The sequence below is a fragment of the Teleopsis dalmanni genome, chromosome 1 (assembly GCF_002237135.1).
Source record: "Teleopsis dalmanni isolate 2A chromosome 1, ASM223713v2, whole genome shotgun sequence".
Lineage (NCBI taxonomy): Eukaryota > Metazoa > Arthropoda > Insecta > Diptera > Diopsidae > Teleopsis > Teleopsis dalmanni.
In genome coordinates this window covers 147,191,062-147,263,104 of record NC_051846.1, presented here as the reverse complement: position 1 = coordinate 147,263,104, position 72,043 = coordinate 147,191,062, and the positions used below count along the sequence as shown (strand labels likewise).

At 29.3% G+C, this 72,043-nt stretch overlaps 1 protein-coding gene across 1 annotated transcript; it reads right to left on the bottom strand.

Moving 5' to 3' along the window:
• Nucleotides 1-14,277: 14,277 nt before the first annotated feature.
• Nucleotides 14,278-54,334, bottom strand: LOC119666405. The gene is made up of 4 exons (XM_038075684.1): nucleotides 53,120-54,334; nucleotides 27,985-28,176; nucleotides 14,430-14,503; nucleotides 14,278-14,316 (listed from the first exon to the last, which is right to left on the bottom strand). The coding sequence occupies exons 1-4, from the start codon at nucleotides 53,640-53,642 to the stop codon at nucleotides 14,278-14,280; spliced, it is 828 nt and encodes a 275-aa protein (XP_037931612.1). The 5' UTR covers nucleotides 53,643-54,334.
• Nucleotides 54,335-72,043: the final 17,709 nt, after the last annotated feature.

The window sequence follows — 72,043 nt, the reverse complement described above, 5'->3', positions numbered from 1 at the left end:
AAACTTATCACAAAGAGGAGGAACGTTACATTCAGCAGATGTTGGTCGAAAATCCAATTATTGTCGAACGTTGTGGACTAACCACCAACACCACCTCAGGTTCAGAAGAACCACTTAGTCGTGAGGAACAGTTGCGACCTCAGCGTGCTGAATCTTACCGGCGATCGCGCATTAATAATAAAATTAATAAGGCAAAGATTAAATATCGCCATAAATATATTTCGGAGAAATATTCAAAAAACGTGCAAACGTTGGAACACCTCCGGAACGTCATAAGCCAAGCGGAATCACTTTTAATGCGTAATGGACTAAATAAAACGGCACTAAGGCCATTAAGAGCTGGATATGGTTTGGATTGAACAATGCATAATCTAATTAGTTATAAATTATTTTTACGAAAAGAAAAGTGTGATTTAACATAATATATATTATATCTAATATATTATATTTATATATTTTAAAATACAATTGATAAATACAAAAAGCATTTATTATTAATGCGCCGGCGATCGCGCATTAATAATAAAATTAATAAGGCAAAGATTAAATATCGCCATAAATATATTTCGGAGAAATATTCAAAAAACGTGCAAATATTGGAACACCTCCGGAACGTCATTAGCCAAGCGGAATCACATTTAATTCGTAATGAACTAAGTGAAACGGCATTGAGGCAATTACGAGTACTAGTACTAGTACTAGTACATAACTGATATGAGTATCGCGGAAGGTGACTTATAAGGTGAAGGTGACTGCATAAGCTACTAGAAGGGCATCAAACGGCGTCTCTATTTGCAAAATATCATCATAAGTGATGTTGCATAGTTCAGGTCTCAAAATTGATCCTCTTGATGCTCCAGCCGTTATTTGTACCGTTTTTAATCAATTTTTTGTTGAATAGATTAATTGTAGGTTTGTTAACTAACTTTTAAACAATCTTCTTCTATAAATGCGTACTTGGAAGCGATTTTCTATCGCATGTACCATATGTCGAACTATTAAAAGCATTATTCATGTCTAAGCTTCTTTCATTTCTAGGTCTAGCTCTCATGTAACGTCTTCCCATGCGTTAGCATGCTCTCCTTTTTTCTATACTGATCGCTTATTATTATTAATATTCTGCGATCTATTACTATTTGCGCTAGGAGGGTGTCAGCTACTTCTGTGCATATTTGCTTGAAGTATTTTTATTTAGAGCACTTTTTTTTGTTTAACGGTGATTTGTTGCTGTAAATCCTTCATTTGGCAATATACAGTATTTCGGCAATTTTGTGCATTCTTTTTACTTGCGCTCATTCTGACCAAATTGAAGGCACAATCCTTGTCCTTTTCTATCAGTACGTTCGCTTGTATATGGCCGATACATGGCCGACATCAACGTTTCACGTCGATTTGTAACTTTGCTTATTTTTACGCGGGATTTTTCTAATATGCTATTTACCTCAATCATTGCCATTTTGATAAAAGTATTCTCTGCGGCGTTGTTCTCTGCTGTTCGCTATGGTTTTGGTGACGTATAGTTTCTTCTATGCTGTTGGGTCTTGGGTTGTTAATCGGATAGATGCGATAGCTTCTTCTTCTTCATCCAAGTCACGGATCTCAATCGTGGTTTGTGACCTTAGGTCTTTTATTGTCACTATTTCTTTCAGCGTTTCTTTTATGAATTCAAAAAACTCCTTTCTTTTCGCCTTCTGCGACTTCAACAAACACTCCACCATCAGGCGCTCTGCGCTCTGCACTTGGCCATTAAGCTTTTTCCTTCCGCATGTTTCTTTGATGGTATTTCTACATTGTCGGCCTTTTCATTATCTTTTTGGCGTCTTTGTTTTAGTTTCTATTTCCTACTTATCTGTTGGTTTTCGCAGTGTGTCTTCCTAGTGGTTTGGGTCACTGTTGTTTTTGCCATTGACAGCTTTTCTTGTGTTAATTGAGCATTAAGAGCATTAAGAGTTATATTACAAGTCAACTTTTTAACCCTGATATTCTCTCACCAAGTGTATCTTCTATCAAAAGTCAGACCACATTATTGATTTTTATTTTCCTTGAATTTTGATTTGTAGGTCTTCCTATGAACATAGCTTCTGTCTTTTCAGGATTTACTACAATTCTTCACTTTCAAAAGTAACTCATTATCTTATCAACATTCAATTGTAAGTCGCTTAAAATAGAGTTAGCATTTTTGTCAGCATGCATAATTCAAGTGTTGTCAGCAAAATCCCAACCATAAGACACCTAAAAGATCTGACAGATAACTGAAACAGTTTGTGCTATAATACTAGAGTTTTTACAATAATTTTGCTTTAATATCTATGAGTACCATATAAGGGATAAAACCTAAAATTTTGAACAAAAACGTTATAGGCTTTGTTTTAAATATTGATATTTTTGAAACAAAAAAGTAAAATGCATACTATAAAAAAAAAAGAAAACGTCTCTAATAAGAAAAAAAGAAGGATAGTTACTTCAGTAAATAATAGTTTCAATGCGCGATTAATTACAAATATAAAACAACAAAAACAGTATGAAACAAAGGTTTACGTCACAAACATTTTGAACCTATGTTCACACAGTTCCCGCCTGTATTGCAGACTTTCCTTGAAAAAGCTAATAGTTGTCTTCAGTCTCTAAACCAATCAGTAAATACACTGAATATTTATAACATATTTTGCTACAAGTGTTAATGTACATTTTACCCACCGATACTCTGTCAACTGCAACCCATAAAGTAAGTAAGGTCCTTCCTTTACAATCATGCATAAGTTCACTAACTTTTTTTTTTGAGCTTTTACTGTAATATAGGTAACAGTACATTCAAACTGTCTCTTTTAAGCGGTTTTGTTCATTAAAATCACTAATGAGGATGATTTACCATAAAAAAATGTTTCATAGAAATGAACTCATTATCAATAAATTAGTTCATTTAAGGCGGTTGACTGCAACCCTTAAAAATAAATTTCCCACTAGGGATATTATGAAAATTTGAAATATAAGTCATATATTTCATATGTAAAATATAAATAAACAACAGCTGAACTGTAAACAAAAGCATTGAGGAAGTTAGTTTTTAATAAAATATTTGTTTTTATTAATTAAATATGTGATTGATATATAAAATATGTATAAATGATTGAATATATCAATTATATATTTAATTATTTTGTGTGATATATTATTAAGTGAAGCTTATAAAAGTTCTTTTAGCAATATAAATGAGCTCATTATAATGTGAACATTTCCTTATTAATATAAATGAGCAAGTGCCTAAATGAGACGGTGTGAATATAGTATATGGCTTTTATGTTAAGTGTCTTATTGCTGTGAAAGAACAGTCTAATTTTATACTTCTAGTATTGCTGTTAATTTTTATTAAGTCGAAATTATTATATGGATATTTAGATATATATGTGTTTTTATTAAAATTTTTATAATTTGATTCTCCTTCTTTGCGTTTTTTAAACAATCTTTACTGTTTATATTATGAAGATTGTAATTAAATTTTCTTGAGTACAAAATGTGTATAATTGGCCTTTTCTGTTAAATTCGGGGAGTATAACCCCTGAATTAGTCTTTTGACAAGTGCTCATAATAAAGCCCCTCTGTAGTTTTGTTTCGACATTCTGATACCATATAATTAAAGGTAATAAAAAAAATTTCATTTGGTGAAATTTTTTAATGGCGTTTGTAATTTCAGAAGTATTTAAAGTCTACTTAATTAAAAATTTCCTAACTAATGCTATTTCACTTTTTTTCTTTTAGTAGAATTTGTAATTATGACTTTTCGCTGGCAAATGTGAAAGTTGGAAAAATTTAATTACGCGTAAGTGAAAAGTATAAGTGGCATTAAACGCCAAACTTTTAACAAATTGACAGGAGGACAGGAGGCTTAAGGCATTAAAGTAAATGCAACTTGCTACTTTGAAACAACTTTAATCATTTAAATTTTTATACATTTTTTTTAAAATTAATTGGCTGGATACTACTCGTATTATAAAGAGGGTATACTAAAACAAAAATAAAAAATTTATTCTAAAACATCATCTTAAAGTTTAGTACATTTTTAAGATACTTTTGGATTTATAACTCCGAAGTTCTAAGCCGGATTGAGCTATTTTAAAGCATTTGATATGAGGACAGCAGAAGCATAAAATTTTAATGATAACTGAAATATGCGTGAATGTGCTCAAAATTAATAGCTTTTTTATGTACATATACGTTTATATATTGTATATATGTATATATTATTATTATTTTATATTTATTCCACTTAATAAAGTCAAAGCGTATCTACTCGGTACTTAGTCTATTTGAGCTGTCGAGTATGCAGAACATGCGGATATATAAAATATTGTTCATGTAAGCAAAACTGTAAGACGGAAGTGTGCAAGCATCTAAAGGATGTCCGTGTTCTATAATCATTACACTGGCACATTATTCAAAAAGGCGCGCAAAATGGCGCTACCGCAGTCATCACAGCCATTGTTTCTTATAATTTATACAGCTGTTGTTGTTGTTGTTGTTGTTGCTGTTGTTACCGTTGTTGCTATTGTTGGTATTTTTATTGTTGAATATAACAATCGAGGCGTTAAATTTATAATAAATCATTTTGATGATAGAACACGCTTGACTTTATTTACTACCGCTTTGGCGCTGGCAGGCGCTGGTAGGCGCAGCAGTATAGTATAATAGCTGCAGCTACTTTCAAGGCGTGGTGCCTAATGCTTTTCGTGCAATGAAAAATGAAAACAATTTCAAATTTGCATACATCAACCATATTAATATCAAATGTACATTCTGCATAAAAAACAATAATACAACAATATATGAATAGATATATATATATCTGTTAATATATATGCTACGAAAAAATAGGAGAAGACACGAAATGTGAGATTACAATACTGCCAAGTTGTTGGTAAATGTTGGGAAATGTTGGAAAATGTAGGAAAATGTCGGTGTGAAACGCATTCGAGCATTTATGATGGCGGTTTTCAAGACAAATGGCCTTGTGGAATTCTTATTTTATTTTTAGATGTTTTGTAATTTGTAACTGACATGTAAGCAGGCTTTCTTTTATTTGGCGTGCAAGATTTTTATGATATATTGAGAAACATATGCATGTGTGGCTAAAACACCTTTTGAGAAATTGCATATGGAAAGCATTTTCTTTTTTCGTTATTAATTAGTTTTTCAAAATAAATTTCATAGGTATGATATGTTAAAAACAATTCGGAACAGAAAAAGCAAAATATAGACAATACCTTCTATACTGAATACTACTTTTAGAGACTTTACTTGAAAAGAAATTGTTAAGGTGCAGCGAAGAGAAAGCAATTCATTGAAAATGTAGGACAAAAAAGCAATTCTTTTATATCAGATAAAATTTAAGTAATAATATGACATTTTTCGGTGTTTCATACTAATGCAGTGCTATATTTATAAACTAAAAGCACTCGATTAATAATTTGATGAATATAATAGTTAAAAGTTAGCTAATGCTATTTGAAGTTACACATGTAGTTTGAAATTGTTAAGTCAAAGATAATGATATTAATATACGTAATAATTTTTTTCTCGTGGTTACTGGTAAGTCTCATGTTAAGGATTTTCCGAGTTAGTGCAGCTGAGCAATTTTACTCTTTGATAGCTGGGAGGTTTCCACAGAGTCCTTACCTTCTCTGTGACTAATTTATGTATTTCTCATAAGCTTCGCTGATTATTCGATGACTGGTCTAAGATCTGCATACCGTCCCGTACGACTAGTGACTGCTTTGAGTTTAAATAATGCTATGTAGAGCAGCCCTTCTCTCCCATCTCTTTGTCTAATTTATGTATTTCTCATAAGCTTCGCTGATTATTCGATAACTGATCTAAGATCTGCATACCGCGCCGTACGGCTAGTGACTGCTTTGAGTTTAAAAAATGCTATGACGAGCAGCCCTTCTCTCCCATCTCTTTGTCTAATTTATGTATTTCTCATATGCTTCTCTGATTATTCGATAACTGATCTAAGATCTGCATACCGCGCCGTGAGGCTAGTGACTGGTTTGAGATTAAATAGGGTATAATTTCAGGGCTCTATCTTTTATGTATTTTGACCGGGTCAATTCTGAGATCTCTTAGCATGACATTCGTGCGGATGTGTAGTGGCACTTTAAAGAGTCTTCGGAGAGCCTGACTTTGAGCAACTTATAGCTTCTGGATAGTAGAGTTGGCCGGTCTGATTATCTGGTTGTAGATCAACTTTCTGTTCTTAGCGCTAAGATGTTTAAAATGTGGTCGTAAGCACTGCAGTGCTTTTGCACAACTACCACTTTTGTCTTGCATGTTCTTGTGCCAAGTGAACCGCTTATCAAACGTGATTTCCAGGTGCACCGGTAAGTTGAAGGTAATAATGTTACTTTGAAATCTGTATCTCAACATTAATATAATATGGCCACTACGTTTCTTTTAATTAATAATAATTTATAATGAATGTTATGTTGAGATTTAATAATTAGTCCTTGTACTTTGCATTAACATTTGTTTTGGTGTTAGAAGTGTTGTTTTTATTATATTCATATTAAATAAATATAGATATATTTAAAATAATAATTTAAAATGAAATATATTATAATATAAATATATAACATAAAGTAATTTAATAATATATAATATATAAATATATATTGAGTTCAAAGGTGATGAGTTTATTCAGAGTATTGGTAACACCAATTTGGTTCAAGTGTAGAAATTTCTAATTAATACACAGCGCCTACTTTAAAGTCTAGAGTGTTTTCATCAATCAATTTCTTAATTTTGGAAGTAGAAAATAGAAATAGAAACAAACGTGGTACCAGCTCCCAACGAAGCGGAGCACTGCGACCATAGTTGATTTTTTGTGCTGCAACAGCCGTTGGGGACCTCCTAATGTCTGAAGAGAGTGGTTCCCGACCCAGTGACTTTCTCCTGGCCCAGATCAAGGCTGGGCAGTCACAGAGTACTGAAAGTGTGACTCGAAGTCTCGTCTGCTTCTAAACAATTCTGTTGAATCTATAATTGCGCTTGAGACATCACCTTGGTATGACACATTCTAAGTTGCGCTTTATATGTATAATTAATTTTACACAATTTTTCTATTTGCTGCTTAAATTTTTAATTAAATTATTTTATTCGATAAGGTGCTAAGGAGTTCGGTTAATAACGAACCTTTTGTAGTTGTTCTAGTCATTAAAATCCCACTAATGAACCAATGTAAGCGATAGATAACAAGTGTTAGTAGGTGTACTAAAAGTATCTCTACCCGATAACAGTTGTCTTTATGTTGACTTAAAATGTTAGTAAATTCGTCCTTAAAGTCTCAACAATGCATCTTCAAATAAAATGTTTCGTTTTTACTAAAATTTTTAAAAGGTTCCGAAAGAAATGTTTTGCTATACTCAGTAAACGAGTTATCGATAGCCCCAGGGGCTTGTATTCTAGTTAAGCATTATTGGTCACATACGAGCATAATAAACTGTTCATCATCATAGTTTTATTTCAGATATAAAAACTTTACAAGAATTTAACTTATTTACTGACATAACATAAGCTTAAAAATATACAAAATAATTTATATTTATTTAACAATTCTCAACACGAAGCTCACGGCAATAAAAGTCAATTGCTTTGCAATAACACAGCCAAGTCATGCACGCTGTCACTGACAAGGCTCGGAATTGATATTTTATAAAGAACGTCGTATAAAAAATTGCACTGGTAGTGAGGGGGATGAATGGAGTGGATGAGTGGATGAGAAAGGGTTGCCATTCCTTTTGCACAGTTAGCAAATAGTTTCACGCTAAAACAAACAAATTGAAATGAAACTTTTTACGAGCCGAAAGGTATCCACTTGCACGTATGTATAGTATATACTGAAGTGCCGGTTCTTCCGAAATGGCAGAAATTACTTGTCTGCCCTTTTTATTTGCCCATGGAGGTAATGTCGGCGCCAAACGGATATTGACACCCAGTTAAATAGGACTGTAGCTTAAGCAAGCCAAGTGAAGTAATTTTTTTAAATGACAATCATGAGTGCCGCGCTGTTGTCAATATCCGCTTGGGTAGGCGGCGGGCTCATAAAAATGCGTTTTTTTCCATTTTGAAATGATGGCGTATTTCCGTTTTGTTTGTTAGTTAGTTTATCTGTTCGTTTGTTTGTTTGTTTGTTTACGTACCGTTGTCGGTAGTTAATACCGTCGTTGCTGTTTTCGTTGTTTACAGTCAACTTTAAATTGTAATTTTATGGATTACTGAGTGCGACAGTTGTTGCTGACTGTGTAGGCACCTTTTTGCGTTTCTTCATTTCGACTTTCTTTCGATGGTTATGTGAAATTTAGTGCAAAAATTTTTCCACTATGGCAAGTAGCAAGCAGCAAGCAGCAAATAGCGTGCTGCCATTTCCGGGCTTAACATGGCCGAGGGCTAAGATTGATGAGCCCAATGAGCTTACAGCCAAGAAGCTGGCGTATGATATGTTCAGTGCAGTTATGTAGGCAGACTGGCTGCTTCAGTAGTGTAAGTAATTTTGCCTTCTGCAAAGTCATAAGCTAATGAGGTTAACATTGTGTTCGCTTTTATCTTTTGGATCATTTATTCGTGGTAAGTGGTAATTTTTAAAAATCTCTTTAATGTCAGTGGCTCATTAAAATTGTATCAGCGCATAAGAGCAACGTTGTCCGCCCCCACAGCACCGCAAATACTAAAATGTTTATGAGTTGTCGGTAAACACATAAAAGAAAATAATAAAGAGCCGAATACCGTATACCGTATACCGTATACCGTATACCGTTTGTCGAGGGGGAAAATGTATGGCCTTGTTATGAGAACATTTTGTTTTCAAGTTTTTAATTTTCCTGCCAAATTTTTTTGATGGTTTCATTAGCAGAATAATTTGATAAGTTCAGCTTTTATGTTGTAGTCAAACTCTGAATGTGTATTATTCATATTTATGTAAGTACAAATTAAAAAATACTTTAAAACAATTAAGTAGCAAATAATTTTGAATTTTTTTTTTGTTAATTATAAAAAATATTTTTGGTGTAAAGATAGAAGAACAAAAAGTTTCCATTTAATATTTAACAAAATTAATTTATGCAGGTGTTGTGCTTTCGACATTTGCTTTAGCTTTTTCACAGTTCCACGGCAACCGGAAATGGAAAAAGTGAAAACCACAAAGCACTGGCGACCAAATACGTGGCAACATAAAATTTTCCGCTAAATAAAAAACCAATTATTTCTGTCCAAACATGGTCGCTGCCGTTGTCCACTTAATCTTTTCATTTTGCTGTCATTTGGGCAACGTTCGTAATTTTTTCCCATTTATTTGTGTTTTAAATTTGCGGTGCTTTTCGTGTTAGTCTGGAATATGACACTTAATTTGCCGCCGGGTGCGAAACACGCAAAAAGTTTTGGATTGAATTTTAATTAGCTCCAAAATATACAACTTTTCCGCATATTTTTTAGAAAACTTTTGTGCAGACAACAAAATCTATAAAGTATTTTATCTTAATTTTGCAGACTGTGCGGTGCGAACCAAGCTTGATTCTAAGGTCTGATTTAAATATTTTGTGTAGATTTCATTAAAATAATGGAAATAGAGGCATATTTTAATGTTGATAAGGGTTTTATAAATGACTACTTAATTTAATTTATGGTTTAAAAATATGTCTGTTCCCCAGATATATTTCAAATGCAAATGACTTGTCTTTCTTTAAGTGTTTGTTTAAACAGAATTTTTTATCTATGAAATAAAAATTATTTTTAGTAACAACTAATGTATTCACATTAATAGAATTCATCTGAAAGGTTGTTATTTAAAATAGTAGTAGAGTTAGGTAGAGCAGTATGCTCCCTCGATAATTTGCATACATGTACTGATAGGAATAGGTTGGTATATGTTGGCGATATAAAAAATCAACTCAGGTAAATTTGTCTATTGTGTTGACATATAAGTAAAAGTCAGAGAGTTAAAAACGTAATGGAGCCTTTGGTAAAGCTTATATCGTTTTTTATTGGGAGATCTTGAAGTTGCCTAAGATCCTCAAAAAACGATCATGCGCTAGACAATAACAAAACAGATGTGAGGCAGTTTAACCATTCTCTCTAAAAATGCGAAAGAACTAATTATAAAAGAAGATTCAATCTTTTCCTAAAGTTCCGTAATTTGCAATGATCCATGAGTAAACCTATCACAAGACTTATATCTTTACGGAGCATCTCAATAAGATAACAGGATTTTTTCTGCACAGCGGCCTTCTAATCTTTAAGTCTTCTCATCATTTATTAAAAAGTTCAGTATAGAAAGAGTTTAACAAAAGTTTGAATGATGTTGACAATACGCTCAGATTTTTAAGATATTTCTAAAGCATCCAGTTCGACTAGGTCGTCTGCTGGGAATCAAGAACAGAGAAATATGATAGAAATAATATTGCAAAGTTGGAAATAAAATTAATGATGTGCAAAATAGATTTAAATGTGAATAAAATGACTTCCTTTATTTGGAAAATACAAATATTTCTCGATTATCTTGTAAGTTCAATATTTAAATCAATTATAATTGCATATATTGTTAATTTGAACAACATTTGAATGTTATTTTTATAATCCTTTCTGGTTTAGATATACCAAGACCTCTAGGCACTTATCTTCCTTTTCTCAAAAATCTCATCTAATTACTGAAATGAAGTTTCTCACCCTGCAACTCCGTAACAGTGGTGAAAACCTTTGTTATTTATTCATATGAGGTGGTTTTAGTGGCTAAAAGTCTTACTCTGTGGGCGTCAATGATAATTTTATCATTGCAATCTTTTCAACATAGCTGCAATCCGGACTCCCCACTAATTTTCAATGTAATTACTACTAAGTACCCGTAAAACAAAGTAAGTTATTATCCTAATAATCCTAAGAAAAAAATTTTTTTCTTAATTTATGTACGGAGTTCGTAATATTTCATGTCTGTATAAGATTTTTTAAACCTTTTTATTTTTGTAGAAAGTCGTAATACAAAGTATCCCATGTTAATACACGTATATTCATGCTTATTAGCACATTATTTGTATGTTAATTCATTAAATTATAATCAAAATCAAAAGTCACCATTAATTTGTATTGTGTTTGTGTATACAGCAAAACCTATTGAACTAAGGTCTATTCCTGGTATATACTCCGTCTCAATTCTGACTAATTTAACACATTTTACAGCATCTGTACAACAAAAAAAGTTTTTTTTTTGTTTCGGAAAATGATTTCATTCTGAAACCGAAGTCTAGAATTTAAGATCATTAAAACATGTAATGAATTGATTACAATTCTCATTCGGTTTTATATATTCGGTGCTATATAAGTTATTAATTTTGTACATAATGCTATAATTATTTTAATGTGTGATATAGGATGAATTTTGTATAAAATTGTTTTTTTTTAAGATGGTCTTTTACGATTGTGTAGTGTGTGTATCCACGGTTGCCACTTGAAAATTTTTTTCTGTACCAAAATTGGTTTAAAAAGGTACCATTTCTGTAAAAAAAGGTCCAAAAAAATTTTGGACCTTTTTGTTTTCTCGTTCTGTGTTTTTTATAGTGTTATAAATGAACAAAATATAAAATAGTGCAAAGTTTCATTTATAAAAAAAATTAATTGGAAATATCCACAATAAAATTGGGTCGTCAAAAATGTACCAGTTTTTGAAAATGAGTACCAAACGAAAAAAAAAAAAAAAGTACCAATTTTGGTACTAAAGTACCATAAGTGGCAACCGTGTGTGTATCTATTAAAATTTGTAAGACAACTTTTATAACATCTCACAGTAGATTTGATCATCAAAATTTTAAACTCTTCTTATCTGGAGATAGTACGAGTATCTTTGCGTCAGTTATTAATGTTTGCTTAAAGCGTTGCTGAAATTAGAAAAAATATAACAGTTACTTAAACTAAAACTCTCTAAATGGGTGCTGATATTATATAATGTATTCCTTCAGGAAATAGGAAGGAAAACTTCATTTATAAGCTTACTCTCAATACAACATTTTTAGGCTAAGTGCTGATTTAGCCAACTAATTACTTTTAAGACAAAATTTCGGAAGACCCTTTATATTTCAATCTAAAACTGTTTGATAGGCTGGGTTCCAAATTAATGAAGAATAGTACGTTAGCTGTGCAGCGAACGAAGTCGTTCACTATTTTTACTAGATACACATTTGAGCAAATTACGCTAGCGACTTAAAGTACGTTGTCATTTACTTATGATTTAATTAGTATCGTGTAATTTCATATAAACAGCCAGAAAGGAGGCCTCAATAACCTCAATGACAACGAGACCTCAATGACATCGAGACCCCAATGTGATCAAAAAGAGATGAAAATTGACTCTAGAAGGAATGGCATACTGAGACCATTGTAGATTTTTTGTTTTATTTAGATTTGGAGGTTAAGATGTCATCTGTGTAGGATTTCTATACTATAGACAGTCGAAAAACAATTACGTTATCTGAGTTTGATTAGCCAGAACGTCAGTAGAAATGGTTTTTAAAAACACAGAAGTCTAATGCGAAAACATTGTTTGAGGAAATTTAAGGCGCAATATCTAGAAATCAGTTTGGTTGGTTGGTTGGTTGGAGTGGCAGCCTTGTTTACCCACTTGAGCACAAATAATGGCCCGTTGTGATACCACAAGGAAAAGCGATGTTCGTATATAGACAAGGTGATCAGAATACGAGGCAACGACTCCCCTATTAGGTGAAGGAGAACCAACCCGACAGTTCTATGAATCTAGCTAGGTCCCTCACATTGTAGGATGACAGATCAGTCAGATCGGTCAGAAAAGGGGCCCCCAAGATCTTTGATCTCTTTCTGGCTAAAGATGGGCACTGACACATGAGATGGAACACAGTTTCCTCCTCGTCCTCAGAGCCACAACCGCGACAAACGTCATTATAAGATTATAGAAATCAGTTTTGTGCTAGCCATTATTGTCTGTATACTTTTGGCTTTCGTTTGTTATAAAATTGTTACATATGGTAGATATAGGGAAGCGTTATTAAGTAAATTCAGTTTTGTTGATTTTTTGATTGTCAAAATTTAACGAAAAAAATTACAATTCAAGTTATGCTAAGGCAACTGCAAAAAATGAAAAGCTCTAGAATAAAAAATCATCTGAGTTTTCACAAAGTGTGCACTAATAGAGAAAATTGTTAATTTCAATAATGATGGAAAATTCACGCAACTGTGGTGTTGAATATGTCTATAATATAGAAATCATTAAAATTTTGTGTTGTTAAGAAAATGAGGTTGATAACAATCATTTCAAATTATCATTTTATTTAATAATATAATCGAAAAATAAATATTATTGCATTATTTTTTAATACATAAGTTCCCTTGGGTTTTAAGTGCTCGTAATTTTCTATTATTTTGCGTACCCGTTTAGTATACAATGCTTGCAGTGTCTTCGAATTTAAAGGAGTTCACAAATTTGGAATTCACTACAAGACTGACTTTCTTAAAAATTTTTATTTAGAATTAGTTCAATGAGAGATTCCGCTTTTTAAGGATTTCGAAAGCTTTATCAATACATTTAAGTGTTCTTCATTAAGTAGTCCTAGTTTGAGGGACTTCGAGGTATCAAATTTGAAGAAATAAGTTTATTCTACCGGTACAGTATCAATTTACTCAGTTAATTACTAATAACTATATTACTAATGCTAAATGTTTTTCATTTTTAATATTCAGAATCTGTAAGTTTACTCGGAAATATTAAGTTTTTGTAGAATTGCATCTTATTTTCGTTAACATATTTTGATAATAATATAGTATTTATTTATACATCTACATATGTTGATATATTTTATCTTTACTGATAAAGTTGCCAACATTAAATATGTAGTTAAAATAATATTAAAGTAGTCTGGTTATTGAAGTAAATTGAATAAAAGGTATTGTTATATACTCTAGTACCTGCAATATAAGTCCTGTTTAATATGAAAGCTTTCAGAATCAGGATCAACACCTTATTAAGAAAGTACAATATAAGTTCCCATCTAAATTCTAGCAATCTAAAATGTGTTATCAAAATGCGAAGCAGATTATATGACCTTTTTTAACTCTATTTATAAGCAATTTTTTAACAAATTATTTTTTTTTTGGTTTCAATACTATTTCTACTATCGGGCTATGGTTCTCTGTTCCTATCGATAAGTTAAGAGATTTTATTTCAACCATTTAGAGTTGTCGGCTCTATAATTTTTACTATTACAAAGTTTTAACTTAAGCTTCTCGTATATATTTTGCTAATTTTTGCTTTAACTTTGATGTACAAAATACATTACAAGTATTTTTAATATTTTTATTAACAATTCAATGTGTTTATAAATAATATGTTTAAAAATAATAAATATATTGCATATATTTATACTCACCTCAAAGCTAACGATACCGCTGTGATGCTGGTCAAGTGTATTAAATACGTAGTGTGCATATAAGGTTGGATTTGCTGTATTTAAAATTTTGTCAAAATTTCCGGTTAAGCATATATATTGCCAATATTTTAAGGAAGAAAGAAAAAGAAAATATTTTTATTAATTTACTATTCATTTTATAATAATAAAAAAAAAAATTGCGCTTTTCTAAATAGTTACTGCTTTTGTTAGTAACGTTCTAATAGTAAATATATATGTTTATATAATTATTAACTTTTATATTAAGTAAACATACATGTAAAGGTAAAGGTATTTGTAAATACTTGTATAACAATTTTATTTTCATAACAAAAACATATATAATTTAAACTTACACTTGAAATGTGATTTATTTGCTGTATGAGTGTTTCTTTGTTAATTTTTTTTATGAATAAAATTAGTTATGAATTTACAAAACGAAACAAAAATTATTTAACAATTATAAAATGACAATGCTGAATGAGATTATTAAAAATATATAGCATTTAAATTTAAATAAATAAATTTAAACCGAAATTAAATCGCAAACTTAGTATTTATAAAAAATTTAAAAACAAACTGAGAGCGAAGAACCTAGTAGTCAAGCTCCTTATTATTGGTTAATTCTAAAATTAATTTAATTTAATATTTTTCCATAAAACTATTTATAATTTTAATTATATTACTTTATTTTATACTTGTGTAACCACGCATTCAGGATATGCGCCTAAAATCCGGCAACATTTTTTTCATTCACCTTGTGACTTATAAAACCAAAACTCAAATTAATTATTAAAATTGCATTGTATACCTTGCGACTATCCTTTCAGTAACATTTAAACTCTCCACAGATTTAGCCTTACGTTTTCAATTAAGTTTATTTTTTTTATATAAAAACACATTCCAGTGTAATTGAAAGTAAATACATTTTGAAAATTCAATCAATTTTGAAAAACTTTTAAGAAAATATTGGCTATTTTAGCTTGAAACTAAATATTTGGTATAAAATTTTTTTATTCTCTCTAAAATTAAAAATTTTTAAAAATTAATTAGATATTGCTGTTAAAGTTTATAATATTTAAAAAATAAAAATGATTTAAATTATAACTTATATGGCGAAAATCAAAGATTTTAAAAATTTTAGGTCAGAATCATCAGACGAAAGGATTTACAAGAAGTAAAGCAAGTTAAATAAAATTACTTAAAATAACAAAACTAGTAAAATACAGCAACTTTGATACTTAGCAGAGGATTCTACAGTATTATCTCATTTTAAGATCAAATTCTTAGTGCAATAATACAGCACACTACAACACTAAAATACAGGATTTTAAATACTTAACAGCGAATTCTGCAATTTTATTTCATTTTAAGTGCAAATTTTTAGTGCAGTAACACAGCACTCCTTCATTTTATTCTAATAGTTTTATATAACTGCTTTACCTTTCACTAATATTATTTTTTTCTATTTGGGAATAATTAATTGACTCTTTGAGTATGTATTTATCTATGCATTTAAGCTAAATTGAGCACTGATTGCATGCATGAATAGAATAAAGAGGTTTACTTTTGAGTACGTAAGCTTACTTCACATATTACATGATTTTAATAAGGAGAATGACTCATACGCAGTGTAACATTATTAATGCATTTTCTTAATTACTCAAGTTAATTATGTTAAAATTTGTTATAATTTTTTTAATTATTCTGAGCATCTCGTTCAATTTAATTATTATTTTAAGTTTACTTTAAGGCGCTATAAATTTCCTTATTCACTTTTTAATTTTTGTAATTAATTTAAATGGTTTAAAGGACATATATTTTCACCATTTTTTTATTGTAATTTCATTGTATTTGCACAAATGCAGCAGAAACGTGTAAAATAACAAGTGAAAATGATGTACTCGTAAGTGCAGCCCAGTATGCACTTAAGCTGACACCTAAAAGAGAATCCTACATTTGCATTTAGTGACCTTCCATATTGTTGCAGCCACAATAACGGAAGGAACTGAGTGAGAAGCTGTAAAGGCTTTACAGCACGTAAAATATAAAATTTAAATTTAGCTTTTGTGTGCGAATTGTTGTCTGCTGGTGCCTTTGTAGCCGTGAGGCCTTCTTGTATTGCAAGCACCATGGATGACAAAAGAAATGCAAAAATGCTTTGTATTTGTGCTTGTAATTCACTGCATCACATGTGAAAATCAGTTTGTATCTCATAAGGAAAACACTACTGGCACTTTATCAAATGAAAATGAGAAAAAGTTTAACACAACAGAAAGAACAGACCAACACTGGAATAAATTACGACCAACCAATGAAAATAGTTAGTAAACTTTAAGAATATTGAAAGTGATAGTATAATTTATTGCTTTCTCCTTGTGTTGTTATAAATACTTTGATTCAATTTAGATGCTAATATCGATTAAATAGAATGTTGACCATATATTTATATATATATATACTTAAAAAAACTCTTTGACAACGCCAATAAAGTGCATGGAGACTGAATTGTTTTCTTGAAGACCCGAAAATGCAGATGACATCATACTCTTATCTTACAGACAAAATAAGACAAAATGCTCTAAAAAAGAGCAACTCTTAAACGATATCAATTCATATCAAAAGATATTTTCTTAAACGATGTCTAATGTTGAGCCTTTTCCGAGTAAGAGCATCTGGGTACTTTTGCTTTTTGACAGCTGGAAGGTTTCTGCAGAGTCCTACCCATCTCACTGACTATTTTGTGTATTCCTCATAGAAAGATATACTTGCAAATAGGTGAAGAAAATAATTATTATTAATTTATTACACAAACTCATACAGAAAATAATGTCTCGGGAATTATTTTTTTTAAATTTGAAATATGTTTTTCAATTTTATAGGATTATACAAAAATCGAAGCACATTTTACAATTGCTAATTCCGTTTATGAATCAGTGTTTTTTTGTAGAAACCATGGAAGATGGAATATTACAGATATATGCCTATTTTGAAAGCAATATTTCCAAATATGGGAAGCGGAATTTGAAAAAAAAGAGGGAACTATATAACCGCTCGTACAACATAATCTAATCTGTATAATATCTTGCGATCCAATAATCAAAGTTGTTAAAAAAAAAAATAAAGCTTTTAATATATGAGCTAAATTACTACATCTAAATGGATGTAAGACTATGTTGGTCACAACTGAAATGAAATCAAAACTGCAGTTGTTTATCCATCTTCGAGAAATTAATTTTTTTTTAGATTTATTTATTATAAATAATAGATAGTTTTTCCTTGGCTGTACTATGATGATGAATTGCACTACATTTAAATTTGGAATAAATAAGAAACTTCTTGGTTTCAATTCGAGATGTGCATGCAACTACCAACAAATTTTCAAGTTTTAATTTCATTTCCAAAGTTCAGGCGTTGGTTAAGAGCGCCTTTGTTTGTGTTTTCCTTTGATGCAATTGCAGGAACGACAAGGTCAATTAAGTATTGAAGCTAAGAGCTGACTTGGGTCCTTAATGCGCCATAACACTGCGGTTTGTGGCAAAATTTGTGCTGCAGAGCTTCCGAAACTTTTTGCTTTCATTATTTCTATTTTTAACTTCTTCTGAGAATTGAATTCAAATGCAGTTCCATGAATTTGTGAAATTTATGTAAAATTAATTAAGAATTTGTCGACCTTTTGACTGCCTTAACTTGTATTTCTTTTTATACCAATTATATAGTAAAAGCATACTCTTTCAGCTATTATATTAAAATAACAAATTTATTTAGAAAATAGGGGAAATCCTACCATCAAAGGCATCCAATATAATAGCGAACTTCAAAAAATAGAAAAAAATAGATAAAGAATCAAAAAAAAACCAGTTCTAATTATTTTCTTTTAATTAAATAAAAAAAAGACTTAACTACTCATTATAATTAGTTTCCATATATGTAGCCAATATATATGTATGTAAAACCCATTAAAATTATATTAGAATAAGTTTTATCAATGCATGAATGTTAGAGTTCCTTTTAAATATTTATACGGTATATACAATTTGTTCTAATACTTGTTGTATTGGTGGTTATAATTATGAGTCATTTTTATTCGTTTTGATTTTATTTACTTTAGAAATATAAATAATAAATTTAAAATAATTTCTGACAATATTTCGCAATCTTTGATGTTTGAGTGAGGTTTCACAAAAAAACAAGATGTTACTAATGTTTGAAAAAATCTATGATATATAAAGATATGTAGGTATTACGTGTATACAAAATGCACGAGTTTTACCGCACATCATCATTACTTATGAGAAAAACTACCCAACGAGTGTAATTAATTAACAAATTAAATTAATTAATTCAGATCATATCAAAACATAAATAAATATAGTCAATAAAACACCAGAAAAAATGTGTTGGTTTGGTAGGCTGTAAGTGGTTCCTTTTATTAGTATTAAATAGGAGTGAGTATATAAGATTCAAGTTGAAGGGGATCACATATTATTTAAATAACATATTATTCATACTCTTGGGCCCATAAGTCAACACGATACAATAGTGAATTGAAGAGCGCTGTAATACTTGTAATCCAAAAACTGTTTTTTTAGAGATGTTTCGAACAGTACTGTATCACAGCAACAAAAACATTTATTCATTTTAAATTAATAGAGTTTTTAGCTGACCATGCAGCTGTTTCTAGTATAGCCAAATTAATTAAGTTCTAATTTATTAAGTCTAATGCATCATTAGAGGTATTTGTATTATTTATTATATTCTTTTTTGTATTTGTAAATAATTTTTTGAGATAGTAAGTACCTTGAGTTGAAATCGCATCTTATCTAATTTGAAGCTCAGAGTCAATATTCATTACGCTACTGACCCAAAGCCGTACTTGACTTCAGCAAAAAGGCGGGAATTCTTTTTTCTGAAGTTTTGTTAATTTGCTGTGAAAGTTCATTAATAAATGTACTTGTTATGTTATATTAGAATATTATCATAATCTAGCTGTAGGATTAATAAATTATAGTTATTTTTTTAATAGGATAATGGGTGTTTGCAGTACTCAAAATAGCTATATAGCTCAAACCATACAGCCAAAAATTTATTTAATTAAAAATAAATAAAAATTTCTTTTGGTGCAATTTGACAGCGTTCGAAACTTCTTTATTAAGTAAAATAGTTTCTATTAGGTAAAATAGTTACTGCCGTCATAATAAAATAAAATTGTTTTTCTTAAAATTGATGTTGGACAAAAGCACCTTTTCCAAATAATTAAATAATTCGCCTTAAAAGTTTATAAAAATAAGAAGAAACGCATTTGATTTCAAGTTAGGATTTCAATTGTGGTTCAAGACTGTCTACCTTTACAGATCACATTAAAGAAGAGTGTGGACAGGGGCGTGTGTTTAGTATACGTAGAAAGGTGTTTATCTTTTGGCTTGCATAATGAAATACACAGTCGGTTGCAGTTTTAAATTGTCCCAAAGTTCCATATATCTTCCTTACCAACTTTCAAGATCACATTAAAACATCTTAAAAAATACATTTATAAAATATCTTATATATTTTATATTTTATGTATTATATATTCATTTTATATATTATACATATCATAACATTAAATATTTGGCAATACTCGAAACAGCTGTATGGTCAGCAAAAAATTCAATTAATTAAAATAATATAAAAAATAAATTTTTTGTTGTGGTATTTCACTACTGTTCGAAAAAATCTCTTTATAAAATATTTAAAAAATTTTTTATGTATCAAATAATATATTTTAAAAAACTTTTAATGACATATAGTCTATGCAATATATAGTGAAGAGTCCTTCATGATTCTTTATATATTCGTTTAAAATAATTCTAAAATTGGGTTCAATATTGGTTGAAATATTTTTTTAATAAATAATCAAGCTTGTATGAAAAATAAAATATAAATTTCAATTAACTTTAAATATAAGTAAATTAAAAATTTATTTAAAAAACTAATATATTATTAAAGACAACATAAAAGTGTCAATAATATTATGTAAAGGTACTTTAGGTACTATTGTGCTCGACAACAATTGAATAGAATATATTTCATATTCACAAGAAAATATATAAATCATTATATAAGATGTAATTTTTTTGTAAAAAGCCGCTTATCAACATAAAATATTATTTCAATATTTATGCTTCATCTGATATGAAGGCAAACAAATTTATTATTTGAATTTTCGTGAAGTGTGTTTTGGCAGTGCGCTAAAAAAGTCTACGTACCTCACATTATGGCAATGTATTCGCATACTGAGATTTGTGTGGCGATATTCCAAAAGCAAAATAATAGATAAAAAGAAATCAGCTTACAAATGTTATTACATCACATCCACATTCACAACTTCAAATATAAATAACTAAATTTATTAAAATAACTTACGACACAACATGTGTAGATGGCATGACATTTCAGTTTTATTCATATCAATTTCTCTTTTTATGAAGGTCTCAGCTATCCGTATGGCGGATAGCCGTATGTAACGAAAATAGTCTACTCTGACCCAAATAGAGCTATAACATTTTTTATTTGTAGCATATTCTACTTCGCCATAAATAGCAATAGCAAATAACTATAGAGAAAACTTTTCTCATATATAATCACTTATTTTAAGTACAATTTATTGCATTGCAAAAATGCGATTATTTAGTCACACGCCAGTCATAAGCCGAACGTAACGAGATACAAATTGGCTATCCATATTGATATATTGTTGATATATAATTTGTGTGGGCAAATTAAAATAAAGCCTGAATAAATATTGAAGTATTTAATGTGTTTGGTAATGATAAAAATACATTTATTAATTTATTTACTTTTTGTTATAAATACTTAAGATAAGTATATTATGTAAAGCTCGTTCTGGACTTGCATATTCAATAAATCAGATATTATTTTAGATAATAGCCATTTAAATATATTGTTAAATATTTCTTCTATTTTCTGCATAAATATTATATGAAATAATAATAAAAAGAAATAAAACAAATAAAATATATTAAAATATATAATAATAAAAAATTTTTATATATTTAATGTATATAATAATATTAATATATACTATTAATATATATTAATATATAAATATAATATAATATAAATAATATTAATATATAAATAAAATATATTTAATCTATTAAAATAAAAATAGTATTAAAAACCATTTTGTCCTATACGAAAAAATTTATTTCGATCAAAAATTGCCGGATATCATCCATACTGATGAGAAAAACTTTCCAACGAATGTTATTTATTAATAAATAAAATAATTGAGCATAGATTATATCTAAACAAAGATAAAAATAGTCAATGGAATGACCAAAAAAGTGGTAAGTGGTTTCTTCCACTAGTATGAGGCCAGTACTACTTTATGGGAGTGTCGCGTGTAGCAAAATTGCCGACTCTACTATACAAAAGCTACAAGTTGCTCAAAGTCAGGCTCTCCGAAGACTCTTCAAATTGCCATGGTACATCCGCACGAATGACACGCTAAGAGACCGTAGACACTTTTAAAAAATACATAAGGGACAGAGCCCTGAAGCTATATGCGAAAACCGACAGTCTGTCTTACTTAGCACTATCTAATCTCAGAACAATCGTTAACCGCACTGGGCGGTACTCAGATCTTAGATCAGTCATTGAATAATCACGAAGATTTTGAGGAATACTCAAATTAGTTAGTGAGATGGATGGGACTCTGCAGAAACTTCCCAGCTACCAAAGAGTAAAAGTGCCCAGATGCGCTAACTTAAAAAAGGCACAACTAGTATTAAATATGACTAAATAAAATTCAAATTGAAGGGTAAGAATTATATCTTATTCATAGTTATAAGGGTAGTCAACAAGTTGGATAAGATTGGGAAGGGGAGAGCGATACAAAATTGCTAATTTAAATATTGTTTATCTTAAAACTGACGAGGTTTTTCAAATGAAATAATTAAATAACTCTCTCTAATTGTCTATATTAAATAAAAATCATTCGATTTAATTGTAATAATAATAAATAACAGTTTTTTATAATAAAAAATACGTATTAAAAATTATTTAATAGTCCTATAATAAGACATCTTTTTCGATAAAAATTTCTGCAAGACTATAATTTAATAATATATAATTTATATATGTAAATATAATATGTATAATATGTATAATATGTGTATAATATGTATAATATGTATAATATGTATAATATTATATAAAATGTAATATAATATATACAATATATTTATTTATATTTTGAACTCCAAATTATATTTTAATTTTTATTAAAATTAATTTTCGAGTAGATACATAGTTCGGATACTGACAAATATCCATAATTAGTGGACTTTCAAAACATCAGCATATTAAACCGATTAATATTATTTACGGATTATGTTAGAAATTGTGATCTGTCAAATTTGAACTGTGGACTTGCGTTTGACACACAAAGTTGACATATATTTTTAGTTAGCATTATACGAAATCAGAGTTTAGTGTATTCCAAAATAGGTGTATAGCTGTATACGTAATTAGCGCTATCCAAATAAATAAATATAAATTATTAATAACCTAGCAATTCATTTAATTGAAAATAAAAATATATTTTATATATTTTACAATAAAGCATATATTTCACATTTGGAGGGCCCGAGTTCGATTCCTGGTACTTGCAGTTTCAAAAAATAATTATTTACGAATAATTAAATACAAGAATTGTTTCCAAGACCACTGATAATGGGTATTTGGCAATACTCGAAACAGCTGTATGGTCAGCCAAAAATTCAATTAAAATAATATAAAAAAAAAATTTTTTTTTTGTTGTTGTAGTTCACTACAGTTCGAAAAACCTCTTTATTTCACAATATATAAAAATATTTTACTAAACATGTGTTTCGCTTGAGAAAAGCCTGAAAACTATGATGTTTATGACTACATATATTATTGAACCAAAATGATTCTATCATGACTCTATATGACTTGGTCATGACTCTATATTATTGAACCTTAATATATTTTTCATAAAATATGTTGATCAGGATTATATTATTGAACCATAAATATGTTTTTCATAAAATATGTTGGTCAGGATTATATTATTAAATCATAGTCATAAACAAATTTTGTTGTTTGCACAAAGCGAAATATTTCAGAAAGGAAAATTAAAAATTGTTAACAAATTTTTGTTATGGAAAAAATGTATCTTTTCATAATAATAAATTAATATGAAAAGTTCAAAGCATTGAAATACATAAATATCAACGAAACATATAATCGTAACTCATAATGAAATACTATTCACAGTAGTGATGGTCTGTTATTAATTTTATATATAAATTTGTGTGAACCTTCACTGTTGACGACAAAATCTAAGTGTACACAGTTGGAAAAAGAACTGTCGTCGCATATTGAGACGAAATCAAAAACTAAGTGGCAGATTCGATCCCATGCACATACCATACTTGCCTCCTTCACAATATGGGTTCTCTCATGGTTCTACATAGTATGTATTGCCCTTTATATGTTTACGTACTCAAATAGATTCAATCAAGCACACCAACTGGCCTGTGCACATTTACAAACCCACCCATAAATAAATACGATTTGATAGTTAACAAATGGAAATGAATAGATGTGGAAACACAAATCTATTTTTTATTTGTTTCGATACTGTGTTCTGTGATTTCTCCTGTGGTTTTGTTTATATTCCATCATTCAGTGCTATTATTGCTACCTACATTTTAGCTTGCTGTCTCGTCCATTTTGGGTGGGTGGGTGTACCCACCCATATGGTATATGTGGCTACAAAAGTCTGTCACTGGGTATGACTGTCTGTCTGCAATCAATAATTTGTATACGAATGGAGGTCTTTTATTTTCATTAGTATTTCCTAGCTTGTCATTTTCTTCCACTCTGTATTCATTTATTTGTCTATATTTTTAGATATATTCTTGACAGATACGAGTTCTGTGAAGAGAGTTCTTTTAAATTTACTCAAAATATTTATTTATGTTTTTAAAGCTCCTTTCACTTTAGCAGCCGGTAGCAATTTCGTTTGGAGTTTCCTTTTATTAATATTTTGTGAAAATTTATGCTTTAAGCTAGAATTTGTAATATTTGAATTGATATATTGTGCTATGGCAAATCTATCTTTTGTCCCTTTGATAGTGTGTATTTTGTATGACTTAAAAGGTTTTGGTTATTTATTTCGGTTGCCAGCACATTGCTTTGCAATACCTAAATTGCTATCTTTGATTGTGAAAACTTTTGATTTATACATAAATAGATAAAGTAGAGATATTTAAGGAATAATCAAATATCGAAACTGAATTACCATGTGGAAATAAGTGAAATGCTTGGTATTGAAAATACTCGTAAATATGAAGGTAATATGTTGATGGTGCTGATAATGGAAACTGTAATGCAAGCAAAGAGAAGTTAGTGGTTTTGTAAATAAATTTCTGACTTTTAGGAATTAGAAAAATAAAAGCAAAGACATTGAACTAATATACATTTTTCGAAATATTAGTAACTACATTGATTTATTTGTTTGAAAATAATGGCTACAAGTGAAGTTGTTCGCTTTGGTTTGGTCGATCCATAGGCATAAACACCTACTGAATTTTGAATCTGCATTGTGGTTTTATGCATATTATAATATTACATATATTATAACATATAATAACATATTTTTAGATAACTGATTTGAATCACAGCATATGTAAAAAGATTAAGATTGATCGAAGGTATCATTTTATTAGTCAGCTATATCAAAAACTGAACCGATTCATAACATTTACAGTTTAAAGGTAACAGTTTAAAAAATAAAAGTATTTTTCTATGTAAAACATTTTTCTACATTTTATAAATAGAACTATATTGATATCTAAATCGACTGACTTTTTATTATTAAACCTATCACATTCTATAAATTATGCTTAAGATCTAAATTTGAAGTGCATACATTAGAGAATAAAAAAGATTTTCTAAGAAAAACATGTCCCCAAGTCCGCAGTTATCACCTTACAGCTAGGTACATTCTAATCTGAACTGATATGAATAAAATTTTAGGATGGTCTTTTATAAATAAAAGTACTGTTTTCCAAAACAATAAACGAATGTCTTTATTAAAAACAGAGGAAACTCATAACCGAATATATACTTTATGTGGCAATTACTGGGTATAGTCGTCCAATCTCGAGCAATCTAACGAATGATTGAGGTGCTTTTCTAAAAATTCTGTCTGCAACATTTTATAGCTTAAAAACTAAGAAACTAGTTTGATTCGAAACAAAGAGATGGATATATCGATATGAATTCAACTTGTCGACCTGATTAAGAATATATACCTAATATTCTTTATAGTATTTAGAATAGAATATATTTATGATTAAGAATTATTAGGTCCTTTAATATTTTCTTTAATGCATTACAAAAATCTTAAGAAACCTAATATACTACGAATGACTATTTTTCCTTAGACATCCTTCCACAAATTTACTTTATTTTCTCAAACGGTTTTTATTGTTGAAATATTCACAAACAATTTGATTCTTTACTTTCACGACTCAGTATAAGCAGTATAAGACTAGAAAGCACATCTTCTTGCACAACTTGTTTTTAATAAAATACTCTTTATCAGATATTCTAGTCTTCGACAGTGAAGGTATTGCTTCAAAAGCAATAATTTGTAAGTGGACTTGTGTACTTAAAAGTGATTGCAGAAACCTTGAAGACGATGTACGGGGTAATTAACAAAAGTTACCTTAAATGGCAAAAAAAAAAAAGAAATATGACCAAAACAATTTTAATTTAATAACACTTTTCTTAGCTATTTTTCTTTAATTATAATTTTTAAGCTTCACTTAAAATTTGAGAAACCTATCATGGTGATTTCTTTAATCATTTAATTATCAATAATTTTCTGGGTTCATCTTGAAATTTGGACTTTACTACGCCTATACTTATATCCTCAATCAAATAATTTAGGTGATTTCGAGAGAGTGCACCACAGAAAAATCTGCAATTTGGAATCTTCAAAGTCCGTTTGAAGCAGTCATAACCGATAATTTATTCTTTTTCATGTGCTCATGATTTATGTGGTATTTGAACTCCTTACTTTACATTTTCAAATGTGAAATTACTCGAAAATTCGTATTAACTTTTTCTTTGAAGTGCTTGAAGTTCTAGGTAGTATCGCAATACTATTGTTTAAATTTGTCAACTAAGCGAACTTCTCTTAGTCCTTTCGTATATGAAAAAAAATTGTACCCAGTCCAGAAATCAAAGACAGAACATATTAAATTTAATGGCATTTTCGATTGGTAAATCTGGATTCAATCTACTATTCATCTGCCAAACTTTGTTCCCCAATCAAACGTTTTTAGAGTGAACTAACATTTTAGTAGTGGAGATTCACTAGAGATATATATTTTTAATAAATACGTAATCGTATCAAATCACAGCTTATCTGTCAAATCATATAAAACAGCTGTTAATTTTAGGGTATCTTGTTACTCTGTCTAAATATCTAGAGTGTTTTAAATAAATATTGAGTGTTATTTATTCCACTCGAGATTTATCAATCGAAAATATAAATTACACTAAAATTGAATATCGATTGAAAAAGTTACCCAAGATTCTCCAACCAAAAACGTCAAAAGTAATATTTATTGAAAATATATTATTTAGAATTTAACACCGATAACTTTACTTAAAATAATAATTGATTAATTAAAAAAGTAATTATAATATAACAAAAATTAAATTATAATGGAAATGATGGTGATTATTTTGAATTTTTTTGTTTAATTTACTATATAATATAGTTCTGCCAATTTTTGAATCTAATGATAGTTTAATTCTTTTTTTTTTCTTTCCCATGAATGGATTTGTTCCAATTGTGTAGGTTTTTTTTTGTGTAGTATGGATGGACTTAGAAAATATTTAAAGAAATTAGTTTTTCTTTATTTCTAGTTTGAAATAATCACATATTACTTATATAAATAATCACATCTAAATTCTTTAAGTATTTCTGCTACTATGGTATACATTTTATTTGATCAGATCTTTAGGCTTATGATGATTAAGTAAAACGCTCTGTTGAATGCTTAAAGTTGAACTCGTTCCAAAACAAGAAGCAAGCATGTTGCAAGTGGAATATTTGATGTTGTATGATGGCAGCAGTGATGGAGTAATGGAGCAATGGAGTAATGGTTTTTATGAAACACCAAAATAAATTACTGCTATGATTAATTGAACTATTTATTATTATGCTATGGAATGCAAAAAAATTACATACACATATAAATTTAAATTCATACTTAATGCTCTCAAATACGCAAATTTGTGATTTACTTTAAAAATTAATTTTTGAATATAATTTTTTGTTTTTACTTATCCAAGGATTACCAAGAACATTTACACAAACGAATCACAAATATGTAAAAGATATAAAAATAAAATTGCAGGCGTTAGTAAATTTCTAGTACAAGTCAAAATGTTAACAAAGCAAATTATACTGTACCGCACGAACCTCCCTGTGGAAAAAATTGCGAATAAATTACTTTGAAGGTGTCCTCTTTGACGACACCCGTTGGACATTCAGCCTTAAAACCGCGATAAATTCGTTTGATTTCATCCTCTGTGAAGCGTGTAGCACGACTGAGGGCACTTAAGGAATCAGGACGATAACGTGCTGGCGTCTCAAATTCTTCTAATTCGGAATCTGTAAAGATAAATAAAAACAAAAAATTGAAAAAATTGTTAAAATAAGTAAGCCGTAGTGGAAATTGTAAATTCGAAATCAATTTGCAGAACATAAAAATGTAGTGACTTGTAAAAAGTTTACAACAAGTTCCAAAAAAAAAAAACAACAAAAAAAGAAAAAAGGATCTGAAGAAAAATTCAACAAAAATTTTATAAAATCTTTGACTTGTTTACTTAGCATCGAAAACTTGTAAAATATGAGCCAAAACCAAAATCAGCTCAAGTAAATATTTAAAGTTGAAAGTTACTTCTCCCTTTTATTTAGCAAAAATAATAGATGCGCCCTTAGGCTCTAGGCTAAACGGCTGCCATATGTGATTCTCTCGGCAGTCGAATTGCGTCTATTTTGATGTTAGATTTATTTGTTTAATTTTTTATACTTTAACATTGAATGCATCCATAGACTTACTCGCTTACTACTATATTTGCTACATATATATATATATATGAAGCTATTATTTTTCACTGACTCTTATTCATGACTTTAACACAAATAGACTTTTACATTTATTCGCCAATTTAGGAAGCAGTTTTTTTTTATTTTTCTAAAATATTTTTTCTTCTCTCGTTTTAAGTATCTCAGGTTTTGTGGGTTACTGGAGTGGCATAAGCCTGCAGACTTGCCACGACTTTTGCGAATTATCCTTGCTGTGTGAGGCTGTTTGCTATTGCGATTTTTATCTTTTCAGACATTTTCAAGTGTTGAATTGAGTAGCAAGCAAGTTTCTTAAGTATTTTTAAAATATTTTACTTCTCTATTTGGTATTTTTTACTTATCTTCTAGTAGTTCAGATGAACAGCAATGCTTTCATCTTATATTACTTTTGCCTTTACAATTTTATTTTGATTTAAGCAAAGGAACAGATGTCAGTGAGAATGTAGAGTGTGATTTTGATTTCTTCCGTAAAGTGTTAATTCCTTTTTAATCATTAAAATGAAAATAAAATTTAACAAAAATATAAGTAAATTTAAATTTAATTTAATTTTTTAATTAAATATTAACTAAATGCAGCAACTTATGATACGGATATTGCAATAAGCTGTTTCCTTGTAATGAAAGTACACTATTTTCATGGAAATACAGGGCAATTATATTTCACACAGCTTTAAATGTGGTCTTGGTTTTTTTCGGAAAGTGTTGTCCTTTTTCTTTTTTTTTTAATCCTCTTATTACAATGTTACTTGGACAGATTTTGACTCATTTGGTTTGATACGCCAATTTTTCATCCAGAGAACAACATTGTTAAGGTAGGTTTGTAGTTTGGTGGAAGCACGAATTGGGTCACATTCAACTGATAAAATAGCTGTATCGTCTGCAAAATGTATTGATAACACTCTCATCGGTAAGGGGAAGATCCGCAGTATATAGAAGATAAAGCATTGGTCCCATTATGCTACCTTGAGGTACTCCTGCTCCTATATCATGAAGTCTTGTAGTTTCGTTTCCATGCTTAATGAACAAGTGTCTTGCCGAGAGGTATGATTTAATAACTATAAAAAAATTTAGGGGTAGATTGAGTTTTAGTTTGAAAAGAAGGCCCTCATACCATACTCGATCAGAAGCTTGTGAAATATCTATAAATGCCAGAGTGCAATTTTTTTTATCATCTATCGCACTATGGATATGTCTATGAATTTGTTCTATTGTGCTATGTTTTTGGTGAAAGCCGAATTGATGGTCAGGGATGAGTCGATTTTGTTGAATAATCGGTGTAAGGTGCTTTAGAAACAGGATTTCCATAAGTTTTTACAGGATCGGAAGTAGACTTATTGGGCGATTTGATTTCACATCTTCTAAGCTTTTGCCTGTATTCGGTATCATGGAAATTTGCGCTATCTTCCACTGTGTTGGAATAAACCCCCTTATTATCATATCGTTAAGTAGATGAGTGAGAAATACAAGCACTTCTTAATAATTGATATTTACAATTATTTATATTGATTTGGATTAGTCAATCCGTAATTTTTTCAATCGAGAAGATCTTTTAATACACTTTTAGTACAATTTTTAGTTTTATTGATGAATGTGGAGAAAATAGGGCAATACTCGAAATTAATACCTGAAATTAACAGCTGTTTATTTGACTTGACAAACATTGTATGAATTCATTCGTTAGAGGTACGTATTAATGAAAAATATATGTCTGCTAACACTACTACAAAAGTGTAAGATTACTCTAAAAATGTTTGTTTTGTAACAAAACTTGCCAGATCGGAAGTAAATCTAGATTAAATCCTGATTTATTAATTGAAAACTCCATTAGTTTTTTTAAATATCTATCCAAAATATAAATCCCCTGTGAAATCGTTGGATGTTAATTTGCTAAATGGATACCATGAGGACCATAAAGTTTGTAAACCTCGTGGCTTATTCAGATGCGATAGCCGTCGCCAACTTGTAGTGCTGCTTTATCATTCTGTGACAGCGTCCATACCTCTGTGCTATACAGAAGCACAGTTAAGATTACCGACATATAGAAAGTTGTAAGAAAACGGTTTAGAGGTCGACTATTTTTAGTAAATAAGTTGACGTAGTACTAAACGTTCTACGAGATTACAGAAGACGCGCAAATAGCAGAAGCGCAGAGAGAGAAGTGCTACATTAGGTTGTAACCCGATAACGGGTTGTTATGACCAATCAAGTGAGTGAGTAAGATGTAAAGTTAGGACGAGCGATCTATAGAATATTGGAGAAAGTAGTGGAGAAAGTAGGTAGATCGTGTCTTCAATGAAGGAACTAAACTGGAGAAACACTAACCATGTTTAACAAATAAGAGTAGAGAAGGAGTGCACGCAGCAGAGGCACTTGAATAGAAGTATTGTGTCGGATCGGAGCGGAACCAGATTACGTATTGTTATGGTCAGTTTAGTATATTAGTACTAAATATAGACTAAATGCTGGAGTAAAGACTATGTAATTTATGGTCACGTTAAATGTGAAGCTATTGTTTTTTTGTAAATTGAGTTCGGTTACATTCTGCTCCGTACCAAAATAGTAGTTAAGGTGTGAAATTGACAATTGCGATATGACTTTCTAACTAATATGAGTTTTGGTCACGATCAAAAAGAGAATAAAAATGTCGTAACCATTCATCATATGACTAGCTGCATAACATGGCATTTAGTTCCTCATAACATTTCGTCTTAGACATTTCAAAGGGGAACGGACAGCTCTATAATAGCCCGCATAATCAGAGAGAGTGCTGCCAATAAAAAAGCTGCAGTGATACAACTGCAACGATGACAAATGAAATTACACAGGCTGATAAATGTAATTAATTGACAAAATGACGACACAAAAACAGATTTTTGAGCTTCATGCTCTAGACGGCCTCTTGATGAAATATGTCTCACACTGACTTTGGCTTTCCATTGCTTTATACTTCGCTAAGAAAAAAGTATACAGCTAATATGTTCCTACAAAAGTTTGCATGTGTTGTCAACAATATATGGTGTTCTTAATCGAGGTTTCACCTCCGTTGTTATTGGGATAATGTTTAATATGGTGGGTTACAAGCTTGACGCTTAATCTCATATACCACAAATTGAATTTAATTAAGAACACATTACAATTGGAAGATTGTAAAATTAATTAAGGATTAAAGAAATATATTAACTACATCAAATTTTATTTTGTGCAGTTTTAGTTACTTATCATATCCATAACTTTGAGTACGGAATTATTACTCAAATAATTTCAAGGAAATATCAACATTTTATACTATTTCTATAAGCACTTTGTTATGTATGTGCGTACAAGCACATAAACCCTAAGGCCGCTAATTATCACTTCAGTTGACTAAAATAATACATGTCTGTTTTCTCATTTTCATTCATATCAAGTAGACTACTTGAACTCCTTAAATTGTTTAAAATATTTGGGGCTCTCACCTTCACTTCATTTACCAAAATTTCCCACTAACTAAGCTCATCACTCAAAGTCAGCAGCACACAGAAAGGATGCGCGGAAAAAAGGATATACGTGCATGCGGTGGCGTCAGAGATACGTTTTGGAAATATAACAAAATTAACTTGAAACTCGTAAGGATAATGAGTTAATGACGTAGTGAAGCGTTATAAAAAATGCAAAATAAAAATTGGTGCACGTTGAAAAAGTGGATCAAAGTATAAAGCGGAAATTTTTTAAGTTATTTGATCGAGAAGTAAACCTTTATAGAGTGGAAAATAAAATTCAATGGAAGAAAAATTAAATTAAATAAAAAATGATGTAAAGCACACTCACTGCAAATGATTGGCATTCAAAAGGCGCACAGACTTTGAATACGGAAAACCAGTAAGGAAAGGGCAATACACAGCAGCAAATGCACTTAAATACGTTGATGCCAGGATAATGCGGAAAGTGCCCTGCCATTTTCGTTATCATTTTTCTTAATTTTTAGTATATTTTTTCATTTTTGGTTTTTGTATTTCTTATATACTTAAACGTATTTGAATACTGCTACAAGCGAAATGAAGTAAAATCTGAAAATTAACAGAGTGCAAAAAGAGCCAAAGGAACTAAGTTGGGCAAAACAGTAGAACAGACCAGCATAAAACGAATGCAGTTAATTAAATAAATTGCGCCTGTCAGCAGCCTTGAATGATTTTATAGTTTGAAAAATGAATTATATTTCAGAAAAGGCAAGTAAGCAGAAGCAGAAGCGAAATAAATAAAAGGTTTCAATAATAATTTACAAACTAATTAAAAAACAGAAATGCTTTTAAAACTTTTACAATTTATTTTAATTAAAATATATAACCAAAGCTGAAACTGAACTATTGTAAACTGAATCGATACTACGCAAACAGATGATATCACTACATTTGCTAAAGACAAGAAGCAGTGGGTGTTTTATACTAAACTTTTGGTAGAGAGTTTAAAATTAAAATATAACAAATTTTAATATTTTAATACATATGATGCCTGATCGAGTTAAATCCTTGAAAGGATATGAGAACATATACTCATACTCAATACTTATACTTAGCAAGCTACTTAGCAAACACTTGCACTATTTAAACGTTGATAAAAATGCACTCTAATAGCTGCAGCATACGATACCTTGCAACAAGATTCTCGTAAATTGTTTTCGTACTTACTTAATTTATCTTAAAAGTATTTAAGCGAAATTACTAAATGTCATTGTGTGTCAGGGTTGCCAGGGTTGTAAGCCACATTTTAATTTACTTAAAATATGTTCAACCATTATTTTATGTTCAGTAAAACAAGATAAAATAAAACAAACAAACTTACATGTTAAACTATGTACTAAAGTACACACAAATCATGTTGCTTCCCAAGTATGGTATACAGTTGCAGATAAGGATAAGGATAAGGATAATAAGGTCACTTGTATACACTACTGATTATCGAAAACACTATGGCCACATTCTTCTGTGAAACTATGTTCGTTTACTCAGCTGCAAGGATAATGAATGGCTGTCAGTGTCACTTTATTGCTTAAGTTTTCACTACTCTTTATATTGGTATTATATTTATATGAGAAGAATATTTAAAGAATTATTTTGCGGTACTTTTTATTATTTTTTTTTATTAATTATCATTTACTACTAAAAATATTCAAAATCTGTGAGTATTGTGGTTTCATTTATATTCTGAATGATTAAATTTCAAGGTATTGATGGTGGTCAAGATTTTTTTAGGGTGGGCAGATATAACAATGATAATTCTCAACATATCATATCATAATTATAATTTAATTATGAATTGTTTAAGTTATGCCATCTTTCTGTTGAAACTAAATATCCTCCACACTCATGATAAATTGGCTTTAGTAATCACATAAATAAATTAATTATAAAAATTTATGGTCACTTATATATTTAATGAAATTATTAAACATATATGAAAGAATATTAAAATAATATTACGTGCAGTATATAAATTAATGACGTTTTGATAAACAAATCTAGATTGAATATAGATTTACTTTCGATCTGTCAAATTCAAGAGTTTTAAAATTATCTAACATTTTTGTAGTAGTGTAAGTAGTCATTTATATTTTCCATAAATACATATAACGAATGAAATCACACTTTATCTGTCAAATCACATTAAACAGCTATAAATTTCAGGATAATCCTGCTACTGTGGCAAAATATCTAGAATGTTATATATTAATCTCGTGTGTTATATGTTTTACCACAGATTTATCCAACGAAAATGAAAATTGCTCTAAAAATACATTAAAAGACCATCTCGATTGGAATAATCTCATTTTATTAGGCTTTGTAAGTTATTATTATATAGCTATGTAACTTGTATATATTTCTTTGTTTTTTTTTTTTCACATTATATTAATTTATTAAGTCTTTTCAATGAAAACGATTAGGAATTTATCAAATCTTATAGCTAATATATTTAAATTCATTTTCTGTACCATTGTACTAAAAAATATAACATTATTACCAATTAGTTGCAACATATCAATTATTCTTTAAATATATTTTGACAGAAAAATATATAGCATTATAATATTATTGAGATTAATTATTGTAATATAGGCAAATATTAACTAAAAAATAGTTAGAGCAGGAAAATAACTCTTAGAGTTATGAACTGTATACAACTAAGTCGGTTTGTCTTTATATTTGAGCAAGAAATAAAATCTAATCAAACAATTAGGAACAACAACGATACTATGGAAGCCTGTATATTTTTTTATTTTAATGTCCAGGGTAGTTGAGTACTGTGTGCTTGCATTAGGGTAGTGAAGTGCGTTACTTCGTAGTTAATATGAATTCGACGTAATATTGAAATTTATATACAGTTAAGTATTTTCAACGGATGACTTAATGATTTTATTAAATGCTGTTGATGACTTTTTTTCAATATAGTCATTGACCTATTTAGGTTAAAAATTGTAACGACTAAAGTCGTTGACTATACCAATTCATTTGTTAAATTTATTGCATTGATTTGTTTGATGTTTTAGAGAGCTAAAGCCATTTACTATACAAATTTTACAATCCAACATTTAAATACTTGATTAGGATATAGACCTAATCCCTATAATACACATAAATTTAATATATATTTTCAATGGTAGAAAAATACATAGATTCTAACAATTGTGGATAGAAGCTCATCAATCGTTTTTATAAAGCCTGCTGTCAAAGTCGATGCCTCTTATTGTCGGGATATCTTTTAAAAGTTGCTTTAGAGCAGTGGACAAGCAAAACATTTCGGTTGTAGACCATGGACATTTCAACGAGACGTCTCGTAAAGCGCTCGTGTAAACCAAGAATTGTTAAGAAATCATGTTCCACACTTTATTTCGTCCACATATGGGTTTTCGAATTCACTAGATGCAAATCCGATGGACTATTTCATCTGGGTCATTTCGGTGAGATGGAGAGCAAAATGAGAACTAAAAAATATGCCAGTATAGATGCGATCAAAAAAGCCATTGTTCAAGAAAGGTCCAAAATTAAGAAGGATCACAATCGTGAAGCATACAACTCATTTTTTAACTGTTTGAAGGTCATAGGCAAGACATAAATTAGCCGACCACATCGAAATAGGGTGAATGGATTTTGAAATTTTGATTATTTGCATAAATTTTTGTAATTTGAATCAATAAAAAATAATTTCATACAAAAAAGATATGGTCGCTTGAATAGGTAACACTTCAATCGCCACTTCAATAACCTTGTATGTACCATAAGAATAAGAAATAACAGGGTATTAGCTCCCATTTGAGCAGAGCACCGCGACCATGATTGATCTTTTGTGCTATTGTATGTACCATATATATTTATACAAAAAAAACACACAAATTTAATTTTCTTCCCAATCTTCCATACACTTTTCGTAGGCCCGTGAAGGTATGGCTTTTAGTTCCTTCGGCGAATTCTCCTTTTACCGATTCAATCGACTCAAAACGCTTACCATGAAGGGGCAATTTGAGTTTCAGGAACATGAAAAATTCGCACGACGCCAGATCTGGCGAATATGGTGCCTGAGCGATGAGAGTGGTGCTGTGTTTGGTCAAAAAATCGCGTACAACAACAAATTACCATAGTAAAAATCGCTAAATGCATTTGAGGTAGTCTCACATTAACAGCTGCTGTAAACAAACTAATTGATAGATGGCGCTCAAATTTGTACCAAATGTCAAGAAAGGGTGTACCAACAAAAAAAACCAAAAAAATAAAATTTTTGAAAATGGTCTATTACTTAAGGAGTAGTTAACAAACAACGGATACTTTTTGAGCAGAAGGTACATATGTTAGATATATTTTTCGAATATGAATTCCGAAGAACGCTCTAATCAAAAAACTAAAACTTTCTCTCTTATACTATCTAGGATATTGTTACCCTGATAGTACTTGACAGGTTGAACTATCCACTTTATTCTACTTTGATATTGTGAAACTCAAATATTTATTGTTATATGTTTTTAACTATTATATAGAATGGTGTATGTATAGCTGCTAGTAATATCGAAAACCTTTTTGATATGTACAGTAGATGAAACGACTCTATGTCATTATTATAATTACATTATTTTTTCAATAACGCAAATAAATATTGTTGGCATAAGAATTCCAAAAAAAAAGAAAAAAAAAAGTAATTACTTTGTTCTTTATTAGCAAATATTTGATGTATTTTATTCGCAAAACTTGTATACAAAAATTGCACAAATACTTTATGATGTCCTTTGTATATTCCCGTTTTGAATGTTCATAATTTCGGCTAAAAATCCCCTTGGGTATTTCGTGAAACTGCGCATCTCGCAAAGTAGAAAAAATTTATCAAATCGTTAAAAATAAAGTTTGTGTTAATAAAAAGCGTACATTTTACTTTCGAAACTTTGAACATAGTTCATAATGTATTTCTTTTTTGCTTTTGTTTTTTTTTGGTATATTTGGATATATGCTATACTTCGCGTTTAACGGGGTACCGGGCAACAATATTAGGCAATATGTGTGTCGGTTGGTATTTGTTGATAAGTGCGCTGTGAAGAGTATGGAGTCCCCTCGTATTTCGTTCCTTGCACACTTGCACACTTACGCATATTACCATTTTTGTTTATTGCAACTTTTACGCTCGTAAAATTCCTTAAGGGAAATTCTTTTGATGCCGCCGCTGCTGCTTTTGCAGCTGCTGTTGCTGCTGCTGTTAGTTCTGCTGCCGTTGTTAGGACTTTGTGCTTATTTCCACTCAATGTCCTTGCTTTCCGCATGCTTGAGTGACTTGTAGAAAAAAGTTTTTGACGTTGCTTTATTTTTCGTTTCTGTTAAGTTTCGCATAATTTATGTTGTTGTGTTTATTGCTGCTTTACTTGTTAAAATGTTGCCCTATAAGCTGCAAAGTTCGTTTTTAATTTGCAAAGAAAATTTGTTAAGCAACTTATACCACTCATCTTCAGCCAGTATGTATATTCCATACAGTATATATTTATATGAAATATGTTTATTTTATTTAAAAATTAATATTTTAATTTTTGGCATATTTATAATTTAATTATATTTATATTAGTATAATTTCACAATTAACTGACGTGCCATTAATTTATATGTATATCCTTCTTATTTAACTTAGCATTTAACTCATGCATTAAATCTGTGTTGTTGAGAAACTTTCCCTACATTTTCCGCGCCGCTGCTGCCGTTGTTTTTCTCGTTTCAATTGTAACGAAAAAAATTATATATATACACATATATATATATATATATATATATATATATTGTAACAATGCTACTTGCGCTTATTTTCCTCTGCAAGGATGCTACTTTGTGTTGTTCAAGTTTATTTTTCAGATTTTTATATGCACGCCATATATTCTACCCCTTATCCTTATAATGGACATTTGCAGTAGTTGCAATGCTGCTTCTCAGCTACGCTACGCAGCAAGGAGTTTAATTTTTCATCATTCGCTTATGGCTTCGTAATGAGCAAGGATTTTTATGATTTTTTATGCGATTCTTACTTAAATTTTGCCAGTCGTAAAAATGTTAAAAAGTGAAATAATGGCGTGAAATGTTGGAGTGTGGCATCTACAATTATTGTTGAAATTTTATTACTGACAGACAAGCAACTCATCTCCAACTCTCTGGTTATATTGTATTATGAAATGCGTGTAAATGAAGTGTTAAAATACAACAATGTATACACTCGAATTTTCACAGACTTAGCTTACTTACATGGCACCCTTCGAAGTTTCGTAAGAAAGTATGTTACATATTTTATCATAAAAAAATTTTTATTTTTTAAAGATTCACTTTTTTAAAATATCTGCATCAGATCAATAAAAAAGTTATGATGTTATGAGTATCTCATATCTCCCATATATACATTTCATAAATGTATCTCTTATACTTTGCTATAAAATTTTCTATTGATTTTCGTAAATTTTTTGGATATATCTTTATGATCTATAACAGTTTAACTTCAATGTACAAAACTTTTAATTCGTTTTTTTTTCTGCACTTAAGCTTATATGTGAAACAGTGAACGCGCAGACCGCAAATTCACTGAGCTTGTGATATGATAACAAAAAATGTTAAATAAATGAAAACATTTCGTTTAATAAAACAAATAAAGGGAACTCATATGCAAATTGATAAAAACTGTTATGATATCCCGCATTTCTGCTATTGATTTGTTGGCTGATATGAAACCAGCCAAAGCACTTTTCAGCCCAAATCGCATGAAATGCAAAAATAAGGCATGAAGAGTGAAATTTATTTTGTCATTTGTTTGCAATTGAAATTGATGATTCTGCAAAAGTTATTTTCGTTATTTTTATCTGGGTTTCAGTCCTTTTTACAAAGGTAAATAATGAAAGTGGGAAAACTCTATGGCACATGGCTTCAAAGTTGAGTTTTGATTTTTAATGCTGGCATTGGTGGCATCGCAAAAAATTTGTTAGTTCACATCTATTATTATTTTGGCAACTTTTTCAAGTGTCCCCAATTACTTTTTCTTCTTCATGGTACTTTTACTTTCTCATCACTTGCATCGATGTGAGAATATTGCTCGGATTGATTGGAAAAATTTCAGGCTTCAGTGCTTTTAAACATTTTTTCTTCTATAATATTTTTACATTGGACTTGAATAGCAAAAATTGACGAAAAAGTTATATTGAAAAAGTTTGATAGATGAAAAATATTCATTGGAGTAGGACAAAAAAAAAACTTCGAAAAGTTAATTTTGTAATTGTAGTAGATATTTTGACCATAATACGCATTAATAAAAAAATATTGATATTTTTTGTCTTTAACGAAATTCAACAATTTACAAAATGAAATCAAATTAACTTTTAAATACTTTTTGATTATTTAATTTTGATTTGTCATTAAAAAAAAAAAAGATTTTTTTGGGTAGTGAATTGAAATGTAAAAAAAAATTGGTTACAATTATTTACATAATATATAGCATATATGTAGCTTGCATAATCACCTATCAAAGTTAGGAATTCAATCTAACTCAGACTGCAGATACTGTAGAGAAGAGAGAGTGCACAAGTGAAAGAAACACCTAAGAGGGTATTCCATGGATTATAAGGATTCAAGGTTTGGAAAGATAGGCTATATACTCTGTTTCATTAAAGTAATCGAACTTAGAGACACACTCTAACACGCGTAAGGGGCATAATAGATCTTTAAGGTCACAGTGCACGATCCCTACTTTTAATAATAATAAGAATAGTATATTTGTTATGTATATAAAAAAATTACCAGAAAACTATAATTTGAAAACTCACAGTGCCTACAAATCAGAACCTGGATTTGGTTAAATAATGATACCATAAGTATTTTCTTTAAGCGTTGCTAAACACAATACACATGAGTTTTGGTAGGGTAAGCCCAGTCTGGCAAAATGTTGTTCCAAAGTTTGAAGTCGCGTAAGAACCTACAACTTTTCTTGTCGATTAAGTTGAAGGTTTTATTTTTTGAGTAAGTAGTTTATAACATATATTGATCTATAGTAGCTGATCAATAACAAATTATTTCTCATTTGAACTTATGGAATACTCAAAATACAGATCAAGATAAGATGTTAAGTATTTCAAAATGGATGTACTTCAACACATCTGAATATTAGCTTCTTAACTTAGTGACATAAATTATTGGTATAATAAGACTCTTCTGGCCGCACTACCGGCTGTTGGGCGATATCACGTCAATAATTTTTTTCTTTTTTTCGGTGACATAAATTCGGACGGTGTTTCGTTGGTCCAAGAAATGCAATATAGGTGTATAAATAAAGTGTGTAGTAAAAAATTTCGACTTGAAATTAAAAATCGGTCCAATGAGTCACAATTTTTATCACTATTCACACAAAAAATTCATTTACTGAATGATATCACGTTGTTAAGAATAATCTAATAGCAATTATTTATATATAGAAGTGTTATAGATACTTATCTGATTCAACTGTAATATATTCACCGAGCTCTTAATAATCTCCATTTTATTATATTTTATTATCGCCTCATATTTCGGATTTCATTTAATATCATGTCAAGGTTTGGTAAACAAAATAATATATTTTCGAAGTGCTTTAAGCAAAATAAGTTCATATCAATGAAAACAAACTTTTCTGCTTGAAAATATTATTATAAAGAAATATGATCCTTATTTCTAAATTAAATTACACTATAAAATAATCCAACTTTCTCCTTCACTGGGATATGCAACATTGATTCATATGCATATTTTCGAGTTTACGACTACATATGTTTGCAAAAATTGCTCAAAGTTGCCACATTGTTGCACATGTGTTGAGCAGCACTAAAACCATTATTGCATGCATCCATATGTAGTAAAAGTTTTCCGAAGAAAAACTATTCAATTCGGAAGATGAAAACAAATAAAAGTTATAAGATTTTTATTACAAACAAATTCAGTGAAATGGCATCGAAATGATACAAAGCAGAAAACTGTTGGCATTCAAATGAGTTTAAGTAAAGTCATAAAAATTGATCATAAAAACATTTTAAGTAGGTTAAGATATTTACTATATATATACTAGATACATTTTCCTACGCGTCAGATACTGAATACCAAAATTTTTGCCATTTTATTTCTGTATTTTTGCTAAAAACTATATGAAGATTATTACATTCAAATGCCATAAACTTTAATTGAGAATAAAAACTTTCGTTCAACTCGGCACAAAGAAAGATTAAAAGTGAGTAAGTTTTCTTTAGATTAGTTTGGGGTCTCGAATGCAATAGTTACAAAATAATGAAATTAAATTTCAATTAAATTAAATGGCCGTATCTGGCAAATATTAATAGTGTTTTGAATGCCTTACAAGAGATACTTATAGTACCGGAATAAATATACTCGTACTTACAATGTACAATGTACGTAGTGCAGTAATTAAAAATGAATAATAATAATAAAAATGACTTTAATTGACAATAAAAGCAAACATTTAAATTTCTTTGCCTTTTCCGAAGTAATTTTTAAATCAGATTAGATTTTCTTATTTATTTATCTGGATTTATGGATATATCAAAAAGTTTTAATAAGCAGAAATAGTAATATTTTTCTATTAGTTGGTTGAAACGTTTCATGACATTTTAAAATATCTTTTTTTATAAAATAAAAAAATGCCACAAATTAAAATATTAATACTAAAATGAACATTAAGACACGAAAAAATTTGCTTAGGAGATGATATATACATTAACACAATAAATATATCTTTGGAATATTGTAAGCATAAGTATAAGTTAGGTTAGGTTAAGTTGAGAAGGCGTGTGCTGACAGTTATTAGCACTTCCAAAGAGTATAAATAAATTGCCTTGACTTTGAGAAAACTCAGCGACTAGCTTAAAGGCTATAGCTCAAGAGCGAAAGCTTAGCTTGAGAGAAAGCTAACAACGTATGCCTTGAATACCTTGAAATACCAGCAAAATAAATAAGACAGATGTATGGCACTTTTATGAAAAGTACTTCTAAGAAATTTACTCAAGAATATCCGTCGCATTTTCGGCTTAAACAGGGTTTAACGAAATAATGTCTTCTTGACAGTCGTTCTTAACCACTGTGCATTAATACAGAGATTGAACAAGGTCATGCTTTTGCAGTTCATCTATTGCTTGACTGCCAGTAGAGTTGCTTTGATTGTGTAGTGAATAGTCAAAGCTCAAAAGAAACAATTTTGACGAGCCAATGACACTCTGCATAACATAGTAATGCAGTAATGGAGTAATGGAGTTAGTAATAGAGTACAGATACTATTTCTGAATAGACATTGTATAAGCTAAATTTTAGGATTTAATATATAGACCCTTCAATATTGCACATTCTGCAAAGTCAGTCGTAGTCAATGACTTTTGCTGTTCTACCGATCATGGGAGCATTGAACCTGAATGCGCTAATGTAGTACAGAGTCCATTTGGAAGGGATAAGCAAGAAAATAAAGGAAAGCAAGGAAAACATCATTATGTATATGTTTTGAAATTCACTTAATATTTTTTAATTAAAATTACTTTCAAATGTATTTAAATTGAATAGAATCAAACATAAAATGCACCGAATTTTTTTAATACTTCAATCACATAGTTTTCCGTTTTTAATTAGTAAATTAATATTTTTTTCCTACTTTTTTCCTACATTAAAATGTAATCCTTTTTAATTATTCACACAGCGCTTAAGGCAGGAAGGTGAAATGACCGCAATTTTGCTACTAAGTACACATTTTTGTTGTGCGGTCAATAGATGCAAATTTTTCTAATAAAGTTCTGAAATTTATGTAGGAAGCTGTGCTCTAAAATAAACGTTAACATTTTTGTTTAAATATTTCTAATTAATTGCGCATAACAAAATGCTGGGCTGCAGTGCACGTTGTGCAAATATTAGGAGAATCCGACCGTTGGTCGGAACGTGCAGGCATGTGTGTTATAAGCAAAAACCGCAATTATTTGAGTTTCGCATTATAATTTTAAAATCTTTATATGCAGCAGCAGTGACATTGAACTGAGCCGCAACTGTGAAATGTTGTCAAGTGCAATTACACCTCCTACACACTGCCACACTGGCACACCGGCGGACACGCTGCACACGCATGGTGCAGTAATTTTGCATAGATGCGGCAGTTCGTCCGTACTGAAAGTGCCTGGCTATTACCAACTTTAGCATTCCGTGTTATTTATAGGTTTTTTATGTTTCCTTCACAACTCTTGCAACTATTATCTTCTCTGCTTCTTCTGCTTTTTGTCCTTTTTTTGGAAGCTTACAGGTCAAGGTGTGTGAATTGTTATTGCACCCGGAGTGTATGCGTTCATTTGTTTTTCATCTATACAGGCAGGCAGAATGATGCAATTTTCGTTGTGGCTTACGTTGACATGCACACGATTCCTCTCTTATATTTAAAACAACAATAATTATTGTCCTGCACATAAACAACCGACTCCATTTTGTTTATAGTTAAACAAACACATTATTTTGATGTTTATCTTTTCACATGTATATATATATATATATATATATATATATATATAGATATATAAATTTAGTTTGATTGTGTTAGTCAAATTTACCATTTTCATATTATGTTTTAATGTGTAAATGTGCTTTTATTTAGCTATTAAGTTTGTTAGTGTGGCTGAGTCATGAACACCAAATTATCAATTTACCCTAAAACTGTAATTTCAGAAGAAGCGCTCACCACACCACATGGCAATGGTAAATTTTAATTGCTTGTCAGTTATATTTAGTGGTTACTTAATTTTAAGATTCATTAAAACTTCCTTAATAAACATTAAAAACTTTCGCAAGACTTTAAATTAACATTTTATAAGATATATAGAATCTCAAAGTATCCCATTACGCATCTGTAGTTCATGGGATAACACACTATCATCACTACTAATGAAAACTCAATATAAGTTGTAAAAAGTGAAATAAGCAACTTACAAATTATAGATGTCAAGATCTCATGATATTTGTAATCATTGCATTATATGATATACGACTATTGCTTGTATACGTATCTATCAGTTTAGTTGAACGTCGAATTGCCAGTAAAGTAACCAAATATCTAGTGAAAGTGATTACTATTTTTGATTATTGTTATTTTCTTCAAGCATTATATCACCGCTTCAATTTCCCGATATAAAGCCATGTCAAATAAATTTTTTTATCCAAAACTGTGAAATATGTGGCCCATTCAGTTTGAACAGACGCCATTTTCGGCAATCATAGAGTAATTGTAGAAAAAGTAAGATGATAACATAATTCTCAGGAATAGATCTGCTGATCAGCCACCAAGATCATTGATCTAATCATTTTGAGGTATTTTCTTTGAAGGTTACATAGGTTAAGTGATGTGGAAATAATTCTCCTCAATTAACTAAGAATGCCACTGTTACGAGGATTTCACAATTCTTCGTAACAGTGTATAGAGAAATAGTCATGTTAGAAGCAGCCGGAAGTATTGATTAATGCGATTGTCTGGCCTATACTAATGCTGGAAATATCATCGACTGTGTTAAGGAAAGGGGCGTCCAATAATACTATTAAAAAGTAGTAGCTGTAATTTCTTAGATGCGTCCGAGTTAGCTGCAAATTCTTTTTCATTACTAATGGCCTAAATTATTCATAAATTAAAAAACACTATAAAAAAGTGTTTTATATCAGTTTAAAAATTTTTATATGAAAACAAACACCCTCTTAAGGAGGATAGAAAATTTCTATATGCAGTTATTTTAAATAAGAGACAAGATACTAGTTCAATCCTTATTACTTATTAAATAATTTCAAGACCACTGAGTATGGGTATTTCGAAACAGTTGCATGGTCACCCAAAAATTTAATTAAATAAAATAAAGTAAAAATAATTTTTGTTGTTGTAGTTCACCACTTTTCGAAACCTCTATCTTAAATTAGAGACATTAAAAAAAAAAGATATTAATCTCATATTGGGTATGGTGACAGATCAATATTGGTTGGAAAACGATGCCAGGACACAGAATATTCTCTTAAATAATTCTTCCCGTATTTCTGAGGAAGTTAAACAAAGTCTTTTATTACTACTTTTATCATCTTAAACATCTTGTGAGTATCGTATCAACCATTCAAATTTGATTGGTAGAAATCCCATAAGGGATCCATAAGCATAGGTGAACCATTTTCCAAAATCATTTTCATAACCTACCTATTAGTGCTAAACAAAAGCCTAGATCGTAGAAGAACTAAAAGCAAAAGTAAGAGCTAGGATTGTCAAAAATTTAGCAATGCATTGAAGGAAATAACGTAGACTCCATAAAGTATATATATACCTAAACTCTTTTTGCACTCTTTACAGAACAGTATATAAAGTACATATTAAGTTTATCACAATGTTTATAATGCATGGAAGAAGACTTCATAGACCCTATAAAGTGAATACTTTTTTACCTGTTTTAGTCCAAGCTAAAGTATACCAGGTTCTGATGTTGTGTAAAGGGTATCAAAGCTTCAACAAAGCCAAAGCTAATATTCCTGATAATATGGAATTAAGTTAATTAAATCACTAAATTTTAATCAGGTATAAAATGTTTATTTTTTATTCATTAAATATGTCCTTGACATAAAGTTGGATGATAATGATTTAAAATGTTTTATTTAAACATAAAATTTAAATAAAAAATGTCCGTCTAAATGCGATATTTGCATTACGAATATAATTAGATTTATTCGTATTAATCAGATTGCAAGGATGAATTTAATCCTCTATATTGAATTTAAATGCCATTTGAAACATTTTTTGTATAATTTCACATTTTCGTAATTTGATTTTATTACAAACGTGTACATTTTATATAAGTTACATATATATATTTTTTTATAAATCCTTATTTATTTACTTTTTGAGTTAAATGCAATAAATTACATTAACACTTTTTAATATTAATGAGTTGAGGCATCACTTCTACATATCCGCTTTACAATTTGCATTTTCCTTACAACACAAAGAATAAACTTTGGCAATTTTATTTACGAGAATTTCCATTTTATCGAAGATGGGTTTTCCACATGAGGCAGGATTATCAAACACTCGTACAAGCGTGCAGATCTACTTAAATTCATGTGCAAGGAATAAGTACGAATGTTTACTATCCTTCAGCAAACATCCATACGCCTGTGTTTACTCACATTCCGACCGTACCGAGTCACCGAGTCTATTATGCAGTGCCTGTTTAGAACTTGCAAAGTCGGTTTATCTGGCAGATATACACCTAAAGTGCAAAAATAGAAATATGATTTATGCGCAATTAAGTTTCATTGTTGGGCTTGTTTGCATACACGCAATAAAATCGAGCCTAAATATTCATAATTATTTTCAATATTCATGGATTTAGTCAATTTAAGGTTATTATTATGTAGATTTGTGTTTACAATCTCTAACTATTTATTTTGCTTAAATTATTAGAGAAAGTTTTAACACAAATTTAAAGTGGATTTTCTATAAACAATTGTGGATAACAAATTTCATTAACAGAAATGTATTTTAATCTTACAGATTTAAATATTATTAGAAAGCTAAGTGGACTTATTTTTATGGAAAGTATTTTTCAGAAATATTACGAGTTTTTAAGGGAAGCATATAAGTATCGCATATATCAAATATCTCCATTATATTTCCAAGATTTATGAAAGTAGAATTTTTATTAAAAAGTACAACAGTGCATAAATTTTTCCCTTTTTAAAATTAGAAAGTAACATTAGCATGAATTTCTCCGTAATATATTTCTAGATTAGGTTCTGTATACAAAAAGAATAATATACACTCACGCAACAAATAATGCCTTTACAAAAGAATAGTATTGAAATTTAACAATTAAAAATAACTATATTTAAAGAATACAATTATTTCATAACTAGTTCTTGATTTTGTTCTAATATAACACAGGAAGTGAATTTGTAACAAACTGTTATAGCAAATTAACAAAATTTCAATTTCGAACATATAAGTATAAGTCTAATGACCGCTGACTCTGAGCTTCAAATTTGACAGGGCATGAGTTGGTTCCTTGATACTTCCAGTAAAAAGCAGAAAACATCCAAGATGACGATGGTTATTTGGCAAAATTTTTAGCAGTTGTATGGTCAGCCAAAAATTTAATTAATTAAAATAATAAAAAAATTTTGTTGTTATGGGTTACTACTGTTGGAAACCCCTTCACAAAATTTTATCAAAATATAACGGATTGATTCCAAGCTCATTACACTTACAAATAATATTAAATCTAATTATTATATATTTTACTGAAGATATTTCCTGGGAAATAAAATGGTAAAATAAAATTGAACATGTTACGCTTTAAAGTCATTTATGTAGTCCTATATTTTGTCACATATTCTTTTCTAAAGACCCACAATTTAAATTTTTAGGTGAACTACGAGAAACACTAGACTTTGAAGGCTTTAAGCGTTTCTGTGTTTTTGTTTGTAAACTACATGAAGATACCAGGGCACTCAATAGGCACGCCCGCAATTAGAAGAACTGGACAGACGGTTTAGATAGTAAATAACATTGTGTTTGTATTTTTATCATCTGTTATCATTTTATTTAGAAAAAAAATTGTTTAGATAGTTGAGCCAAGTGGAAAAACAGAAAAGGAGTGAATAGAGGGCTGAGATAGAGCAGCCAAAAGGAAAACGAAAGAAGTTGGCAGACCATTTAGTTGGCAGACCATTACGCACAAAATCTGAAATTAGAAGGATTACTTAAACGGATTGCGCAAAAAAAGAGAAGGAGAAATCAGAAGATATTTTAACACTATTTTTTAAAATTTTCAATGAATATAAGAAGATTTGGTAAAGAGAGAACACGTTGTCTTAGACTGTACACTAAAATTTCTGTGCCTATCTGGACTATATCTATATTTGATAGATTTTTAAATAAGGTTATATCTGATTTTTAAAAGCTTATTTTACTTAATCTGCAGTTTTTCAAGATTTTTACTTGAAGTACTATATCGAAAAGGAGCTAGAGAGAATATCTCTAAAAGGAACACAACATTTTTATTAATTTTTAATTTGAAATTTTAAGTTTGTATCGTCTAAGGAATGGAGAGTACAAAGTTATTCTTCTTTCTTCTTATTGAAGAAAGTTATGCCAAAGAAGCCTCACAAGCAAAACCAGCACTATCTTCTACCACAATGGAAGTTGTCCAAATGGAATCACCAAAGTAGGGAATATCAGCAGAGTAGATGTTATATATCGTTAAATGAAAAATATGCAAGATTTTTAAGGATGTCCTACCGAATGGACATATTGTTTTAATAAGCTCAACTGATATAAATACGTAATGATTTCTTACTTAGTTCTTAATTACTTTGATTGGATTTAGAATAATTTTGAAACTGATAAAATAAAAGATTAGAACGCATCTAGACTAAATACCGCCGTAATATTCAATAACATCATTGCCTTAAATTTATAGTTTATAGTATTTATAGGTCTCATAAAGTGAATTTACCATAAGATAATGCGTACTATATTGTATTTAAAAAATCTTTTTAAATTTTATTTTATTTGATTTTATGTATTTAATTGAATAGAAATTGTAAAAAATATCTCTCATAAAATTTCATATTTGTCAAATACAAACTCTTTCAATAAATTTCAATGAATTTGCGGAAAAAATTACGTTTTATGTTTGTTGTAGAAAATTGAGTATCTAGTGTAAATTTATTGTTTACAAAATAAAATTTGACACAAATAATATTTTTCATGAACAAAGTACAATAAAATATCTCATCTATAAAAATAAAAATAAAAATGTATATAAAAAAATAAAAACATTGAAATGTTTTGCATTTTTCTGAATTGGCAGGTTTTATTCTGTTTTGTTTTGCTTTGAAAAAATAATCAAAGACCAACAAACAATGAATATAAAAAACATTGGGAATATTAGAAAAAATTGTGAGACAAATTTATTTAAACAAAATCTCAAAACTAAATAAAAATAATTAAATTTATAAAACAAACAAAAATAAATAAATAAAACGAATTATTGCGATATTTTAATTCGTTTGTATTTACATGAAAGTACATCTGCAAATAATTGCAGAAGTAAACATTCAATGGATTTATTTATTTTTCTATTTATTTTTTGATATCAAAACAGAATAGTGAATTATTTTAATACAATTCTAAATTAATAAAAAATTTTTTTGTCTGGGTGAAATATACTATAAGTAATTAGAGGACTTTTGTCTCTTGGCACATATTGAATCAAATTATATTTACTATATTTTATTTTATTTTTTTTTTAAATGCCTTTGAATGAAACAATGCAATGACTTATAATAATATTTATTTATATATACATTTTGTATATAGAATTTATTTTTTCTTATTATTTTCAGGAAGTTTCAGTATGGATGGTAAGTTATTGCAAGTAATTTATTATATTATTTTGTTATTTAAATTAAGTTAAATATTTTTGAGTAATAAAATATTTTCATTCATTTAATTATTTAATTAATTTATTAATGTCAAGCAAGGTCCTGTGCACTTAGCTACGCCAAAAATATATAATTAATTTTATACATAATTTTTTGAATTTAAAATTCTAAAAACAAAATAATCATAATATTAATGAAATTATATTCAACCAAGTGGAACAGTTTTTTATTCCAGCAAATATAGGGACTAAAGCTAGCTTTCACTTTAAATTTTTCACTTTGAGTTGCTTTAAATATAATATGGGGGTTCGCCTTTGTAACGTTCTTTTTTTCTTAATTAAAATGAAGGGTTCCCAACACTGGTAATCAGTTGATTTCAACGATGCTCACCTACTGGGTTCTGTTTTAATTTTGCTATTTTTTTTTTTGCACAATGATTTTAATCGTGACCGCAGTTCGCTCACTGACTGAATTCGTAAAGGTCGTCCAAAATCAGTTGTTGTCAAAAGACATTGATGCTGTACAAAAACTGATATCCATAATACAAGTTCGTCATCTGACGTACTGTGAGATTGAGAGAACCCTAGGTATTAGCATAGAGTCCACCAGTATATATAAAATACTCCGCGATCTTTTGGTCATGAGAAAGGTTTGTTCACGTTGGATCTTCTAAGATTTGAAAAAATTTAAGAAAGATGCTCGTGTCAATTGGTTGTGTAAACGTATAATCGTTATAAAATTGTGACAGGTGACGAATCATGGATATATGCGCATAAGCCGAAACGTAAATAGCAGTCGTCTTTATGGGTGTTTTAAATAATTGAAATCCAACAAAAGTTGTTTGCGCTCGGAGCATTTTGTCATGTGGCAACTATACGGATGTTATACAATCATTTGTTTACCGGAAGTCTGCAGTCAAATACCGAAAACAATCAAACCGATCAATCTCCACACATCTCGTCTAACAACTGAATATTTAAACATTCAAAAAATCTAATTAATGGGTCAACCGCAGTATAGTATTGATTTGGCAATCAATAACTTCTTTTTTGGTAATCAATAAATTGCGTGGACAACGATTTTTGTCGGTGGAAGAAGCCGACACCTAAAACTATGTTTTGGAGGTGTCTGAAGATTAGAAAAAATGGTTCGAACGCCTGCAAAATTTATTAACCATATTCGTAAAGAGGAATATTTCGAGAAGCAATAAAGCAATTTTCAACAACATGTTAGTACTGTTTCAGTATTGAGCTAATTGTACATAGTTCCTCGTACTATGTACAATTATGTTTCTGATTAGTTCCATTTTACTTGCGGTGGACAAAAGAAACTATTTTCTTATTAGAAATTATTGTTCAAAAGATTGTTTTAAACAGTAGTGAATTACAGCAATATTCTTGTAGATGTCGCACTTATTCTTGTTAGCAAGATCCTTGCTGAGAATATTCAATTAAAATTGGAAAAGGCAATAAACTGCAGTAGAATATTTCACAAAATGGAAAATCCTTGCAAATGACAGCAAAACTTAAGAAATTTATATTATCAAAATAAAAGCCTTTCTTCTTATTACAAAATTCTATAATATTCAATAATAATTATATATTGATTTCTCTTATTGGTTCTTATTGTTGCATTTTTGATATGAATTCATAATTATCCTTTTTTTAATTAAGTATTATAATTGTGTAGAGTTATATATTAATACAAGAGTTGCAAATGATATAGTACTATTAGTGTATAGCCTGTATGACAAGCACTATTTAATAGATATGATAAATCAAAAGAGAAACCTATTTGGATCTAATATAAATCTGCAAAAAATAAAAATCAATGATCGTTGAAATTATTTATAGCCCTATTAAGTGTTAAGAATGCTTTTGTGAACGCAACTTTATTGGGAAGAATTATTGATAGAACTATGTCTTCATAAGTTTATAATAAAAGTATAATAGAAATTAATTTTATTATGGAAATAAAAAAGTTATTTTATGGATCAAAAGTTATGGATCAGATATTTTAAAAAATTATATGGCCTTCCTTTTAAACCGCTTATCCACTATTGACTGTTAGCGTATCTAGTCTGCTGTTAGAATTTTGTATTGAATCCGGATATGAAATTAAATTGTCGCATCGAGATAACCAGAAATGCTTTCATCAAATTTATGAAAATTATAACTAAGACATATCTTGAATACACCATGTGGAAATGCATGAAATGTAATTATGTGTCATAAATATGATACGTGAATGTTATATTTTCACCATATTACTGTACGGAGTAGAAGCATGGACACTAAAAGTTGCGACAATAAACAAAATAGAAACTTTTGAAAAGAAGAGCTAACGCCGTTTACTAAATGATCATGTAACAAATGAAAAAATTCTAAGACATCGTCAAAAAGTGTGAGAACTGCTTATAAACAGCTTATTTGAAGTATCTGCCTATATATGAGGTACTACAAACGATACTATAGGCACGAATAGCAGAAAAATGCGGCATAGGACATCATGGGTTACAAATAACTGTTAATTGACCGGAACCAATGAATAAGTTCTAAGACATTGTTGAGAAATGCAAAAACTAATTCATAACTAATTCATAATTCTTAAGCATAGAAGAATAGAAGAAAAAGGACGGTATACAATGCAGATGCATGCAGATGTTGTGGCTTAGAAACAATTGTGGAAGTACTGGACTAAGAATAATTGGGAAATTTACTTATACGGCCCAAGACAGTATGGTGTACTTAAATTTTATTAGAAATGTAATTGTTGCCTTTTTTTTATTTTATCTTTGTATCTCATATGTTATATTTCTGTTCGTCTACTATGCTTTTTTATATTTATGCAAAATGAATTAATAAGTTTAGACGATTTAGAAGGAAGAATATAATAATTTTATTAAGTATCTGATCCTTAAGTTTCGTTCCATAAAGTTTTGTATTCCCATAAACGTAATTTAATTCAATTTTATCTATTATAAACCTACGAAAACATCTTTTTATAAATAATTTCTCTCAATAAAATTGTGTTTGTAACTTTTTGAAGTAATTTAAGTTTGCTTACATTTAGTTAATTTTAATTTTTATTGTGGCCGGAAATGTCAGAACCGAACCTATTTTTAAAAATATTAAATCGATGCAATAAAATCTTTTCAATTTGCGTTACTGTAAACACAATATAAAATGGTGATTTTATTACATTGCACTACAACGAACTCTGACGAAATCGCAATAGGAATTGTCTGTGAAAATAACACAAATGAGTTTTAATTATATTTTCTATGAAATCAGAAATCGACAAATAAAGTGTGACGAAATCACGGAAAAACAGAGTTTCCAAAAATTCAAGAGAATTTCATTCAAACAACAGAATGAAAAGATTTTCTTCCTGAATGTGTGAATGATTAATGGTAGTGTTTGTGCAATTAAAACCGAATGTGGTTGTTCGGTGTTTATGCACACAAACGAAACTAAATAAACAATTCAGTGAAATTTATTAAATTTATTCATAAGCCTTACCAGTTTGTGCGGTACTGCCTTGGAATAGACTGCGCAAATAGCTTATGAACCGTCGATGCAGTGGTCGATGTCGATGACGTGATGCCTTGCGGGTCTGCCCCTGTTCAACATCGTCGGACTTCCCACATTGCGTGTCATCGACAACTATTTCAATGCTACGCTGTGAGTTGGATAATGCCTTCCGCGAATTCGCTGCGTTAACTATTAATGCATCACTGCAACCGGGTCCAGAACCGCTGACACTAACTACATTTCCAACGTTGATGCTGTTTGTGCTTTTGGATTGGGGCTGCCGTTGTATGACCGCTCGACTAGTGCTTGCGGCACATGCGTCGGTCACAGTGTTGCCGTTACTGCCGCGATAGATTAATTCATTTTCATTCGAAACTTGCCTCAGTGCATGTAGGCCAGTGTGTGAAGCGCTTGTTGTAATTGTGTTGTTACCAATACCACTCGAACCATTGAGACCAGTGTAATAAGCACTTGTAGGTCGCTGTGAGTGCTGCACTTGTGGTCCAGCCATTTTACAGTGCACGCGGGGAGTGTCAAACGGGTTTTTACTTGCAATTCACTTACAATAAATTTACTTAAGTATTAATGGAACACAATTGCTTTTTATCTGTGAGATATTTTGCAACTACAAATTTTACTACTATTTTTCTTAATTGATGCTAATACTACTACCACTACTACTTTTTACATTTTTGCTAACTTTTTGCTGTCGTGCGCTACGTCGAGACGAAATTCAACGCAGTTTCTTCGAGGGTCGAAAATTTTCTTTATTTTCCTTTAAGTACAGCGACTTCAGTTGCATTTTGAATTAAAATTGGCTGCATAAGTTTTCACACAATATTTTTTCCACACATATTCTGGACTTGGACTGGTAAATTGTTAAATTAAATTTTATTTGGCACAGTTTACGAACATAAATAATTTTCCAAAACATAAAATTAATTTTAGTTTGCGGTTTAATTATCAAATTATGGATTGTTTTATTTAGTGTTATTTTAGTCACTTCTAAACTCTTATCTATTTTACTGAGTTTACTGAGTTTTTTATTGTTTGGTTTATTTCGTTAGCTTTTAAGTAGCAGCGGCAGTAATTTTAGTAACACTTTAGTGCATTTTGGCATTCACACGGAAGCGATTCAGCAACATTTAGCAGTCGTCAGCAAATAATGGCGCAATTGCTTTAGTTTGCTTTGATTTTGTTTTGTTAGATAATCTGCAAAAGAGAACAAAACAAAACTTCAGTCAAACTTTTTTGTTAAGAAGCCATCATATCTACATATAATTAATTAGTTTTTGCTTAAATTAGTAATTAGTAAATGTTTTAGTATGAATTAGTGAAATTAGTTATACATTGACTAAAGAAACATAAAATAAAGCTCTTAATACACAAACACATTCATACGATCTGAAGCACACATAGGTACACATCTAACATGCATTAATAATACTTATCTGATATAGTATAATAGCATAATATATGATATAATTAATATAAAGTTTTAATATTTCAACAGCTATTGCAGTTGTCTTAGTCAATAATAATATCGACTTAAGAGAACACCCCAAATATGGATACAAACTATCATAATATCATACCATAAATAGCACACAAGATGACAACATTGTTGTTGCAAATTCGTTAATTTTTTGTACTTGCCTTGTTGTTTCTTATTTATTTGTGTTTATACATTGCAAAATATAATGGTAGTAGAACAATAATGGGTCCATAAAAATAATAGTAGACTAAGGCATTTCTGCAAAATACCTCAATGTAGAAGTTTAAAATATTAATAAAAAATTTGTATAAAAAACTTAAAAAAATTGTATACGTAATATATTTGCAAAATATTATTTGTTTTTTTTTGCAAATATTCCTAACATTTCATTAATTAGTTGGACTCTCAATCATACATATAAGAAGTAATGGGTTATATTCTTTATTTAACAAACAACATATTTTGCAAAAATGACTTTAAGGAGAAACAATTGTTGTTATTTATTTGAAACCTATTTTATTATACAGAATTTACAAATATTATTATGATTTATGTGACTTTAAGTAAGGTGAAGTAGAGTTAGCAGCACAGAGAAGTTAGTTTATAATAAACCGCGACGTAAAACAGACGATCTATGTCGATAGGGGTTAGTATTCCGTACAATATTCTATACCCCATAATTCGCATAGTGTCTAAAAGGACATATTGTAAATTTAAGCACAAACTTTATTGAGAATCAGCAACAAAAATTCCTACATGTATTACAGCATAAATCTTTTGAGCATTGTATTAATTCCATTGAATTAATAGATAGCTAGAACACTGCCTTGCAGGAATTGTAGGTCTCATACTAGAAAAAAGTCTGGCATTTTCTTTTTAAAGATTTTTTCAAATAAGACGTAAACTTAATGAGTCAGATTTCAAAAGAGAGGTAATGGTAAGCTTATTTGAACAATCAAAGAGAATGTACTTGACTCATATTAGGAATGCCTCAGAACTACTGCGAAACTACTATTCATATACCGGTGCACCGAATTTTTTGGTTATTAGTTTTAGTCACCGTAATATGAGTTGGAAAGGTTTAAGAACCTAAACCCTCTACTACTTTATATTAACAAAATTCATATATCTTTTTTTGCTGTAAATAAAAAAGTGTATAAATGCATAACTATACAATATAAGAGGGTGTTCAGACTTGACAAGATCGCGGGCCCGTACAAATCACTGAATAGGGTGAAGAGTCGTAGAAATTCATGTGTATGTTTATAATTTGTCTGGAGAAATATAAAAATACTACGATAATGTTAAATTTAGATTTATTAGTTCTTCATTTATTTATCTTTTACAATTCTATCATTATCAGCCTTATTAATATTAGTTGTTGCCATACGAAAAATATTTTATTTTTAATGTAATAACTTATGGCACTGAATACGAGTTTTTGAACCAGTTGCACAAAGAAATATGTACTAAACTCTTTGTCAATTATATAAATTAACGTGAAGTGTAATAAATTATTTAAAACAATTTAATTCATTTATTTGGAATACCATAAAAATAATATAAAGTTATATTACTAAAATATAACGAACTAAATTTTGCCTAATTGTTGTAAATTGTCTCGGGCCGCACAAATATTAGCCGCATGTGGCTCATGGACCATGCTTTGAACAGCTCTGCTGTATAGAATATAATAATAGTGTATATTTTATAAATACCTATAAAAATATATAATATATTATAATTATTATTTTTTATAACTATAATTATAATAATAATTATTAATTTTAATATAAATTATTTATTATATAGTTATCAATAATTATTATAATTATTATTACTTTTTATTTTACATAATATATATAATATTTATATACATATAGTTCTTATATATATAAATACTATTATTTTAAATTTATATCTTCTAAAACTTACTTTATAAATCCTGAAGAGGTGTAATATAATCAATATCTTCAAGTAATTATTATTGCTATTTGAGGTAGTCAAGCTAAAGAATTTCTATACTATAATACAATTACTACTTTCTCAAAAAATTTTATAAAAATCTAGTCAAATGGCTAAAGATTATTTATTTGCAAGTAAATTACAACAGTTAAACTCCAAAAAAAACAATCGTTAGTAAATATTAAAATCTTCGAAGTAATAATTTGTTTATTAAGAGAAACTATCCCGATTGTATATTTTCTTAAACAGTTTTAATCTGATATTAAACATTTGTTAATTGTTTGTATTTTTAGTGCCATAATATGTCGATTTCGCTGTTTACAAAATAAATAAAGTGCGTCTAATATTGCGCAGCACTTGTAGCCGAAACGCCTAATATCTGGAAAGTAAAAATATGCTTTGATCTGCAAGATCTACATGACTAAAAATACTAAAAATAAAAATAAAATCTTTAAAATATTCTCCAAACGCACAGTGCAATTAGATTATTGTCTGCCAGCACCTTTGCAGTTATTTTATTTGTTCTCTTCTAATAGGAAAAGTGCGTCACGGCATAGACGTGTCGGTTCCACATGGTTTGCAATTCTGTCGAAATGCAGGCTGTCAGAAGTGGTGCGAAAAGCGGCACGTTCGCTGTCCGATAGCTCACCGATTTACGATTTATAAATAAAATTCACATTTGTACAACAACTAATTAAATCAAATAAAACCGCTGTAGTTTTAATGTTAAAATTATTCTAAATAAATTTCGGTACTCTCCGCTTTTACCTTTCATTATTTATGCAATTTTTTGCATCATTTGATTTTCTTTCACTTTTCTCCTCAGCTTTTTGTACTCAACTGACTGCATAAATTGCTTTCTTCTGCGTTTCTCGGTTGAGAACGAAACTTTGCATCATAAATTTTTCGCCTTAACGTTGCACTTTTTATTCGCAAAATAAAAAGTGCAAGGTTTTTTTGTCAATTTTTTAATCAAAAACTTATGCTGAAAAATGTGAAAACTTTTTCCGAAAGTTGTTTTATGCAAAACATTTATATTTCAATCTTATAAAAATAACAGTGCAGAGTGAAGTGAGTCGGAATGGTGCTCTTTTATTAACAAATTGAAAATGATTTCGTTCGTGATGAATATGCAATTCAGTTCTCATGAAAAAGTCATTTTCGCCAATTTTTCATTTTTTTGTGGAACTGATATTTGCACGCATTTTTACCCAGAGTTTTTATTTCAGTTTCTAGTAAATTTTAATAAAATTCACATATTTGCAATAAATTGTGAAGAAAGTTGTTAAATTTTTGATTATTTTTATAACTTCCGCAATATATATATATATAATGCGATATATAGTTTATATATTCTTTTTATTGAAACGGAAATAGTCAAACGTAACATAAAAACATCTCATAAAAACTCATATAATGATGTATGTACATAAAAATATTGTTATAAAATGTTAATATCATTTTAAAATTTTATTTTATAACTTGAATCATATAAAATAATGTTTGAAATATGTTATTTTAAAGCTTAAAAGGAAGTAATTTCTTTTCATTCACTTAGTACTAAAAGCGGAAACAGAAATGTTTTATTGGCACAATATACTATAATTTCGCATTCAAAATCGTTTATAGGGACTTTCAATCTAATACCCTGTTTTCACTTGTCTCATTTATGCAGTTATTATCATTAAAACCACTAGTGAGGTTAATTTACCACACAAAGTGCTTTCATCTAAATGAGCTCATTACAAATAAATCAACAGTTTTAAGACAATAAATATCGAACACAACCCTCAAAAACAAATTTCCCAAAAGGGAAATTAACAAAATTGTAAATATTTCTCATAAGTTCTATATGTAAAATGTAAACAAACAAGCTATTTTACATGCATAAATCAGCTTATGCCAATGGAAACGATCATTCAATTTCATTAACATAAGTAGTTTTAGCTGTAGTGGAAACATAATATAAAGTAATTTAAGCATTTTGTGTAACTAAATAAAAATAATTTAAATAATCATTATAAGAATTCTGAATTATTAGTTTACAAAAGTGCTAACTTACTGTAATGAGACTTATAAGATTTGTAGTGCACAAAGTGACATTTCAAAGGATGTGCTAAGACTATGACCCGCACTGATATATAAACGGAAGGAATACTTAGGTTTGCCCCTCTCATATAATATAAAAAGATGAATACTCGGTAAAATGGATTGAATAGTACAAATCACAGTTTATTCAGAAAATCGAACTAAAAGAAATACTATAGATCCATTTTACGGGCACAATAGATTCTTCACCTTAATTTTATATGTTAATAGTTTTAGTACTTCCTGAACAAACACTTATTATATGCATTTGTATGAATATAAAATATATTTTTAATTATTGAAACATATGAGGTTTCAAACATACAAAATGTTAGATGGATTTTTTTTTATTTTCTCATTATATTTTGTATTAGCACTTATTGGATTATTGTTTATTCTTTCAAATCATCGATTTTTCCTTTTTTTTTTGGTGCTGTTAGCTGCATTTTTATTATTTCGTTTTTATTTTTTTTTTGTTTGATTTTAATTTTATTTATTTTGTTTTTTACCGTTGCTTATGATAATAAAGCACGAATAAAGTGAAAGGGTTTTACTTTTCTCATGAAGGGACTATTTCTCATGCAGTGATGTACTAAATGGAAACCCTTGTGTGCCGGGTGTGCTCAAAATTTACTAAAAACGACCACGACTTCGTCATTTAAAACATTATTTTTAAATATTTATACACAATCTAGCAAACTAAGGGCGTCAAGTATTGGCAATTGGACCCATTAATGGACCCATTACTTCGCACATGAGGGAAAACAGCAAGCCAGAAAATGAATAGTGCCACGAACTTAACAATCGACTGAAAAGTTTTGGATTTAAAAAAAGTTTGGATCCGCATTTTAAGATTCAAGTCCAATAATTTTCATAGACTATTTGGAAAAAGAAAAAACAATAACATCAGACTACTATTATATATTATTGGAACGATTGAATAAAGAAAATAACATCAACATCAACTACTATTGCATATTACTGGAATAATTGAAATCAAGAAAAACCGATCAGATTTGTTGAATAAAAATAATTTTTTTTGCAGGATAGTGCACCAGCGCACACGTCACTGAAAACATTGGCAAAATTAAATGAGTACGGTACGAAATGCTTCCTCACCCACTGTATTCTCCAAATTTGGCTCCCATTAGCTATAACCTGTTTCCAAACTTAAAATGATGGCTTCAGGGAAAGTGATTTGTATCAATCCATCTAGTATTTTCAATGTTTGAGTTAATTAATTAAGTAAATACTAACGATGATTTTTAGTAGGAATTTGATTTATGGCGATTATTAAAGTTAGTCAGAAAATTCTGTAGTAATCTGCTTATTAAAACATTTAAATTTTTCCAATAAGATATCAAATGCAATTATAATACTATATAAATGAAAATGAAACCTCAAATATAAGCTTAAAAAGGTTTCGTATAACTTTATTCGAATTTTGAAAATATAATCTTATTACTTAGTTCACTTTTTAAGATATTCAATCTATTTGCTTTCCATCAATCAAAAGCTATTAATAAGAAATAATTTGATTTATCAAAAATGTGCATAATAAAGCTGAGTGCATGCATGTGCACTTTCATATGTAGTTTTCACATACAAAAATCTACTTATGATCCTGTGCCAGCCATACTGGATGAGGCGGTACTCACGAGAACGCATATTTAAAATGCTAGAAGCTTTCCTTCATCGAATGATGTTGAAATGAGCAAGAGTTGGAAATTCTTCCAATATTTGTTTGTTTAGTTTTCTATTACTGAAATATTTTTTTCTTAGAATTTTCTGCTGTTAGTAAAAATACAACTAAAGATGCTTATGAAATATTATCGACAAAAATCCAATTTCCTTTTACCTTCCGTTTGGTAAGCAGTTTTGAATAAATTGCATTGCTACGGTTCTTAAGGTGAATTGGTAAGGAAAGTAGCATCGAAGTATTTACTCTAAATATGTTTGCTTATATAGCTGTGTGAATATGGAAGAAAATACGAAATATATACCAATTCAGGGAAAGCAATATAATGACTTAGAAAACCTTAACTTTATAATATTAAAGCAAAATGCTCGAGCGATATTTGTGCACAAATGTACCTGCACACAAACAAATTCACGGTTTGCTGAATAAAAATTTGTATTTTTCAGTGAGTTTTTTTTACTTTTCTTTATAAAATATTTAATTTTTATATTTTCTTAAGTATTTTTATATTCAGTTTACTTCATAGAGCATTTTCTGCACTCACATTTGATAATAATTTTCTTAGTTGTTGAGAATGTCATTGGAAAGAAGCGCAGAAAACTATATCCATAAAGTTTCTTACAAAATGTTTTTTATAGTTTATTATATTTTTTTAATTCTCTGCTTCTATATAAGATATACCATAAGCTGCATTTATATACATAATTTTCTAAAGTTTCTTATATTTATTTCAATAATTTCCGTTAAATTTCCTTTTAATAAATAAAAGCACAAATTATTTATTCTTTAATATTGTCGTATTTATTTTAAAGTAGTGAAAATCCAACAGATGAAACTCATAATTATGGATGAAAGTTTCACTATAATTTCTTCCTATTGAAAATGTCAGAACTTCAGAACTTTGTAAAAGTTCATAAATTGAAAAGGATATTATATTAAATAAAATTTGCTATTCCTACTATGACATTTAGTAAAGCTTTCAGTTGAGTGGTTTCTTAAATAGGCAAGAATTGTGTAGATTAATAGATTATGAAAATTTAATTACATTAAGTTCTGATATAGAATTTATTGTTTTGCAATAAAGCACTTTTATTACTATCTTGATTATAAATGTTTTGCTTTCTTTTTGATTGACAACTCAATTATCATTTCTAAAATTTTATTCCAAATTTTTATGTATTATATCCTGGCAACCAGAGCTTATTTTGATTGAAATGCAATGCTTAAAAGCAAAGTTTTGTATCAAAATTTAAAAATTTGATTAACTAAATGATATTTTTATGTTAGCTTTTCAGAAAATTGTAAAACGACTTACAGTATTATATGAATGCAATAATAAAAGTTAGTATTTTTTGGTTCAATGTATACATATATGAGCTCTAAATTGCAGTCACTTCACTTCAGTGTGTAATAGATAAGAGAAGAGCAATTATGAACTATTAACATTGATACGAAACGAACTACATTGATGATATATATCAAAAATAGAAAATAGCTTTAATTACTAATGTCCAGTTACAAAAAATACTGAAGAGTTCATTATAGCTTTAAAAAATGCAGCACTAGATATATAAATATGGCAGGAAATATATGAACCTAATAGAGATATCAGTTTAATAGTTTTAATTAATAAGAGTTAATAATTATAATATAAAAAATTGAAAAATTAGGCAGCATAGTTTTAGTAAATAAAAACAACAATTTTATTCACGCAATCGATTAATATAAAAATATTCTACACAAATAAATAACGTACATACTGATTAGGGCAGTTGAACCTAATTTGGTGTTGGTATGAAAATATGAGTTCAACATTTTCAATAATATATTATATATTAAAAGTTACTAAAGAACTAGTTGCTTACGAACAACTCCCACTAAATAACTTATTCAGCATTATGCCTCTATGGTTGCACCCATCACTACAGGCCGGCTATACAACAGCGATAGTTAATCGCTAAATAAAGAATAATTGATCTAGAAAGCACACTTATAATTATTGGTCACATTAAGATAATTTGAAGATTTTAAGATCCCTCAAATCGCATGAACAACAGGAAATGAATCACCAGATTCTTTTATTTACGATTTACTATATAAAGAATAATTGATTTGGGAAAGACACTTACCCTTGTTGATCACATTAAGACAATTTAAAGAATATGAGATCTCTTGAATCATATGATTAACAGGAAGTGAATCACCAAAGAATGAAATCAACATTACCACTGAAAAAACTATATGAGTAACACTCGGGCTCATGTATCTACAACTTAGAGAACCAATATCCGTCAGTCTAGAAATAACATTATTATTTCTAATAACATAATGGGAGTTTCAGTATAACAATTACTGAAATTTATACAATATACCATATATCTGCAGTAGACAACTGCTATCAAAAAACTTAAGACAAACAACGATAATCGTTATGTTGGATAGTCAGACAGCCACTAAAACTTTCAGCTCGAACTCGAAAAGCTCTTCACTTGTTATGGAGATACCCAACGCCTTACATAACCTCGTTACTAAAAATCAGATAATTTTACACTGTATACATGCACATAATAGTATTGATGGCAATGAAGTGGCAGACAAATTGGCTAAGAATGCTGCCCCAAGGCAACCACATGGGGTTGAACTAATTGCATATGTTAGCAAATAACACTTTAAAAGGCTAGGTAAACTGATCTAAACCCGTAGAGAGTATTTTTTTTTATCGAAATGCTTTAAAAGCAAATAACGACTAACGACTTTGAACAGACTGCATTTAAAAACAATGATTGGAGCGATGACAATTCAATGGCTTTTGAATAAGCACAAAGCTTGATGAAAGGAACTGGCTAATGCGGACTATGTATGGAAGATATAGGAAGATGTCTTTATTAGCTTATAGTATGCAGAGCTCCTTTACATTACAGAAGAAAAGATTTTCAAAATAAATTGATTTAAAAATTTCAATTGAAATTGAAAAATTTTAACATTTTTCTGGATATAGCTGCAGCAGAAGAAATTTTTCAGCGGGATCTTCAATGTGGAAGGAAACAACTTGTCAACCGAAGAAATTCAAAGATATCATACTTAAAAATCTACTGAAGGGAAGAAATTTTAAGTATTTAATATTTGATATAATAATTTTGAATAATAAATTAAAGAAAATAAATAATAACATTAACAGTAATAAAAAAGTAATAACACTTTAATCAAATATAATATCAATTTAAATATTTTTTAATTATAGCCCATATTTTAGCTCAGATTTTGCCGAACAAACTTAATATTGTTTCATTTTAAATATTGGCATTTTCTTTTGATTTCACAATGATATTTTATCCGCTTTCAGTATTTAAAATAATTTACTTTGCGTAAATGCGATGTTTTAATTAAGTGTTGTAAAATGTTTTATTGTCATGTACATTATCTTCTTCGTTCTTAAATAATTCCAATTTATTTAACATTGAGTTATGCACATTAATAGCACAAAAAAAGTACAGTCTCTTTCCCAGATAAATATAAACGATAACATATATTTAAAAAAATAAAATAAAAAGTTTAAAGACAACACTCATACGCAGTGTGCACCCAACTGCGAACTCATTGGAAAACAATTAAAATGGCTGTAATTAAAATCACTCAGTGATGTTCAGTTAAAAGACAATTAAGCTGAAATAATCTTAACTGCATTTCTGTCATAGTGAAACATTGCGTGCAACACGAAAAAGACAAGGGGAAAAATACACAATTTTGAATCGAAACTGCATAAAGTGCACATATTGTCTTATATATGCACACATGCTGCATTGCGTTAGTGCAGCATGCAGGCAGTTAGGCAGGCAGCTAGGCAGGCATTTAACGTATTAACGCCTGAATGAATTTCATTTACTTAATTGTTTTTCACACTTAAATGCTGCCAGATGCAAATACATTTTCAATCTAACGAATTAGTGTGTAAGCAACTGAAAATGAAAATGAACTAAACAAATTTTGCTTAACTGCTTTTGTCTTTTGGCTCAAAAGGTACGGCAGCACTAATGAAATGTAGTTCTTACAAAAAATGCTATTCTTTTTAACAAAGAAAACTATGTTTGTATCTAAAGTATGGCAGCAGATACATATAACGACAACAACATTGCTTAAATAAGATTTTCAACTGAGCTGTTTGAAAATTGAGGTCTTTGCCATATGATATATTACACAAGTGTATGTATACTTCACTCACTCACTGTAAAAAACACACATATAAATCGCTCGGTGCATTTGTAGTTGTCAAAAAAAATTTATTTATCTTTTTGTGTGCGGATTTTTTTCGCGAGACTTTTTGTCTTCAGACAGCGCAATTTCTGTAAGTGATTTTTTATTTTAAGTTTCCAAAAAAAAAGTGTCTGTTCTTTTGGAAATATTTTCTGTTGCATATTGTATTAAAAAACAAAATATTATATCAAATTCATGAATGGCAGAAGTTTTAACTGACATATGCTTAGCAGTATTAAAAAAATTGGTGGCTAAAGTCGGATAAGCAAAAACAGAAACTAATATATATAAGAAACAAAAAAGGGTCCATCAGTATTAATTTTAAATAAACATATGTCAGCTTGTCAAAACGAGCAAACGGCATTAGATTGGATATAACCTGCGAGAGCTTTGCTTATGCATTGCTTAGCAGGCCCTCAAACAAACCCATCTATAGGTATAACATAGTCGCGGTATATGGTAGGAGTACTATCATGTATGTAGAGGAATATATTTCACTTCGAGGATGAAACCGCACATTATAAATGGAACGATGTCAGTCATATATTTTTCAATAGAATGGGTCTTGAGGAATTAATTTAGAGAATTCTTTTATACATTGAATTTATTTATTGAATCCTTTCTCTTAGAGATTATTTAAAATTTATATATAAAAAATGTTATTGAAATGCTGCTTACTTATATATGAAGGAACTCATTAGCGATTCATTACGTTTTGAATTTTATATTAACTGTGAGTCACAGGGAAAGTCCGATCAAGCCGTGCAGTGAATAAACACTCGTCTAAAATAAAGCATATTTAGTTGTAGATAAGCAGCACAGGGCACAACAGACGCTCCAGATATGACTTTTCCAGGAATAAAATATATAAGAATAATACTATAAGAATAAGAATAATAATACATATTTCTTCTTCTTAATATAATAATAATAGTTGGAAATGGAATTGAAATAGAATGAACTGTTCACCCTTCTTTCTCTTTCATTTTATTTATATTTTGTCTTTTTTATAATACGTATAAGACATTGTGCTTGATTTCATTAATTAATTATTATACTTGTTGAATTACAAAAATATCTTACATTCATACAATTACAAGTTGACTATAATAAGAGGTTCTTAATTTACAGGACTCTTATTGCATATAATTGAGCTAATATATTATATATACCTACAAAAGTATATAGTATGCTAATGGATAGTTAAGTGATTATATGTATATATCCAGAAAAGCATATGGTCCGATAGTGGATAGTTTACTGATTATATGTTTTCTCAAGTAGGTGAGAAATAGAAGAAAAAATATTGCTGCAATATCGCTGTAAGGCTTAAAGCTACATTCAGTCAGGCCTGTCACACACACAGACAGAATTCTAGACAGATTATAGGATTAATGACATATTTATGTATTAAACATTATTTTATGGTAATATTTTCATCAAGAAAAAGAGTGAAAAAATGAATTACGACACTTTAACTTTCACAGATGGCTTAAAAATCGATTACACGATATATGCAGAAATATTTGTCATTTCAGACTGAGATTGTAGCAATTAGAAAGAAACGTTTGTTAATTGGAAATCATATTAAAGACAAATGAAAGGAAAATATTTTTATTGTCAGCAATATGGCAATTAAATAACTTTAATCCCTCAAGATTAAATCAAATTTAGTAATAAAATATAAGGGAAAAATTAAAGGATCTTTTTCAAGAAAATTTGGAGTAAATGGAAATAATCATCTTTTTTCTGTGACTGCCTAGCTTTGGTTAACAGAAGAAACCGATTTTTAAGTAACTTCCTTTTTATAGTCTTTCAGATGGTTCATCAGAAAAAAAACTAGGTTCATTGAAATATATGAACAGAAGTTTCTTGCGAAGAAGCTGAGATAAAGAGAAAATAATCACAATCGTTTTGTGATTGCTCAGCTTTGGCAGATAGAATATACAGATTTTTAAGTAACTCTTTATTGGCAGCCAGTCAGACTGGTCAGCAATAAGGGAAAAAGTTTGTTGAACTATACATATAATTAAGGACCGCTTGTGAGTAATATGGTACTAAAAATTGTTAGCCACTGCGCTCAACTAACTACTTAGAATATAAAAAGATAGAGATTAGTAGGTAAAATAATAATAAATAATAAAGTTATTTAGTTTTGACATATGATGGCGCGATGTGATCTTTATAGGCTTGAGTGTGCCGTCGTAAAAGGAAGTTTTCTGGATTTGTAGTTACAGTGTAGTATATTCATAGCATAATTTTGTCTAATTCTATTGAATTGTGGTTTCTGCGTACGTACTGCAAAATTCTTGTAGTTCAACTCAATCTTAATGAACCATGGTATATACAGTTATTAAATATATAGCTGGAGTTCTTTGTCACTTAAACATTTTTACTTAAATTACATACCGTAAGCTTCTTCGAGTATTGCGAATTATACCTCATCAGCGCTATTTGAATTATTTTCTATATATGATTATTATATTTGTAAATAATTTTTTAAGACTGCAAGTATCAAGAACTGAACTCGTGCTCTGCCAAATTTGAAGCTTAAAGTCAGTGTTCGTTAGCCAACTGACCCAAAGCCGTACTTGACTTTTATGTTCGCATTGGAGTTTTATTAATTTGCTGTGAAAGTTCATTAACAAATTTATTTACTGTGTTATATTCAAACGAAATCATAAATCGACTTTAGAATAAATGAATTAATTAATTATATTTATAATTTTTTACTGTTAAAATTCAATACTATTCTTTTTGTTGTAGCTATACAAGTGATATTAAAACACATCACATGGAACGGTTAATAATAAAATATGTTAACAATAAAACAAAAATGTTAATTGCAGAAGCAAAACAGAAACTCTTCTCATTAATGTATCTCATTTATTTATTGTTTTAATTAAACTTAATCTTGTTTTACTTATAAGCAACTAAGAATTGCCTCGTAATAACATTCAAGATAAAACTTTTCCGATAAATATAAAATAGTGCGATATTTTAATTGCTTGAACACGCCGTAAAGCGCATTTACAAGGCGCTCTCTCCAAATCCTGATATCCTGTATTCTATTGAAATCACGTGCAAAACTTTTCAACGTCCTCGTCGACATTGAACAATGGCTCGAATATTTCATTACAATTTATAAATCGCAGTATAAGCTCATATAGCCGCACTTTCAACGACGATATTATGGTAAACTAAGATATTGTGTGACAAAGGCGTTCTGCAGAGGCGCATTGTTGGCTCTAAGTGAAATTTAAATACAAAAACTTAATCAGGTTCAAAGGAGCATTTGAATTAATTTCACTAAAAGTTCTGAAAGCGAAAATGTTTACACCTTTTTTGCTGGTAATATGTGCGCCGCCATGAGCTTAAATTAATTTATGTGTAACTTTCATGTAAAAGTTTTCATATAACATAGTATAGTACGAGTATCTGCGTATATTTTTGTTGATAGAATCTTTTAGGTTGAGATATGTGGCGTGTAGCGTGTAGGTTCGGTGAATTTTTCGCATTCATTCCTGCATCCATTCATCTATTCACTGACGCTATTAAGTTGATGTTTATGGCGACGTTTTATGTTGAGAAAATAATATCCTTAATGGATTGTGGAATGTATATAAAGGAGGTTTTGTGTGTTAAATTTAATATTTTTGCGCAAGAACTTTGTGAGTGTGTTGCAATATCAGTTATACTTATATTTTAGCATAATGTAAACGACGAAATAAGTTTCGACGTAAATGAATTAAGTCATTTTCCCCCAGCAAATGTGAAGGAGTTTGCAGTTTTATCAGTTAACTTGTGTTGTGCGTTATATATACATATATATATATACATATATACATATATTAAAAGTTACGAGTATAAAGAGGAAAAAACTTTTCTATTAAGTAAAAAATATATATTTATTAGAAATAGTATCTAAAGGTTTCTATTTTAAATATGAATATTATATTAGTTATATTCGTTTATAATATATTTATTTAAAGTATTTATATTTCTCTTTATGATTATGATTTATGATTATATTAATTCGAAATTTTTACTTGAATTTTGCATGAAATAGAAACGAAATTTATTTAATTAAAAAGTGAAAACGAGATAAAAATTTTATAATTATATAGAAAAATTGATTTGCAAGAAACTTACAAGTATTAACAGACCGTAGTTAGTAGTAATTATTGATTAAAATTCAATTGAAATGATTGAATAATTGTTATAATTATGTCTGTTAAAATCAGTAATGGTTAGTTCTTGTGACGTCTGCCGAACTGCTATGACACGCTGACAATCTAGGTATATAGAAATTTATGATAATGAAGCTCTTGCATGAGTAAGCCAATTTTTATGATTCTGCAAATTGGAACAGAGTATTAACTTCTCGATTAACAAAGCCCTCATATAACGAGACCAGGTCATATTAAAAGGGACTGCATTAATATTATAAAGCTTACTGCAATTCTCTCTGGTCACTGGTGTATAGGACCCTCGCAAAGAAGTTACACATTTCTTTTAACAGTCATTGTAGAAGTTTTGGAGAAGAAAGAATTAAGCATTTTACCTTTTGAAAACGCACTACTGGTCTCCAGAAAAAAATAGTTTTTAGCGAAGTAATATTCTGACAGGGTAAGCAAACAAATTGGCATTTTGTCTGTAAAAACGCAGTTCTGACCTTCAGAAGAAACAGGATTATGAGAAAATACTCTTTTCACAGTTTGTCTGCTTATTTATCGTTAAAGATTTGTTAAATTATACAAGTTTGACAGAATGGATTGATTTTTGTCTTTTGATTTCTTAAGGTTCTTTGCAAATTGTATCTTTAAGTTCCAAAATCACTATTTATTGTCAGCAACTATTTATGTCTCCTAATTTGCCACTGCAACCAACCCACCAATCAGAGCTGAGTGAAATAATTTTCTTGAAAACTAAATCAATGATCAGCGGTTGATCCAGTACAACTTTCTACGTATTCTTCGAGATAAAAAGTGAGTTTGTTCTCTTGACTTCAACGACTTATCTTTCATCGGTAGAACAGTACTGAGGTATCTAATAGGTAAATTATATTACTAACTCAACGAAATATGTATGTTGAGAATTTTCTCAACATAATAAGTTTGTCAAAAGTAACAAAATGCTAACTCTGCATAAAGTTTTGTTAGACTATTTTCGTATTCCGGAGTTTTCGTATGTAAGAAGAAATATATTGTTACTAAAGTTCTTATCGTTGCTTGATTTTATGAACTGTTCAATTTAGAACTGAGAACAATTTATTCATTTATTTGGACTTCATTTCAAAGGTTAGTTTTTACCTTTCTAGCATCTTCAAAGACATACATAAATTAAAGTCAAGGCATACATCGGGTAACAAGATTTAGATGCTTCAACTGGTATATTGATAAGTTATTTGTAAAAATGTGAAACTCTAAAACCCAAGTTTTAAAAAATAAGCTGAATGGATATATGAATGGATATATATGGATATGGATATATGAAGTAATGGGAAAATTGGTTCAAGATAGTTGCATTTACCAAACTTTGACTACAAAATAGTAGTGTATGGGAGATCGAAACCTTGCTGAAAGGTTTATTGTGTTCTCTTCTGTTAGGATTAATAATGAATTTAACCAGAAAAGATTAAATATGATTGTGGTCATGTATCTTATCTAATCTATACAACTTACAGATAAGTATGTGTTTATATAAACATACGTGAATTGATATGTTTTCTGGGATTTCTAAAAGTGTGTTATTTAACAAAATTAACAAAAAATTGCAAATTAATTGTAAATCTTTGTTTTATTCGAACTTAATGCAATAGCTTTTTAAATATTATTGATCATTTCCTCATATATTTCATAAATCAACGCATAAAAACTGTGATATTGCTCATTACTTTATATTATCATATTTAAAAAAATGTATTTTGGGGATAAAAATTAAGGATGATTGTGGCCAATTTTTCGTATTTTAATTAACTTATAAATAGTAATATTATTTGTAATAATAGTAGTTGTAAAAGTGTGAGCAATACATATTACTTTATATAATAATATTTAAAAAAGTTATTTTTGGGATGAAAATGAATCGTGATTTTAGTCAATTTATTTCATTTAAATTAAAAAATAATTATTTGTAATAATTTCTTTAACAAAATTTAATGCAATAGTTATGTGATTATTGCGGAAGATATCTTCATATATTTAACAAACGCTTAAAAGCTATGCTATAATTCATATTTCATATTATTATGTATAAAAATATCTCTTCTTCAATCAAATTTAGTTATTTAAATTAAATTGTAAATTATTTCAGAATTTTATTCTTTCACCTTCAAACAAATATAAAAAAATAGAGAAAAAAATTTTATAACATGACCACCAAAAATGTAATTGTATATTTTCTACTCTTCTAATTTCGGAAAATATAATGCAATTCCTGAAAAAATTAACAACTCGAAAATCACGTATAAATTATTTTTTCTAAAATTTCAGAATTTTCATTCATTTGTTACTAAAAATAATTCCAATGCGGAAACATAATTTATTTCGAATTATGCTGTTAACTCCAAAGTCAATCTCTGCGACTGCTATTATGAATCCATAAATATAACCACCGATTGTTGCATTAAAAATAATAAGCTCTGGCTAATAATATACTAATACAATTTCCTTAATGTACGTCCCTTGCCATGATTACAGCGAAACAAGGCAAAATTTTCCAACACGAAAATTACAGTCGTCCATACGCCCAATACGAAATTATCAAACCGAAATAAAGGACTACAATAAAAAGCAGCGCAGGACTAAAAATATTATTGAATTTGTAAATTTCATTTCGAAATTATAGCTGCTAACGTACGCTCTGGCAGCAAAATGAAATGAAATTAGATAGAGCCAAAGTTTATGGAACAGTAAAAGCAAAATCAAATTTGCAATCAGAGAGCGAACATATAAAAAAAATCATAAAATGAATTTTGTATGAAACTGTAAAATGTAAGCCAGAACCAGAAGCAGAAGCCGAAGCAGCAGAAGTGCCAAACCATGAATGTGAGCAGTAAAAAACTGCTCCGAATCACTCCGAATCACTGCGGTTGTAATGACAACATGAAACCCTAAACCCTATTCAGGCCAACGCACGGACGTGTATTGAAATTCTACACTCCACACGAATCCAGCAACGGGACGGAGGCCTAAAAGGATTTTGCTTGCTTTTTAATATGCATGCACATACAGCCGAGCACATACTATATACACTCGTGCTAGACATACGAATATGTCTGAAATGTGCAAGAGGAAGTGGTGAAGGCAGTAACACACCACCACTAAATTGCTAATGATAATGATTATGATGACGTTATTGATGTTGATGTTGATGATGATATTGATAATGACAATGTTTTTTATAATTATGC

Coding starts and splice junctions, on each gene's coding strand:
- LOC119666405 (XM_038075684.1), bottom strand. CDS start 53,642: ATGGCTGGACCACAAGTGCAGCACTCACAGCGACCTACAAGTGCTTAT. Junction 14,504..27,984: donor GCAATTTTTTCCACAGGGAG/GTTCGTGCGGTA, acceptor TTTTAAATACAG/CAAATCCAACCTTATATGCA. Junction 14,317..14,429: donor GCGGTATCGTTAGCTTTGAG/GTGAGTATAAAT, acceptor TGTACATCAAAG/TTAAAGCAAAAATTAGCAAA.